The sequence below is a fragment of the Zootoca vivipara genome, chromosome 3 (genome assembly GCF_963506605.1).
Source record: "Zootoca vivipara chromosome 3, rZooViv1.1, whole genome shotgun sequence".
Taxonomy (NCBI): domain Eukaryota; kingdom Metazoa; phylum Chordata; class Lepidosauria; order Squamata; family Lacertidae; genus Zootoca; species Zootoca vivipara.
Window position 1 is genome coordinate 86,659,247 of NC_083278.1, and position 71,526 is coordinate 86,730,772.

At 46.7% G+C, this 71,526-nt stretch overlaps 1 protein-coding gene across 3 annotated transcripts; it reads left to right on the top strand.

Annotated features, from left to right (window-relative positions):
• The first annotated feature begins 8,502 nt into the window (after positions 1 to 8,502).
• Positions 8,503 to 37,197, top strand: FOSL2 (FOS like 2, AP-1 transcription factor subunit). 3 transcript variants are annotated; one of them, XM_035111503.2, is made up of 4 exons: positions 8,503 to 8,662; positions 24,094 to 24,348; positions 27,954 to 28,061; positions 29,693 to 37,197. In XM_035111503.2, exons 2-4 carry the CDS (start codon positions 24,109 to 24,111, stop codon positions 30,200 to 30,202), a joined length of 858 nt encoding a protein of 285 aa, XP_034967394.1. In that variant the 5' UTR covers positions 8,503 to 8,662; positions 24,094 to 24,108; the 3' UTR covers positions 30,203 to 37,197. The 3 variants fall into 3 exon arrangements, with proteins under 3 accessions (XP_034967394.1, XP_034967392.1, XP_034967393.1); XM_035111501.2 differs by lacking the exon at positions 8,503 to 8,662 and adding an exon at positions 10,106 to 10,966; XM_035111502.2 differs by lacking the exon at positions 8,503 to 8,662 and adding an exon at positions 11,344 to 11,575.
• Positions 37,198 to 71,526: the final 34,329 nt, after the last annotated feature.

Sequence of the window (71,526 nt, forward strand, 5' to 3'; positions counted from 1 at the left end):
GAGAATCCCTTCCATCTTTTCTTGGGAGGTAATGGCCCATTGATCCACTGATCTCAGACATGTCTACTGGCTCAGCAAGTGTTCGGATTGGGAGCTGTCACAGTGGCCGGAGTGGACTACTTCAGAGTAACGACGCTACGCAGCTCTGCATTTTATTCTTTTATTGGTGCTGCGTATTTACAGTGCTCAAGTCATTGCTATTTACACGGAGCGATGTTGTCAGTCGGTTTCAGAACCTCCTAATGGCTTTTGGCGCGTCTTTCTCCAACACAAAAGCTTTGGCAGACCCATCCTCTTGCCCCTCCTCTTCCTGCGTAATTCTGGAGTTGGAGGGATGGGTCTTCCCCCCTTGCTTGCCCCTTCCTGTCCCACCTGGGACCCTGGCTCCTCTACCTTGCCTGAGCCTCGGACACGACTTCCTGCTTCCCCACTGGAATCGGAACTCTCCCTGCTTTCCCCTTTGCTCGGGGACGGGCTTGAACTCAGGAGGGGAGGGACTTCGCGATATCCCCTGTCCCTCACATCCACCCCCCTCCCAAGCTCTCCTTCACCCCTCCCCAGGCCCCCCCCATGTGTCGGTGACGACTGGAAGCCTAAGAACTCAGTGCTCTCCGAGCCCGTTGGTGTGAATACCTCCCCCCAGTCCTGCGAGCCCCCCCCTTCCGCCTGGGCGGACGGGAATCCCAAAAAGTCCGTGGCGTCAGAGCTGGTGGGGGTAAAAACGTTCTGCCAATCTGCTCCTTCCTCTGACTGGGTGGATCTCGGTGACACCCATACCTCATCCTCTGGTTCCTCAAACTCCGCTTCCCAGCGCCATGGTGAGCTGCTCTCCCGTGCCTCCTCCTCCTCCCCCTCCCTTTCCATGTGCCAGGGCTTGGGTCTGTGGGGAAAGAGGGCGTGAAATTCTTCCACCAAGAATTCCTCCTGTATCTGAGTGGCTGGGACCCATTCATTCTGGGACGGTGGAGCATCCTCCCATGCCATGAGGTACTCCAGTCCCCCCACCCCCCACCTTGAATCCAGGATGGCCGTGGCCTCATTGAGTTGCTCCCTGCCTTCCCTCTCCCCCCCTCCCTCGGGGGTTTGTTCGCTGTCTCGGAGCCTGCTGCTTTCCCTGTACGGCGACAGCAGCGATCTATGAAACACTGGATGCACCCTCATGTCCTCTGGCAGTGCCAGCCTGTATGCCACCGGGTTTACCTGTTGCGTGACCGTGAAGGGGCCCAGCCTTTTGGGTGCCAGCTTTTTGCACCTCCCTCTGGTGGGAAGGCCCTCCGAGGACAACCACACCTTGTCCCCCACCCTGATGACCTCCCCTTGTCGCCTGTGGCGATCTGCCCCCTTTTTGTACGCTTCCTTGGCCCTCTCCAAGTGTTCTCTGAGCTGCTGGTGCACCGTCTCCAGTTCCTCTGCCCAATCCTCAGCCTGTGGGCCCTCCTCCTCCTCCTCCTCCCTCTCCCTCTCTGGGAAAGATCTGAGGTCGCGCCCGTAATTGGCCTTAAAGGGCGACACCCCTGTGGAGACGTGCACTGCATTGTTGTAGGCAAATTCTGCTAGTGGCAAGCGATCCACCCAGTCCGTTTGCCGCTGGCTGACGTAGCATCTCAGGTACTGCTGCAGAATGGCGTTGACCCTCTCCGCTTGTCCGTTGGTCTGCGGGTGTCTAGCCGTCGACAAGCTGACCTCCACCTGCAGGAGGTTCATGAGCCGCCGCCAGAACCTGGAAACAAATTGGCGGCCACGATCCGAAATAACCCTTAAAGGTAATCCATGCAGTCTGAAAATGTGATCAACAAACAGTTTGGCTGTCTCTTCTGCCGAGACTGCCCTGGCACACGGTATAAAGTGACACATTTTGGACATAAGGTCCACCACCACCAACACTGCAGTCTTACCCCTGGACGAAGGCAGATCTGTGATGAAGTCCATGGACACCACTTCCCACGGCCTGTGTGGTGTGGCTAAGGGCTCCAGCAACCCTGGTGGCGCTGCTCTGACCACCTTCGCCCGCTGGCAGGTGGTACAGCCCCTTACATAGTCTCGAACATCTTCCCGCACCCCTGGCCACCAGAAGTGTCTCATGACTAGGTGAGCGGTTTTGTCCCTTCCAAAATGCCCCGCTGTAGGGTTGTCGTGCATCTGCTTGAGGACCGTACGTCGAAGCTGGGTGGTGGGTAGGTACAGCGCACCCTTGTAGAAAAGCAGCCCTCTGCGTTCTGCAAAGTCTTTTGCCTGCTCCCTCCCCCCTCTCAGTTCTCTGAAGATGCGGTTGGCAAATTCATCCGCTGCCGTCAGTGCTGTGAGTTCTGCCTCGCTCACCACAGCTGCTCCGCAGGACCATGCCGACGGGGGGAAAATGTGCCTTGGGGCTGGTGGCGCCTCCTCCTCCATGTACTCTGGCTTGCGGGAGAGGGCATCCGCCCTGACATTCTGCTCCCCCGGGATGTAGTGGATGGAGAAGTTGAAGTTCGAGAAGAACTCTGCCCACCGTATCTGCCGCTGGTTGAGCACCCTGGCAGTTCTCCAGAACTCCAGGTTCTTGTGGTCTGTGCACACCTGGATGGGGTGCTTCGCGCCCACCAGGAAGTGTCGCCAGTGCTGGAACGCAGCGTAGATCGCAAGAAGTTCCCTATCAAACACTGTGTAGTTGCGTTCAGGCTGTGTCAGCTTCCTGGAGAAGAAGGCACAGGGTCTCCACTCCCTGTTGGCGTCCAGTTGCAACAAAATTGCGCCCACAGCTTTTTCAGAAGCATCTGTCTCAATGCGTAGGGGCGCGTCCTGCACCACATGGAACAGGTTTTGGTCTGAGGCGAACACTCTCTTGAGGCTTTCGAACGCTGCTTGCGCCTCTGGTGTCCACTTGAACTTCTGCTTGCCTCTCAGGCAGTCCGTGATGGGAGCCGTAACGCGAGAGAAGTTCTTGATGAACTTCCTGTAGAAGTTAGCGAAGCCTAGTAGGCGTTGGGCATCTTTGCGCGTCCTGGGGCTGTGCCAGTCCAGGATGGCCTGCACCTTGTCCTTGTCCATCGCCAGCCCCTCGTCTGACAGCTTGTAGCCCAGGAAGTCCACCTCCTTGGTGTGAAACTTGCACTTCTCCAGCTTCACATACAGGTGGTTCTCCTTCAGGCGTTGCAACACCTCTCTGACATCTTTCACATGCTGCACTGGGTCATTCGAGTAGATAAGGATGTCATCTAGGAAGACCAAGCATTTCCTGAAGAGGAGGGACCCCAGGACGTGGTGCATGAAGGCCTGGAAGCATGCTGAGCCCCCTTGCAAACCGAAGGGCATCACCAGATATTCAAAAGAGCCCAGAGGCGTGAACATCGTGGTTTTCCATTCATCTCCTTCCCGGATCCTGATCAAGTTGTACGCCCCCCTTAGGTCCAGCTTGGTGAAAATCTTGCCCCTGCGTGCCGCTGTCAGGAGATCATCCACTCTGGGCATGGGGAAAGCCACGGGCTCTGTCACCGAATTCAGCCGTCTAAAGTCCACCACAAGACGGCGCTGTTGCGTGTCTTTCTTGTCCACCCAGAAGACCGGGCTGCCCCCTGCTGCCTTGCTTTCCCTTATGAACCCCCGCTTGAGGTTCTTGTCGATGAAAGCGCGCAGATCCTCCAGCTCCTGGTCTGACATGGCGTACAGCTTGGCTGGGGGTATCGTCGCCCCTGGCACCAGGTTGATCTGGCAGTCAAAAGGCCTGTGCGGGGGTAGGTGGTCGGACTCCGCTTCGCTGAAGACCTCCTGCAGGTCCCAGTACTGCTTGGGTATTGCCTCACCCCCTTTGATATGCATGGTGGCCACCGTGGCTATCGGAGGCCCCTCCCCTGGTTGGTGCTGCATGCAATGTTCCAGACAAAAGTCTGACCCAAACGTGATGCACCTCTGGTGCCAACTGATGGAGGGGTCGTGGCGCGCCAGCCAGCTCATGCCCAAGACGATGGGGGGGTCTGAGATGGTGGTGACGTTGAACGCCAGTGTCTCTGAGTGCCTTCCCACCGTCATTCTCATGGGGGGGGTTTGATGTGTGACGGCCCCTCCCAGCAGCTCCCTGCCGTCAATGGTTGCTACGTGCAGAGGAAAATCCAACTGCAAAAGCTGGATTTGGTGCTCTTCTGCAAAGCTTCTCGAGAAGAAGTTGGCGGACGCCCCACTGTCAATTAAGGCGAGGACCGTCAGGGGATAGCCATTTGGGAGCGTTAGCGTCACTTCTAGAACCACTCCTGCTCTGGGAGGGGTGGGCTGGCTCTGCACCTCTCTGTGCGGGTGGGCGGGCTGGGGCTGTTGTCTGCTGACTGTGCCTGGCTGCTGCCCCTTGTCTCCTGCAGCCAGGCTTTCCCGTTTCCCTGCTGTGGTGCTGCGTCAGTGGGGGAGGGTACCACCGTTCCCGCCTTTCCTTGCCACTCCCTGCGATGTGGGCAGTCTCTGACGAGATGCTGGGGTGAGTTGCAGAGAAAGCAATTCCCGCCCCTTCCCTCCTTGCGTCTTGGCGCCGCTGGGGTTTGAAAAGCCCGCGCGCGCGCGCTATCAATCTGCATGGGCTCCTGGTCCTGGCTGGCTCCAGGCGTGGCCTGAAAGGGTTGTTGAGGGAGTGGCTTCTCCTGCGACCGTGGGAACCAAGCCCGCTTTGCGCGCGTCGCTTGCTTGTCGTTCCACCGGGATTCCTGCCTCACCCCCACCGCCAGAGCTGCTTTGCTCAGCTGATCCATAGTACTGGGCTTTGGACCTCTCGAGAGTTCATCCTTCACCTCCTCGCTCAAACCCAAGTAAAACGCAGCTTGCATGGGAGGCGAATCCAAAACCCACCCCAGTCTGTGCACCAGCATGGTGAATTTCGCCCAATATGCGCGAACTGTCATATTTCCTTGGCGTAAATTATGCAGTTCCTCCTTAGTCTGGTCCAAATGACTATCGGACGAATACATCGTCCTCAAACCTTCTAGAAATTGTTGGACATTTTTCATGCAAGGATTCTTGGTTGCGATTAATGGTCTTAGCCACTCCCTGGCTGCTCCGGTGAGATGTTCCACAATAAACGCTACTCTGTGCTCATCATCGGGGAACTCATTCTGGTGCAGCTCAAGAGCATACACGATCTCAGTCTCAAAGCCCTGAAACTCCTTCGGGTCTCCATTGAACTTGCTTACAAGGGTCCCTGCTCTCCTTCCTGGCAGCACTTGGACTTGGGGAGCCCCTCCCGCCTTGTTTTTCTCTGCATCCAGCTTGTTTTGGAGGTCTACCGCCACCGCCCTTAAATGCTGCTCTTTTTCCTGGAGCTCTCTCACCTGTTCCGCAAGTTGTAGCCGGTCGTCCTGGACCTTCTTAGTCTCCTCTTTAGCTGCCTTCAATTCTCCCTGCGCCTGCAGCGACAGCTGTTGCAGTTCTAGCTGGGCTTGCTCAGCGATCTGCCGCCACTTCTCCGCCTCGGACACGCTCATCCCGGCAACTCCGAAGTAGCCCAAAAATGATTAGGAGGTTGCTGTCACAGTGGCCGGAGTGGACTACTTCAGAGTAACGACGCTACGCAGCTCTGCATTTTATTCTTTTATTGGTGCTGCGTATTTACAGTGCTCAAGTCATTGCTATTTACACGGAGCGATGTTGTCAGTCGGTTTCAGAACCTCCTAATGGCTTTTGGCGCGTCTTTCTCCAACACAAAAGCTTTGGCAGACCCATCCTCTTGCCCCTCCTCTTCCTGCGTAATTCTGGAGTTGGAGGGATGGGTCTTCCCCCCTTGCTTGCCCCTTCCTGTCCCACCTGGGACCCTGGCTCCTCTACCTTGCCTGAGCCTCGGACACGACTTCCTGCTTCCCCACTGGAATCGGAACTCTCCCTGCTTTCCCCTTTGCTCGGGGACGGGCTTGAACTCAGGAGGGGAGGGACTTCGCGATATCCCCTGTCCCTCACAGGAGCCATAAAAGTACTGATGTGGAACAGAATGTCCCTTTCAGAAACGGAGCACATAACTCCATATATGGAGTCAATAATTAGTGAAGGGTGGAGTCCCTTACAGCATGACCTTTGTCCTGGATATTTCCTGCTCCCTACACTGTTTTCATGATGTTCAGCTTTTATTTGGCTCACTGCGGTGGAGGGATAGGAAGAAGCACCAGCAGAATCTCTGAACCCTCCCATTTTGAGCAATACCGTAAACATCTATATCCCCCACAGGTCTCGTAGAAGCTTAAAAACTAGCAAACTGATTGTGACAGGTGCTTTCGTGGGTTCTGTGTCTCTCCAGATAAACTCCACCTTAGAATCATAGAATCATAGAGTTGGAAGAGACCACAAGGGCCATCCAGTCCAACCCCCTGCCAAGCAGGAAACACCATCAAAGCATTCCTGACAGATGGCTGTCAAGCCTCTGCTTAAAGACCTCCAAAGAAGGAGACTCCACCACACTCCTTGGCAGCAAATTCCACTGCCGAACAGCTCTTACTGTCAGGAAGTTCTTCCTAATGTTTAGGTGGAATTTTCTTTCTTGTAGTTTGAATCCGTTGCTCCGTGTCCGCTTCTCTGGAGCAGCAGAAAACAACCTTTCTCCCTCCTCTATATGACATCCTTTTATATATTTGAACATGGTTATCATATCACCCCTTAACCTTCTCTTCTCCAGGCTAAACATACCCAGCTCCCTAAGCCGTTCCTCATAAGGCATCATTTCCAGGCCTTTGACCATTTTGGTTGCTCTCTTCTGGACACGTTCCAGCTTATCAGTATCCTTCTTGAACTGTGGTGCCCAGAACTGGACACAGTACTCCACAGTACCTTCCATCAGCCTCAGCCAACATGGCCAGTTGCTCAGCTGGAGGGCCACGTTCCCCATCCTGGCACCATAGCCCACCTCATCACAAAGGCACAATAAGAATGTGAGAGCCTTTTGGATCGGGCCAAAGCCCATCTAGTCCATCAACCTGTTCTCACACCAGCCAACGAAATGTGGGGAGCCCACAATCAGGAATCATGGAATCAAAGAACTGTATAGAGTTGGAAGGGACCCTGAGGGTCATCTAGCGCAACCCCCTGCAATGCAGGAATCTTAACTAAATCATGCATGACAGCTGACCAACCACTGCTTAAAAGACCTCCAAGGAAGGAGAGTCCACCACCTTCCAAAGGAGTCCATTCCACTATCAAACAGCTTTTACTGTCAGAATGTTGCTCCTGATGTTTAGTTGGAATCTCATTTCTTGCAACTTGAAGCCCTTGGTTCGAGTCCTGCCCTCCAGAGCAGGAAAAACAAGCTTGCTACATCCACCATGTGACAGCCCTTCAGATATTAGGTGGCTATCAAATATCCTCTCTGTCTCTGCTTTCCCAAGCTAAACATACCCAACTCCTTCAACCGTTCCTCATAAGGGTAGCTTTCCAGAATTGAGTGCAATAGCACACTTTGCACCTGCAATTCCAGTAACTTGTATTCAGGGGTGTGCTGACCCCCACACTGACGGCAGAATAAAGCTACCCTGGCTAGTAGCCATTGATAGCCTTATGCCCCATAAATTTATCACAACAAACCCTTTTTTAAAAGGACCACAATATTTTAATTCGTGTGTTTTTGCTGATAAGGACCTAGATACACTTCTGGAAGCAACTTTATATTATGATAGGCATTCTGTTGTTGTTGTTGTTGTTGTTGTTGTTGTTGTTGTTGTTGTTGTTGTTGTTGTTGTAATTTCGACATTCATCTGGTCCTTGGCATCCTGCAAGCCCTACAGCTTGAGGCTTTCTTTCTCAGGCGTTTCCTTCTGACTCTCCTGAAATGCTGGCCTTTGTTCGAGACGGCTTTTTACCAATGCAAAAACAAAAAACAAAAAACAAATTTCCAAACACACAAAACAAACAAACGCAGCGGGAACAGTTCGCGCCTCACTTCCTGGGGAGCCCTTGTTTCCCCCGCCCCCTCAAAAAAGTGGGGGGGGGAGGAAAGGTTGGGGCAGACGTAATCTTCGGTGGGAAATTCCAGCGCCCATCCCCTCTTCCCCGCGCCTCCGTCCAGGATTTGCCCCCACTGCATTTCCCGAATCCCGCCCGCAGCCTCCCCTGCTTGCTCGCCATTTCTCGCCGCGAACGCAAAGCCTTGCACGGTTGCATCAGCAGCGACCGTCCCAAATTCCATAGTAAAACTCCTTGATCTCTGGGGGTTAGCCAGCAGCCACGTAACTTTACTGGAAGACACCCGAGCCGAGCAGGGAACACCGCCCGGCCGTGCGTGCGTGCGTGCAAAGCAGCAACAGCGGCGGCTGCAGCACAACTCAGCTGCAAAGCGCTCCTCCCACCCGGGAGGCATTCCTGGAAGGGGCGGGCCCGACGGAAGGGAAAGGGAACAGCGTGCGTCTCTCTCTCTCTCCAGCCAGGGGTGGCAGCGGCCTAGCAGCCGCTCAGGGGACGCGACCAAATCCCCGTGTCGGCTCTTAGCAGGGATCCCAGCAGTACGGACGGATTCCGAGCTGTTTACCCTTCTCAAACGGTTTACGCCGCTCAAGACATTTCTGGCGGCGGCTGCAGTTCCGCAGCTCCGCGCCCACTCTGGCAAAGCGCAGCGATCAGGCGTGGATCGTGTGAGCTCGCCTTCGCAAGCGCCTGCGACACGTGTATCGTTTGGTCTGCGTTTCTTTTAAGGTTCTTTGGGCCCGATCCTGTATGTGCTTACTACTCAGAGGTAAGCCCTCCAGAGTTCATCGGGGCTGCTTCTCAGGCAAGTGAACAGGGCTCTTGCAACCGAACGTTTGTTTACTTAGAAGTGAGGCCCACTGTGTCCGATGGGGCTTGTGTACAAGTCTAAACATGTCGATCCTGAAATAAGCTCCTCCCCCCCCCGCATTTCCACGGGACTTCATAGACTTGCGCGATCTCGTGTTATCAAAGTCTAGATTTTCCTCATCGGTCTGTTGGCAAGTGAGGCTTGCAAAGAAATAAACTCGGAATTATTTAGGGTCTACCACGGGCAGTTTAGGGAAACGGGGAGCGTCCAGCAGGTTTAGGGAAAAGCCTGGACGGCTATGGGGATCTTTCAGTTACTTCCTGGGCAGCGCTGCAATTTTAATAGTTGAATGGAATTAGGAGCTCGCTACTTAAAGTAGACCCGGCAAAGCGGGGGAATGCATTATGAGATCGAGTGGCCGCTCTACGACGATTACTGCAAATTGCATTTGGGGCAAAGAAGAACAAGAATAAGCGGGCAAAGGGAGTACCGCGCGGGCGGGGCGGGGCAAATCGACTCGGTACTAAGCTTCCGCCAAGTTGCGCGGCACCATCGATTCTTTTTATCTCCGCCGCGGCTTCTACTCCCCGGCACGCTAAACCTGACATGCCACCCAAGATCGGTAGCACGTACTTGGGAGTGAGCAAACGCCCTTTTGCAAACAATGCGTCTTGATGCAAATCTTCCCCACCCTTCCCTTGCTTTGGGTCGCGGTGCTAAGCGGCCTATGTATTCTGCCACAATAGCGCAAGCCGCCCACACTCGAGTTTTGCACAAGCAGCATTTAAGAAAATCCACCGGCGCCGAGAATAAAGTGTCGGCTTCTCTTCACCTTTCTCTCCCCCCACCCCCCACCATCAGCCGCCCCAATATTATTAGTATTATTATTATTAGCGTTTCGATCCTGTTCCCCTTTAAGCGGAGTTCGGTCTGTTGCAGACGACCAGGGAATCCCTCTCCGAGCGCGTCACTCTAACCAAGGAAACCCGCTCGCGTAGTACAACGCAAATGACCATCTTTGGCAACGGCGACCTGCGACAATGGAACAGACTAAGCCTACGCGCCGGGAGGGGACGGGGGACGTGACACGAGGAGGCCGCGGCCGGGAAATCGAGCCCACCAGGCGAACGGGCCGGGCTGCGGCTCCGCAGAAACGGAAAACGGTGCAAGGAGAGCGGGGAGCCGCCTGGGCTGGGTTTGGCTCCGCGGGGCTGAAAGGACAGCGCGCTCTGGCCCTGTTCTCCCTCCTCCGCCAAGTGGGAGGCTCCGCGTGGCGGGGCGGGGCCAGAAGCCTGCGAGTTTGACGTTTGCGAATCCACATGGTACAGATCTTCAGAGGCAGGCAGATGGAATAATAAGACTGTGGATTTGAACTAATGCCATTGCACTGACTCATTCAGGGAGAGTAAAGGAGCTCCGAGAACAAGGATACTAGAGAGAGAAAGAGAGGGAGGGGGAAAGAAAGATCGCTTTTATGGCCAAGAAGGGCAGCATCAAGGGTTAAGGGATCAATAATTCGGGGGAGTATTTTTAAGCAGCAACAACTAACGATCAGGAGCCTCCGATCCCGGGCTGAGTCATCCATCCAGTCCAGTTGGAGCAGGAAGCTGGCACTTTTCTGAAGGGCTTAATTATACAGGAGGTTTAGATGCTCCTGATTTAAAAACTACAGGGCGACCGGGGCTTTGAAAGCAGTAGGGAGATCTCCACAGGAAGTTGGAAGGAAGGCAAACGAGATACATCAAGCTTTCTCTTCTGTAGAAATAAAAGTCGCCTTTGGAAAACTATTTTTTTATAAGTATATTGTTTTGATTATCGCCTGAGTGGCAATGATTTGCCTCTAGAGCGCGTGCTTTTTTTCCCTTCTGCACTGTATGCGGGAGGTATTTTTTTGGATTTATTTTTTAATTCCCACAGTGCTGTCGCAAGAAACAAAAAACCAGGAAAGGACTTATTTTTCATTGCTTAAAATAGAGAAAAGGGAGGGGGGAGCAACACCCTGCCAGATCCACTTGAGTTCATTTGGAAAATTCTAAGGCAGTAAATAAAAAGATCGGAAGCGAACAAGACAGGGAGGGACTGAGGGAGGAACAAAACAAACAAACAGCGTGCACAGGTTTTTGTTTTTTTTAAGATTTCAAAGTTTATTTCTCACCTCGGACAATGTACCAGGATTTTCCAGGGAACTTTGATACCTCCTCCCGGGGAAGCAGCGGTTCTCCAGGCCACCCGGAAACTTACAACAGCATCACAGCTCAACAGGTAGGGGCGTGGGGGGGACGACACACTTTTTTGTCCACGGAGTGGTCCCTTTCTATGCTTTCCCCTCTTAAATCTCGAAATGCCTCTGAGGGCATTTTACCTGGAAGAGGAGTTAGGTGATCTCAGCATGTTTCCTGTCGCTCTGTGTATACGGAGATCGTAGGTGATTTCGCGCAATCCAGGTCCCTGATACTAGTTGTTCTTCTCCCCGTGTCCTTTCCCCCTTCTCCGTGCGCTTTCCGGTGAGCGAGCGAGCGCCGCCGCCACCTCCTCGGCTCCTAGCTCCTTAACCAAACAGCAAAGTTCACTAACCACACCCCAGTCCACCTCCTGCGAGCGCGCTCCGACCTCTCCCTCAGTCGCAGATCAGGGCGAAGAAGGAGAGGCGGCGGCGCGTCGCCTTTGGCCTCCAGTCCAACAGTCGCCGAGACACCTTAAAAGGAGGCGGAAGCGGCTGCTTGGCGGCGGCGGCGCTGCTGTTGCGAGAGTTTGGGCGGGCGAGCGCAAAGCCGCGCCGGAGCTGGAAGTTTCGAGCTCGCCAGGGCGCCGGAGCCGAGAGGCAGCCTGGGCTGCGACGCGGAGCCGCCGAGGCGGCGATCGGGGCTACAAGTAAGCGCGGGTTTCTCTCGGGGGGAAGAGATCGTAGCTGCTTCTGCAACCCGGTGGTGCCTTTGCTTGAACTGTGCGCTTGGAAGGAAGAAACACCCCGGCGCGCGCGCAACCATTGCTGGACTGAATTGGGGACCGGTCCATACGTGCGGGGGAAACGGGGATGGGAGTGGGAGGACGGAACCCACGGCAGCTCTTAAGTTCCCGGTGAGGGTCTTCTCTCTTGGGTCCTGGCTCTACCCTCTGGGTGTGCCTCTCCTTGGCCCAAAGGGGAGATGGCCTTTTGCCTAGTGGCAGTTTTGGGTAACGCGCAGAGGTATCTGCTCGGGGTGTGTTTCTAAGCACGTCGGGAAGAGAGGTAAAGGGGACACAGGGCAACGGTGTGAGGAGTCGGAGTGCCCCAGACGCGCGCGTCTTCGCCAACAGTGCTCTACGTGCGCATTGGCAGGAGAGCAGCGGGGTGGTGGCCACAAACTTTGCCTCAGTCGGAAATTGGGGGGGGGGGGGAGAGAATACACGCGCACAAAGGGGTAACCGTGAGTAGTTGCCGGAAGTGTGGGCCCGACTTATGCAGGCTGCAATCCTAGACCTCTTTACCTGAGAGGACACTTTATTGAGTCAATGGGGCTGACTTGGGCTTTGCTGTGTGTTGTTAATGTGGACTGAAACTCCTGGTGGAGCGTAAACAGTCTAAAAAGGGACATGTCGGTCTCAACATCGGTTGTGGCTCGCGTGGAAGAAAATCACATTGTCTGGACATGCTGGGGAAATAACTCAGACACCCACCAACCCAAAAATAAAAAGTTATGCTGCAATCCTCAAAACAACCTTCCTTTTTACATTGCTGGAAAGCTTGAAGAAGTGACCCACTTTTGAACAGCAGTTTCCTCCTAGTTCAAATTGACTTTGCTTGGTTTGACTTCTGCCCCAAGACCTCAAGGAAATGTAGTGGCACAATTCACTTTGTAACGACCTTTTCAAAGGTGGTGGGTTTGGATTCCAGGAAGCCTTGTGGGGGATATTTATCTGTAGCCTATCCATTGGTTGATGTGATTCAGATCGGGTAGGCTTGGGAAAATAGAAAAGCTTTTGACTATAGGTGGGGACTCCTGATCACTTGTTGAATATCACCTGAACACATGGCGTGGCTTGCCCAGGCATCCCCAAACTTGGCCCTCCAGATGTTTTGGGACTACAACTCCCATCATCCCTAGCTAATAGGATCGGTTGCCAGGGATGATGGGAATTGTAGTCCTCAAAACGTCTGGAGGGCCCAGTTTGGGGGTGCCTGGCCTTGCCCATGACAGCTGAATGAACTAAATGGTTTGTAATGGACTTTTGAGGAGGGTCAGAAGTGAGAACCCTAATGGAGAAGTAATCACTCTTTCTTTGGCTTTGGTTATACAAGCAGGATGCTGGGATTATGTAAAGTGAGAGAAAGAGTAGCACTTCTGATAACTTTTTGGGTAGATTTGCTTTTAACCTGATGCTCTTTCACTTCCTCCAGCTCCTTATCTCCTTATTCGCAACACATACACATGTGTAGAGATAGCAAATGGAACATGAAAGGAATCTCTCCAATGTTCCTTGGTCACAGTCCCAGTTTTACATATTTATATGCATTCGTGAGAGACAAATGTATTGGAAAGCCAGCTGTTTGGACCCCACACCCTGAAATGGAGTTTTAATCATATTTTGCAGGCTTGGTGGCAGATCAAGGGCATTAAATTAAGAGACATCTTCCGAAGATTGGGCTGCTTGAGAAATGCAAAGAAACAGGTCTAGCCACCAAGCCAGATTTAAATCCACTTTGATTCAGTTGAATGGGTTTGTGAATTAAGCTACAGTGTTTTTGAAAGACCCTCTGTAGAAAACAAGAAAACAAATCTCTGTATTTTTCATTTTAGATCCCTTTCCTGGGAAGGGGTCTAGAAAGATGTGGAAAATTGGTTTCTTTCCAAGTGCTGAAGTTGGGATAGTCTATACGAATTAGATATATTTGTCTAAATGTGCTTTTATTTACTCATTTCTGTTTGCAAAATGAGGGGTAGTTTTTTTTATTGTTTAAGCTGATTTCCCAGAAGACATTGAAAAATGTGTGTGGTAGCAACCAGGATATTTGAGGAAGGTTCTGTAGCCCCATACCAAAAGGAACATTGTATTATCCCCCACTCCCCCATGGCTCCACAGTTCCTTCAGAATGATTTGGCCCTTCTCCCCCTTTCACAAATAAGACTTCAGTTTTCTGAGATGAGTAAATGAAACACTAAGCATGTTATTCACATTGACTAAAAGCACACACTTCTACTTTATTCTCATTGTGATTTCTTTCTCTCTTTTAATAGTAGCAACTTTTTAAAAAGCAAGATCTCTGGAGGCAAATATGTTTTTCCTGGTCTCTGCCAGTGTTCTAAGCTGGCATGGCTGCTGAAATACTTTTCCCCTCTGTTTTTCGAGGTCCTCTTCTCTCTTTCTCTCTCCACCCTCCCAATAATCTTCAGGCTTAAACATGTCAGCATGTTAAAACAAACAAACAAATCTTTTCAGGATTATGAAGAGGCATCAAGATTCTCGAGTAGAAAATAGATAAGCCACAGTTCTTACTACGCTAGTGTAGTCTCCACAGAAATCAGTAGGCCTTCTACCAAGAAATAAGTTTAGGACAAGGATGCAGTAGAGTTGAGTCCAGTAGAGTTTTCCTTCAAATAATACTTGAAGTGTAGCTATTTCAGCAAACTGGCAAACGTACCACGGTCATAAAGGCCACTTTTATAGTTGAGACTGTGGAAAACATATAGCAGTATTTACAATGAAACAACAAATTGGCCTTTGCTAATACAGCAGTATTATACAACCTGATTTCCAGAAATCTGTGCAGCTGTGTTATCACAGTTGCAATCCATAAATCCATCCAATTTGTGTGTCCATTGGATTTGAAGCTACTATACAGTGGTACCTCTGGTTAAGAACTTAATTCGTTCTGGAGGTCTGCTCTTAACCTGAAACTGTTCTTAACCTGAGGTACCACTTTAGCTAATGGAGCCTCCTGCTGCCGCTGCGCCGCTACCATGCAATTTGTGTTCTCATCCTGAAGGAAAGTTCTTAACCCGAGGTACTATTTCTAGGTTAGCGGAGTCTGTAACCTGAAGCGTCTGTAACCCGAGGTACCACTGTATTAGAAATATACCGTATTTTTCCGTGTATAAAACTAGGTTTTTTCCCCTTAAAAATAATGACAAAAATGTGGGGGCGTCTTATACACGGAGGCCATCTCCCCCATTTTCTTAAATCTTAAATCTGAGTCCCCCAAAATAGGGGGCGTCTTATAGACGGAAAAATATGGTACTCAAAATGGTGAAACTGCTATATATGGGTTAGAAGACTGTCCTTGACTGAGCACACAACTTAACTATTGGTTAGTTTTAAGCATGCCACAAATAAAAGGATTGTTTGCAGTGAATAATAAAATGTTATGCCATGTAAATCGCACTGTTTTTATCCAGAAATTGTGACTGCCATTAGTTTACAGCTGCAATGTAAAACCAGTGGAAACCGTCAGGTAAATTCTACTTTATAGAAACTTAATCATTTACTGTTTGGAAGTAAAACAACAACAACAACAACAACAACAACAACAACCCCACCCTTCTTTTCTCTCTCCAGCTTTTGTTCTAGCTTGAATTTCCTTTTCCTTGTCTCAAATTAAATGCCATTTCATGAGCTGTGCCAAACTACAATTAATTCAGTGCTGTGCTGCTGTCGAAGTGCTGGAACCATCTCCTAATAGATTCACAGTAGCCTTCTAATGTAGGCATTTCCATTCAATGTTTTTAATAGCGTCTGTTCGGGAAGGAGATGGAATGCATTTTCGTGTTGGCTCCATCTTCAAGCAAGCTAGGGAGTGATATTGTTGCTTTCCTTTGGTATTCAGACATTCCTTTGCTGCCTGAATGGACCTCGCTGGTATTTATTGTGGAATGGTTTTTGACCTTCAGAATGCAAGTTCTTGCAGGGTCTGCGCAATTTGGCTACATTTTTGGGATAGCTCTTTTGGTACAGCGTCTAGCCTGAAATGATGCTGGAACTTGAAGAATGAGAAATATTTCCTGTTGAAACTGAAATCTGTAAAATCCAGAAGGGTCGTTGTGCCCTCTCTATTTCCCTGTGGGTGCCCCTCCCTCTTTTCTCTCGATCGGTAAAATACCGATCTTTTTAGGTCTTTTTGAAGATGTCTTATGTGCCATCCTAGGCAAAACCTACAGCTTCTCTGAGAGGCGTTGCACAATCTGATCAGTTACACAAACGTACGATATTTCGTAACATGTTTACATTGGCTGCCCTTGCCTCTCTTCCCCCAAGAATGCCTTTCTTACCACTTCTGTAATGTGTGTAAAACCTACTGGCAAAGTGAGGCATAAGACTTTTTTTCACATCAGCTAGCTGTGGAACTTCTTTGTTTTGGGTTATGTGTGCTTTAAACTGTCCTATATAAAACTTTGCAAGTGGTGCCAGTCGGTGACATTCCGCACACATCAAAGACCTTATTTATTTATTTATTTATTTACTTACGAGAAATTACTCTCTCGGTGTCCAGGTCGAAGCCAAAGATGCCTCTTGGGTGCCCTCTGTAGGCTGTTCCACGTAGACAGGTTTACAGAGATGATATACAGTACAATGGAAAGAAATAATTTGCTCACTTACAGTAAATGTGGGGAATCTTGTTTGGGAAAATGGGTAGAGTGAGTTTTCTTTTAAAGGCTTGTCTGTATTGTTCGGCCCAAATGATTGCTTTAATGAGACTGCTGATGAATATGTGTTCATATTCTCAGTCCACCACTTCCCGAGATTAGTATGCCAAGCTCTCCTTCAGTGTTCAGCGCTCTCTGTGAAGCTGCATGTTGTTGTAAATTCTGCTCTTCAGAATTTACTGCATCTCTTGCCTCGCTTCTAAGATGAAGATGACACTGGTCAATTGCTTGGTCAGTTCAACTGGCTGTGTGCACTTAGAACACATTTCACTCTTTGTCCCGGTATCCTTTCATGGTTGTCAAGCCTAAAATATTTGATCAGGCAATTCACCAGCTTCTTTTGGTTTTTATTCATGTGCTCCATTGTGTTTCCCCACCCATATTCTGTTAGCTGTGGCTGTAGGTGGTGCAGGAAAGAGCTGTTGCTTCAGTTCCCTTTATGCGTCCGTCCTCACAACCACTCACACTGCCTACCTTTCTTCAGCTGCAGGGCCAGCAACCTTACGTCATAGCTTCCAAGTTTTCCCTTTTCTCGCGAGGAAGCCTATTCAGCATAAGGGAAAATCCCTTAAAATAAGGGATAACTTGGCAGCTATGCCTTACGTGCTGCTTAATTTTAGCTTTAAATGTAATCATTATCAACAACAACAGCATATGAGGGGTCTTTGAATTCAAGCTTGCCTGGGAGTTACATCCTCTGTGTCTGCTCGTGTTTGAGAGTACTCCTTGGTGAAGGAAGGTTGCTTGGCATGTGCTCCATAACTCTCCATAACAATCAATAAAGAAACGAAGACAAATAATAATGTCAGAATAGATTTCTGCATGGTTTCTGTCAGTGATCACACTGTTCAGCATCTGGAAGATGTCTACCTTCCCTGCAATTAAAAGCAAATGGAAATGTCATTTTTCAACCTAATAAATACCAATAATAATAATAATAATAATAATAATAAGTATTTATACCTCACTTTTCCCTCTTCTTCGGAGAGACTTGCATTACAAAATAAGCACGTGATTTAATCAAGGTGAGGGGTGGGATGTCATACTCGGATCAATGAGATTACTTATCTTGTCTTGCAAGATTAAGGCATGGGAATCGGAAGGGGTTGGGCTATGTTAAGCTTTGTTGCTGGGGATAGCTCAGTTGGTTAGAATGTGGTGCTGATAGTGCCCGGGCTGCAGGTTCGATTTCCGTATGAGACAGCTGCATATTCCTGCATTGCAGGGGGCTGATCCTCTGGGTCCCTTCCAACTCTGATCCCAACTTTTCCTAGCCACTGTGACCAGTTCCTTGTAGAGCAAGAGCAAAGAACCTGTTGAGCTGCAGATGTTGCTCGACTAAAACTCCCATCATTCCTTTCAATTGGCCATGTTGCCTGGGGCTGGTGGGAATTGGAGCCCAAGAACCACGTGGAGGGCCACAGGCTGTAGATTTGATACCATTATAATATTTTGCTACAAATTAGTTATTTCTGTTTCGATTTGGAAAATGATGGGTAACATGAGATGTATTATGTGGGTCCGTTCTATTTCTGTTGGTGACAGAACAATCTTTTTAGTAAATAAATAAAGCTTTCTAAAAGAGAGGCGGTTATGATGCAATGAGGAGAGTGATTTGATTTTGAAGGCTCTGATTCATCCTGTGGTTAATAGACTGGCCTTCAGATAACTAACCTCGCAGTTGTCTTGATTGTAAATAAGAATGTGATGAAGCATTCTGTGTGCCGAAAATGCTGCGCCAAAAATAAAAAAAACTGCGAAAGGAGGAACCATAAGAGTTTATCACTTCAGGTAAAGGTAAAGGGACCCCTGACCATTAGGTCCATTGGTTGCAGTGCTCATCTCGCTTTACTGGCTGAGGGAGCCGGCGTACAGCTTCTGTGTCATGACTAAGCCGTTTCTGGCGAACCAGAGCAGCACACGGAAACGCCCTTTACCTTCCCGCCGGAGTGGTACCTATTTATCTACTTGCGCTTTGAGGTGCTTTCGAACTGCTAGGTTGGCAGGAGCAAGGACAGAACAACGGGAGCTCTCCCCATCATGGGGATTCAAAACACTGACCTTCTGATCAACAAGCCCTAGGCTCTGTGGTTTAACCCAAAGCACCATCTGCATCCCAGTCACTCCACATAGATAGCCCTTATTTCCACACATTGCATTCTTGCAGAACACAGTAGACATTATTTGCTTTGGCTGCCATGGCTCCTCGGTGACCTTCATTTTTGCAATCTTGGATCAGATCACTTTAGATTGTTTGTACTCTGAGTGAAAAATATTTTGGAGATTGGCTTATTGAGGTTTGGTAAAATTTCATGCATAAGGTGTTACTTTAACGTGCTATCCATGCATCAAGGCAGCTTTACATTTGGCATTTTTCCTACAGAGGTACAGGAGAAAACAGGAACATCCAAGAATGCTGTCATAAAGATTGCATACATTTTAAAAAAAATCACTGTGATTGTATGTGAAGGATTTATGTGCCGTAAAACAGATAAATGCACAAGTGTAAGCTCTCTTCCTCCTACACCCTTGTAGGTAAAATGTCATTTACGTTAAAGGTAAATGTAGATGAAGCAGGCAGGGGTACAATAAGCAGTCTTGAAAAAGGTCCCACCATGGAGGAGTGGGTAGAAGGTACTTCTAGATCTCTTGAGTTATTTGCAGAAGATCCGCATGGGGTTGTGACACTTAATTGTTTAACCTGTTGTTGTTGTTTAGTCGTTTAGTCGTGTCCGACTCTTTGTGACCCCATGGACCAGAGCACACCTGGCACTCCTGTCTTCCACTGCCTCCCGCAGTTTGGTCAAACTCATGTTCGTAGCTTCGAGAACACTGTCCAACCATCTCATCCTCTGTCGTCCCCTTCTCCTAGTGCCCTCAATCTTTCCCTATCTTTAACTCTCACTAAATAGGCTGCTGAAATGAAGACAAGGCGTGATTTTGTAACTCAACTGTTCTGGTATTGAAAACATATGCCTAGGCTCAGAATGTGCTCAGAGGCACCCTCTTCTTTAATTATAATGAAACGTCTTTTTGTACTTGGCGTTCTAGTAAAAAACAAAGCTGGTCCAACAAGCCTAAGTCTGCCATTCCCTTCCATAATGCAGTCATGGTTGGGGAAGTCTACTCTTACTATAGAGGCTGGTATATGCATAGTAGACATGTAAGCAGTCACTGCCAGTTGTACCGCTGCCTTTCTGTTGATACTTGACCTGGCCTTCAATCCACATGGTACCCATTGGGACTGGTGGGTTGGAAAGTGGGGAGGCCAACAGTGAGTGGAGTCAGAGCCCATAACTGACAGAGCCAAGTCCATTTTAGTATTGTCATCCTTCTCCACCCCGTTGGGTTCAACAAAGACAACAAGGAGACTGAGGAGGAGGCCCAGAAAGCTGGCAGCCAGGGCCCACGCCCTGGAGTGGTTTTAAGTAAGAAATCAGGCAGGTAGGGTTTGGCTTGAGGGCAGATTGAGGTTGGTGGGGCAATGCCCCATTTCCAGTAATAAACCAGCCTCCGCCGCTTCCAATTTCTAGTTGTTTGGGAGAGGTTTGTTTCTGGCTCCTGATCTAGGTGACTTGGAGGTCATTGTAATTTATTATGACCTGTCAAGCACGGACTCCTCCTCTAATCAGACACTAGATAATAGGAGGGATATCGCCAGAGAGGGAACATTGCTCCAGTGTGGATCGTTTAACCCGTTATTCATCTTAAAGCATGCATGCGAGGGGTAGCTACACAGCTTGAAAGGAGATTCCAACTAAACACCAGGAAGAACTTTCTGGCAGTAAGAGGTGTTTGACAGTGGAACAGTCTCCCTCAGGAGGTGGTAGACTCTCCTTCCTTGGAGGTTTTTAAGCAGAGGTTGGATGACCATCTGTCATGGATGCTTTAGCTGAGTTTCCTGTATTGCAGGGGGTTGGACTAGAATGGCCCTTGGGTCCCTTCCAACTCTACGATTCTTCACCTCAGTCACAATAGTGAGAAACTTGCATCCTCCCCAAAATCCGGCAGGATAGGTCTCTTTGGCAAAGACATCATGGTATGGCATGGAACAGTCTGTTGGCATTTACCTGTTAAAGAGGTTCAGCTGGAAGATAACGAGCAATTTGTAAAATATCATTAACAGGTTTCCCTCCCAATTTATTTTCAGGAGGGACGAGTCTGACACGAAAGCTGAAAACAAAATGCTAGTTTTCTCACGGACACGGCCTTGCTGTGGCCAATAAATTTGCGTGTACTGGGCTTCCCATCAGCCACATATGTTCCACATATCAAAAAAATTCTATTGTTGTTGTCTTTCCACATAGCATGCCTATACTGTTGGAAGTGCAGAAATTTGAGTACAAAACCATTCGTTTTACTTCAGTGTGCTCACGAACTTTTTCTCAAAGAGGGTCAGTCTTTCAGTATATATTAGTTGCAATAATCAGAAACACAACTTCCATGTTCAGTGGCTATGTTCTTTTGCTGGATGTGGTGGGGGACATAACAGCATGCGGATTGTTCCCCCTTGTGCTTTGCTTGTGAACTACTTTCCCAGGGATGTCTTGCTGCCTCTAATGGGCAGGTGAGAGTTGTGGTCCTGATGCACCTTGGGTCTGATCCTGCAAGGCAAGTCCTCATAATTTGTTTTTGTGGTGGTGGTTGCTCTCCTTGATGCTCTTACATTGCCCAAATTGTGGATGATTTTTCAAGGACTTCAAATGGTTCTTAGTTGTTGTTGTTGTTGTTTAGTCGTTTAGTCGTGTCCGACTCTTCGTGACCCCATGGACCATAGCACGCCAGGCACTCCTGTCTTGCACTGCCTCCTGCAATTTGGTCAAACTCATGTTCGTAGCTTCGAGAACACTGTCCAACCATCTTGTCCTCTGTCGTCCCCTTCTCCTAGTGCCCTCAATCTTTCCCAACATCAGGGTCTTTTCCAAGGGTTCTTAGTTAATGGATCTAAAATCCCAAGTGGTGGGGACATGATAGGCCTGTAAAACTAATCCAACATTTTGTATGTTTCTTGAATGGCTCCCTTGTTAGACAAAAACATTCCTTCTCTTAGATTTTCCCCTCCAGGGCCTGCCCATTGTTTTGTTTTGTTGCTTCCATTCCTCCAGAGTTTTGGTGCCAGTAAACTATCCAGATGGATTTACCTCGGTCTGGAAACAAGGTGTACAAGGCTTCTTTTTTATATATTTTATTTTGCAGGAGATCATTACCTAGTGCCTTTTTAAAAGCTTCTGTTTTGTTTTGTCTAGACAGAGCAAAGAGCTGCAGGGAATTTTTCTGATCTGAATCCCCAAACACATTTTATAAGGTATTATTAAAATATAGGCACGTAAATCTGCTGCAGCTGGAGGCATCTTTATATTCTACTCTTTTTTTATTTTTTATTTTAAAAGAAACACTCCTTCCATGTGATCCCAGAATGGGTGTGTTGTACCAGCAGAAGGCACAGCTGTTCCTCAGCTCAAAACCCAGGGTCATGTTGGTAAAACAAGCACCAGAAAACAGTCTCCACCTTTGTATTTTAAAAGAGATTTATTTATTTGCCACGCCTCACCAACAGGTTTATAAGGCGGCTTGCAACATAGAAAAGGAAAAAACCCAACAATTAACCATTCAGACCACAACAAATAAATAATAGGCAGCAGCAATCAGATAAAAATCTGATAAACAGCAAAGTAATGTCATACTGAAAGCGGTGTCTCTCTCTTAAATTCTTTGTGAAATGTATTTAAAGTGGTAGGCATGCCGCTGACTACAGTATCTTCTGACTTTGCTAGGTACACAAAGGGATTTGTGTATCTACACTTTGCATGCAAAAAAAAAGATTATATCATTGTTGGCTGTCTCTTTGCCTTCTAAGCAGCTGTGGCCATAGGTTTCTTGTGATGGGTCAGGGCGGGATAGTCCTTATCTCAGGCCAATGTCTCTTCCGAGGCTGGTGTAGTTCTGCAGCATCATGAGCCAAACTCCTCGTTTTGTCTTGCCGCATTGCATCCTGGGAATGGAAGAAAATTGACTGGGCTGTAGCCAGGCTGCCTGCTGAGAATTTGTGAGGGAGTGAATGGAAGATGCCCAAACAAGAATCTTGCCCATTTGTCTTGCCCAACCTGTGTGGGTTTATTTCCTGATTATTTCCCCCTCCTTTACTTTCTTCTCATTTTATTGAATGTGGTGGTAGGCTGAGGTGAAATGCAACTGTGTAGGGTGGGGATTAAGATTTTTGAATGTTCCTCCATGGTTAAAAGCCAGAAACAAATTAGTATTATTTATTCAATTTATGAGTTTCTGGACCCGAAAGAAAGACTCCAAGTGACGTTAGGGCTACATTGGTGAGAAAAGAAATGCTTAATTTGAACTCTATGCGACTTGCTTCCAAGTACACATGTATATGATCACACAGTTAGTGGATTAGTTTGGTAAATGACCCCTAAAAAAACGGGCCTCTTCCTTCCTAAATAAAGCTCAACAGCTTTGACCTGAATCCCCCCAAAGGGGGTAGATCACTGCCAGTTTTTAACTCTGTGAGTAGATCACAGTCTCTTGGGAGCTGGCCACCCCTGCCCTAGTGAAATGAAGGAACCAAAGGCATGCCTTGTATTTCAGCTCTTGGAATAACCTTTCAATTTTTCAACTTGTAAAATGGGGCTCAAAAGTGTGAATAGCTTTCTGTGTCTAGTCTTCTGTGCTGTGCAAATAGCCCTGCAAGTGATGATCCAGCTACCCGGTAGTTGGCCCTGCATGCAGAAGGTTCTAGGTTCAATCCTTTGCATCTCCAGGGTAGAACTGGGGGTGTCCTCTGCCTGGGGAATCAGAGTGGACAATGTGGAACTAGATCAGGGGTCCTCAAACTTTTTCAGCAGGGGGCCGGTCCACTGTCCCTCAGACCTTGTTGGGGGCCGGACTATATTTTTTTTGGGGGGGGGGAAATGAATGAGGGACGATGAGCGGCATGTGAAAGGGCTCCTTTAAATGGCGGCCGCTCGAGAGGGGCGCGCAGCCAACCACGGCTCCTTTGTCTTGCGAGTGGCAGGGGCTGGTGGCAACGGAGGGACGATGAGTGGCGTGCGAAAGGGCTCCGGAGAGGGGCTGGCACCAACAAAGCCCAGCCCCTTTCCTCCTCTAGGCAGGGCAGGGAGAAGCCAGAAGGAGGGAGGGAGGAGGCGTGTGAGGGAGAGGGAAAGAACGTGCACGCTGGCGATCCACGCAGCTACTCCCAGACCATCCCCGCGCCAGATTTAGAAGGCACTTGGGCCTGATCCGGCCCGCGGGTCTTAGTTTGCCGACCCATGAACTAGATGGACCAAGGCTCTGACTATGGAAATATAGCAGCTTAGACAGTGGTCATGTGAGTTGGGATACAAAAACGTCTGGAGGGCTATAGGTTCTCCACTCCTTCTCTAGAGTTTTAGTACAGCCCACAGGCAGAGCACATGCAGCATATATTAAGGTGCTGGGTTTAATCTTACAGCGTCTTCAGTTAAAAATAACTTACATAGCAGAACTGAGAGAGACCTTGGCTTGAGCACCTGCAGAGCAAGCTACTGCCCGTCAGAATAGACACCTTGCCCTCTAGATGTTGTTGCATTGCAGTTCCCATCATCCCTGGCCATTGGCTGCGCTCACTGGGGCTCATGGGAGTTGGAATCCCACAACATCTGGAGGAGACTCCCATCAGGTGTCCCAAGAACAGCCTGTGCTGGTGTGCTACGCCTGCCACCTTGCTTAACGTTCCACTAATTCTGGTTCTACTGATTTTCTCTCCTCGTCTTCTAGAAATTCCGGGTAGATATGCCAGGATCGAGCAACGCTTTTATTCCTACCCTGAACGCCATCACCACCAGCCAAGACCTGCAGTGGATGGTGCAGCCCACTGTGATCACCTCCATGCCAAGTGCCTACTCTCGCTCGCATCCCTACAGCCATGGCCTGCAAAACCTGTCCTCGGTTACTGGACATACAGCTCTTCAGAGACCGGGTGTCATTAAAACCATTGGGACCACAGTGGGCAGGAGAAGGAGAGATGAGCAGGTAGGTTGAACATTGGTTGAAATGACTTGGTGCAATCCGCTAGCTGCTTGTGCTTGTAAGTTCTCGAAGCTGAATGCAGAGCTTCCAAGGCAAATAACTTCATGTTCCAAGGGTTTTGGGTGACCTCATCTTTCTCTTTGTGTCCATGGGGTACGTGAGGCTAACTTGGAGGGCAGATACTTCTATTTAGGGCGTTCCAAAAAAGCATGGCAAGAAGCAATCGTTACCATTAAAGCACATGCTTGCTTTATCCCCTGTTATTTCCAATGAAGGGCTATTGGAACAAGGCTGGGGAAGTATTGAGGACCTGTAAAAACTTGCCACCAGTTGGGACTTCCAAGTTAAATCATTGGGGCGGCTTGATGTCTTTGCCTTAGGCTTCCATTTGTATAAAGGCTTTGGTGGCAATTCCCCCAGTGTCTGTCCTGCTGAGTGGAATGAGTAGATTCTGATAGTTATCATTGGATAGTCTCCATTGTTTCTTGTGTTTCGTACTTGATACTTCACTTTTGATTCCAGCCCTGAATGAACACACAGTTTATCAGAGCACAAAATGTCGTTGAGAAGATGGGCAGTATTGTTGTGTTAATAATAAGGTTTCCTGACCAGAACGTATATTTGGAAACCTAAAGCCAAGTTCTTGTGTTTGGCATACTTTAATAGTGAAAGTTACTGGAGCAGAGCTAGTTTTTAAACACCTTTCTATTTTGCTGGTCCTGGGGGTATATGACTGAACTGAAGAACTGGGGAGGTGGTAACCCAACATGAGGTTACTGTTATACCCTAGTCTGTTCAGCCATGAACTTATTCCACCCTAAGAGCATAAGAAGTTACTGGACCAAATACCTATCTAGTCTGACATCCTCATTCCCACACTGGCCAGCCATGTGCCTCTGGGAAGCCCATAAGCAGGATATTAGGGCAATGGGCCTCTCTCTTACAGTGGATCATGGTGTTCAGAATGATTCTGGAGGTAGCACACATAGCCATCATGACTACCGTAGTGACTACTGATAGACTTATTCTCCTTGAATTTGTCTAATCCCCACTTTAACGCTGTCTGAGCTGCTGCCTGTCACCAGATCTTGGGGCAAGGCGAATTCCATAATACATCTTTAAAACAACGCTTGTTTTTAAATGAATCAAAGCAGAGGAGACAAGGCTGCTTCTCTCCACTTACGCCTTTTTCTGCTCTCTCCAGTTTCATCCAGAACCCTTCTGTTTTGAGATCAGTTTCTTCTTTAAAGCACACGCCTATCAAGAGATGATAATAAGAGTCTTTTTTTCCTGTGGAAAACAGCTTCAGGGTTAGGTGAGATTAGCTGCTGCTACCAGTTGAATGCTAAATCCTCCACCATCAACATCATGAGTGCCTTTGTAGTAATCTCAGACAAGGATCTTGTCAGCTAAGCTCTTTTTGACTCCCTTTTTTGTTTGGCTGCATTTGCATGAAAAAGGTATTTGCGTGAACCCAGGTGGTTTGCTTCACTTCAGTGACGGCAGATGTAAGCAAATGAGGCCTTGTTATTGGAGATTGGTAGCCTGCTCTGGGTTTTGTAGGCGCCTGAGTGGGATTTGTGGCTGCTTTGCCTGATTTTGGGGGATTACCCCATCAGTGTTGTGGCCGTTTCCAGGGGAGTAGCACTGTTGGCCTTTTGCAGCAAAAGCAACAAAATAGAGTCTTGTGGAATCTTAAAAACTTAAGGGCTGTATCCCCCTGCCCCCAAGCTGCTCTGGAGGGTCCCTCAAATCTCTAGAACAGATTTTTGAAGGTGCCCGGGGGACTGGAGAGAAGGGGAAGTTCTGTTGCGCAAGGGGAAGGCTGTTGTGCAAGGGGAATGGCAGCATTGGGTACAACCCTCACAATTCTACAGTGTATGCCAGGGGTCAGCAAACTTTTTCAGCAGGGGGCCGGTCCGCCGTCCCTCAGACTTTGTGGGGGGCCGGACTAAATTAATGGTCAGGGGTCCCTTTACCTTTACCTTTATTGTATTCTGTTGTTCTGCCTTTAAGCCAGAAGAAATTAAGATGGCGTACAACTTAATAACTTGGCATAACCTACTAAAATACATTAAGCACCCATTAGAGTAAAAAGCAAAAACATCTTGTGGGTTCACCTTACTCCATGTGCCCCCTTGACTGCTTTGATCTGCAAAACTGGTACTGTGCCACACATTCCACACTTGTAAGAAATTCCACACTTGTAAGAAATCATTCTTTTTGTGTGGTGGCACCGAAACTTTGGAACTCCCTGCCTATTGATATCAGGCTGCACCTTCACTGCATTCTTCTTGGCACCTGCTTAAAACACTTTTTGTTTAGGCCAGCCTATCCAGACACATAGATGTTTATGTGTTTTAATCTCCTTTAGTTTACTGCTGATTTTAATGCTTTATATAAATGTTTTTCATTACTTGTTTTTAATTTTTTTTCATTGATAATTTTAATGTTTCTTGTAAACCACATGGAGCTTTTGTTACACTCAAGCAATAGTTTAAATAAATACATAAGCCATATCAAAGGAACAGGAAAGCATTATAAATTATAATTGCTCCACATGAGTTGTTGCCTCACAGCCGTACATGCACTCGGAGGCCATCTTTGGTTCCTTTGTGACTTTTATCTTCTCTCTAGGGCTGGGCTGATTTGGAAAGCGTAATGTGTCAATGATGGAAAATCCCAAGCGATGGGAGTGAAAAGTACTTCTTGATACCAAACAAAGCAGCCTATTTTTTGATTTGATATGGGCTTCTCCAATTTGTCCTGCCCTTGAGGACCTTGGCGCCTGACCTTCAAGTTAACAACTGTTTTTCAAGAGGGAAGAGGCATATAGTTTGTTTCAAGAAACAGAAGCTTGCAACATCTTCCTATACTTTTACCTCACAAACCACCCTCGTTGTGAAACAACTTTGGGAGAGAATCGGCTGTGTGTTTGGCCTTGATTGCAGATTCACTGTCCGTCTTGCCCAATCTTCCTCTTCAGTTTCTTCACACTTTTGCTCCTCCTCAATCACCACCACCTTGCTCACTCTTCCTCTATGGCTGACGTTCCCTTGAAGTTGTTAAGGGGTTTGCTTTCGTGACTAGTGATCCTCCTGCCTTGGGGTTCACAGGTTCAAGGCTGCCAGCTTCCTGAGTCAGTGTCTGGAACTGTGGCGGCTGTGGCGTGGTGAGCGCAGCCCAAACTGGCTGATCCATCTCCCATGTCTGATCCTTGGGCTGGGGCTATGACACAAGTGGTTCTTTCTAGAGAATTTTCTTTGTAATACAGGGAGAGTAAACCTAATACCCTTCAGATGATGTTGCAGCAACATCAATGGTGAACTTGGTGACGTACAGATGTTGTTGGATTCCCCCTGACCAGCTGAGTGGGGCTAATGGAAGTTGTGGAATCCAACTTCATATTTTGGGGTGGAGGGGGGGCACCCCATATCTTATAACTAAAACATATGACTATGCCCAGAGAGTTCAATGAACATGCTGTGGAGTAAACCAGACGTGGCTCCTTTCTCATTGTGGTTGATCGTTTGGAAATGAGTTTTCTTCTCTTGCCACCTGTGATCTGATGGTGTTGTTGGTTTTTCTCTTTGCTTGTTTGACCACAGTTGTCGCCTGAGGAAGAAGAGAAGAGAAGGATAAGGAGAGAGAGGAACAAACTAGCAGCTGCTAAATGCCGTAACAGGCGCCGAGAATTGACTGAGAAACTTCAGGCAGTACGTATTCCCTCCTTAGAAGTCTCCTCCTTTTTTGAGAATGCTCACTTTCAGCCATCCAGAACGGATATGTTTTGTAAAGTTTGCCTAATATACTGACCCTCTCCTTCAGCGGGCTTATCTTCTAGAGGAATTTGGAGTGGCCTGACACAAGTTGATGCAGTGCAGGGATCACCAACAGAACACTTGGGGCACACATGTGCTCTCAGAGGTGTGCCTGCCCCCAGGGTCTTCCTCCCCTTCTCTCCCGATGAATTTAGGCTTGAAAGAAGACTTTCCTGCTTGGCAGGGGGTTGGACTGGATGGCCCTTGTGGTCTCTTCCAACTATGATTCTATGAAGTATTCTATTGTACCCATTAAAACAGCTTTTGGGGTGTAGATGTGTGTTTGTGGTGCCTGCAGCCATTTCTCCGGTTTGCAAATGGACGCCAAAAGGTTGGCAATCCTTGATCTATGTGGCAGGTCTCCCAGTTCTTTCTTGCTGGGTTTACACATGATGACACAGCAAGCATTGAAGTGGTACCATGTTCCGCAGAGCATCAAATGCTTCTACTTGTTCTCTGTTCTCTACTGTCCTCTGTTCTGGCCCTGTCAGCTTTAAGACAGCCAGGAGACGAGAGCTGTCTTTAGCATTCTTCACATGCAGAGTTGCTGGGATCAGAAATGCTGGGAGTGGCTCCAGTTTGCAGTGGATGCAGGATGTAGTTGCATCCACATGTTGAGGCAAGTGTGAGAGGCAGCTAGCTCCTACCTTGTTCTCTAACCGATATGGTACCTATCCAAGCAGTGTGTGCATCAGTGTGGAAGACGTTCATTCACTGTTCCTGGTAGAGATCCACAGCAGTGAATTACTAAGGTGCAATATTTAGGGATACTGAGCCTTCTATATTTTGATTGAACATACTACTTTGCTGTAGCGGCTCCCCCTCCCCCCAAAAACGTGAGGGTTAAGATACCTGAATATTGAAAACACCTGTTTCTTAAAAAGAAAGGGAGAGAGAAAGCGAAACAAAATAAAAAAAAATTCCTTCCAGTAGTACCTTAGAGACCAACTAAGTTTGTCATTGGTATGAGCTTTCATGTGCATGCACACTTCTTCAGATCTGAGGAAGTGTGCATGCACACGAAAACTCATACCAATGACAAACTTAGTCGGCCTCTAAGGTGCTACTGGAAGGAATTTTTTTAAAATTTTGTTTCGACTATGGCAGACCAACACGGCTACCTACCTGTAACTAGAACTATGGAGAGAGAAAGCATTAGTCAGCAGAGGTTTTTGTGCCCAAACACAAGTTTGGGAGTTGCCCAAACTAGATGGTTGGACAGTGTTCTCGAAGCTACGAACATGAGTTTGACCAAACTGCGGGAGGCAGTGGAAGACAGGAGTGCCTGGCGTGCTATGGTCCACGGCGTCACGAAGAGTCGGACACGACTAAACGACTAAACAACAAGAATTTTTGTTTCCAAATGTATATCCTGTAATTCAGTGGCTAGTCAGCATTCCTCAAACCAGTAACTTACAAATATTTATATTAAGCCCCCTCTATCTACTGGTGCTCACCTTGTTGTGTTTTTTAGTTTGGGCTCTGTATTGCTGCCGCTGATCCTCTTGTTTCTCCTGGATCTGTAGGAAACCGAGGAGCTGGAGGAAGAGAAGTCTGTGTTGCAGAAGGAGATCGCCGAACTCGAGAAAGAGAAGGAGAAGCTGAGGTTTATGCTAATGGCTCACAGCCCGATGTGCAAGATCAGCCCTGAGGAACGCCGAACCCCGCCATCTCACAGCCTCCAGACCGTCCGGACTGGAGTGAGCAATGCTATAGTGGTAAAGCAGGAGCCCGTAGAAGAAGAGATCCCCTCCTCCTCCTCTGACCTCGAGAAAGGGCAGAGATCAGTCATTAAACCTATCAGCATCGTAGGGGGCTTCTATGGGGAAGAGCCGCTCAACACTCCCATTGTGGTGACCTCGACACCCGCCATCACCCCTGGAGCTTCCAGCTTGGTCTTCACCTACCCCAGCGTGCTGGACCAGGAGTCTCCTCTCTCGCCCTCGGAGTCTTGCTCCAAAGCTCACCGGAGGAGCAGCAGCAGCGGCGACCAGTCCTCGGATTCCTTGAACTCCCCGACTCTGCTGGCACTGTAACCCCTTTTCCCTTTGGCCCCCCCACCCCACCCCACTCAGTTACTCTGGAGGGGGAAACCCCGCCTCTGCTGAGATCAAAAGACCAGCACAATGACTTATTTTCTTTTTCCCACCATGCACAAGGGCAGCAAAAGCAAGAAGAGGGGAAATTGTGTATGTAGCTCCAGAAACTTCCTGGGACGGGAAGAGCCAGAACAGATGTAAAGCCATCTAGGAGTGGGGTGGGGAAGCAGAAGTCGCATTACTGGGACCCAAGTGCTTAGACTACATGGTTGTGTGTGTGTGCAGAGGTGGGTGGGAGAGCCAAACTCCCCATCCAAAGTTTAGTGCGAACGGATGTGAGCTTCAGTAAATCGCTAGCCCGTCCCCCTGTCACGCTGATGAATGGACTGGCGAAACCAGGTTCTCTTCTGTGCTACGTAGTACATTCCAGTTAGTTTGATCTCATTTGGGCTCTCACCTTTTTCCTTTCTGTTGGATACCATGACATTTCGAAAACTCTAACAACAACAAAAAAAAGGCTTGTGGCAATTGTCATTAAACCGCTGCTGATGTTAGGATCTGCCCACGCGGGATTCTTGCTGTTGTTGGGTGAGGGGGTGGGCTTTTTGGAATAGATGGTGCAGAACTGAGAGAGGAATAAAATAACAGGTCCAAATGGTTCTTTAAAAAAAAAAACACCGCCAACAACACTCCTTGCACCTTTGTTTTGGGGAAAGTGGGGTAGCATGGGAAGAAACAAGTGTTGGATGTTCTGTTGACAAAAAATGAGGGGTCTCCTCGAAAGAGTATGCAGATAAACACGTTATTTCTTGGTGCGTTGCAAAGGCCATGACTACAGCATGCCTCCACATCAGTGGGCCAGGATCGGTGCCAAGGGAACTGGGGAGATGCCAGAGTGAGTTCCCACTAAGCCTTTGTCTCTGGCATAGGTTGTTCTGCAATTGGCGTTTTGTCAAATCGGTGGCTGGACCCTACGTTGCCTTTCCCCTTGGCTGCCAGCCACCTTGAGTGTGATGTCTCTCCCCCCCCCCCCCCGCACGCCTGACTCGGATGCTGGGCTGCTCTCAAACAAAAGCCACCGGCTCCCAGCTCTGTGAACCGTTGCAGTGCAGCAGTGCTGCTATTCTTTCTCTTGTGGCTGGTCCAGGAAAAGGATTCACTGAGGGCGAAAGTGCAGGAAGCAAGCTGGGTGCTCCCTTGGATAATTCCTCTCTCTCTCTGTGTGTGTGTGTGTGTGTGTGTGTTGCACTTCGCTCATCAGTTCCTAGCCAAAGTTTGTGTCTGTTGCAATTTGATGACTTCAGGCCTTGTAGTTCCTTGGCTCCCTTTCTGGTCCTGGAGACATTAGCGGGAAAATAGTTTTCGTGCCTGGGTATGGTCCTTTGCTGCACTCTTTTCGCTGCACGTTCAGGTGGATATGGCTGTTTGAAAACCTGTGCTCACTACTGAAATGGCCAGTGGGCTTTGCTTTTTCTCGCATCTTCTGTGGTGCCTAGACAAAAATCCTATTGCACTTAAAACAGCGCAGCTGCTTGGGCTTGCAGAGCTGAATCGGAGAGAAGTTTGCTGGGTTCTCCCCTCGTTAGGTTAAGGCCTTATTTTTGTATAGAGAGCATCCCTTTTAGCCCAAGCTAACTAGGGTTCCTGTCACGAGCATATTTATGTTTGCTGGTTTCCACTGTCATTTTTGTTTTCATTTGACCTCAGGATTTATTAGGCAAGATGGCAGATGGATACATGATCTCACTGTGCTCTTTGGAGACCAGCTTTCTCATCTGGGGGGCATCTCTTCAAGCCATGTTTAACTCCATTGGTGAGCATCGCTGCCTTCCTTGAGACTCTGCCTTAACAGCTGGGGAATTTGCTTAAGTCTTTTGAGTGTTTCCAATGAAGTCAGTGACTCAATTCCCATTGACTGGTTGTTGTTGTTGTTGTTGTTGTTTTTAATGCATCTGGATATCAGCCATAGTGTTAGGTCAGCTGCTTGCATGTCATTGTGAAAGGCCAGAGGTTCTCAAACTGTGGTTCACAGGCTGCTGGCAGCCCACAAGTTCCATTCATGTTGCCCACCGAAAACACTGCCCAGCAAGGATACATGACTTCACAGAACGTTGCTCAGAAAAACAGGCACATCCATCCAGTTAGGAAAGCAAGACTATGCTTTATTAAAATGCAAGGTATGTGTTTCTTTGCTTTGTAGAGCAAAAGAAGTTTATTAAGTGGTCTGGTGAGACCACCAGCAATTTTCAAGCCCATCCCTTCAAAAAGTTTGAGAACCACTGTCCTAGGCTATTTGTGTGATTGGAGCTTCTGGCTAGTCAGAATAAATCAAAGCCATACTTAATAGCAACTGCAATGAGAAGAAGCCAAATTCTGTAACCTGAATCAAGCATGCACATATTTGAGTATAGTTTTGAAATTTGCATTATTTATATTGCCTGTGCTGGCCATGGGGAGGAGAAAAGAGCTATGCAAAGCGCTAAAAAACTACCTCTGTCCACCGGCAGTTGCGCTTAGAGCCCTTCTGTCCTCTTAAAAGTTCACCAGGCATTACCTACATATTTTCAAGCTACTCTTTGCAGAAAGGAAAGCCACAGTTTTGGGTTTTGGATGACAGCACGAACTGCATATCCATTTTGTGGAAACGGCCTTTAATACGGTTGGACTGGATGGCCCTTGTGGTCTCTTCCAACTCTATGATTCTACTAAGATGCACTTCAATCGCACAATCGCTTAAGCTCAGAGTAAATGAGACTCGTGGTAGTAACTCTTCATATTTAAAAGCAAAACTATACTGGAAAGGCATTTTCTTCAAGATACTAAAATCCAGGCATTTTTCTTCTGACATTTCCCTTTTTAGACAGCGCCACTGGAAGAGACTCAGGCTTGTATTCAGGGCAAATGCTATTCAGAGTAGACCTCTTGGAAATGAATGAACCTGGGCTGACCATGCCCATTAACGACAGTGACCCTTCTCTGAGGACTAGTGTTCCTGGCTCTAAGCATCATTTAATAGAAAATATTCTAAGCATAACAGGGAGAGCAGAAAACTGCATCATCTGACTGTAGCATTTAAAAAAATAAAAAAATAGCACAATATACTTTTCACTAAATCACTGGTGTATTCTCTGAAATGCTGCTTGTCTCAGCAGGCCAAGAACTTTTTTTTTTTAAATCACATGTTGCTAGCCCATTTAACTGCGCTGGGTCAGATTGACCCAGGCTTCATGTCCGTCTTAGAAATCCTTGGAAAAGAAAAGGTTTGAATGCGATGGAGGCAACTTCTCTGCCAGGCTTGTAACTATTAGCAGAAAAGAGAGAGCATTCTCTGAAATTCCCAGTACTATCCAAGTGCCCACGAAGATGCCTTGGGGCACATATGCAGGCTTATATGTGAGGCTGCCATTTGTCAGTTGGTTTCAGTGGTGGTGCTGCCGCAGCAGTTTGATGGATAACTCTGAGCAAAGGGCACAAAGCCTGTTAACAGAAAACCTGGAGATGACTAGAGAAAATACAAGGGTTGGCAGGGCTTTTTGCTCCAGCTTGTTTTCTAAGTTATAAAAAAAAATAGGAGAGGCAGGACTTAGAACTTGTTGGTTTTGTGGCAAGTAAGAAAGGCGGTAGGCAAGGTCTGTGGAAGAGTTCCATTTTTTCAAAGTTTGCCTTGGGAAAGATCTGGGTTTATAGCTGGAAGCAATTAGAAAAGAGGTCTCTGAACTGCTTCCTGTTGTTGACCTCAGATCTGTCCTCAGGCAACTTTAGTGTGTGGCCATGTACATGCCATATACATTTAGAGCACATGACTCCTCCCCCCCCCTTCAAAGCCTCCTGGGAACTGTATTTTGTTAAGGGCATTGGAAATTGTAGCTCTTTGAGGCACAAAATACCATTGCCTGGCTTCTTTGGGGAGACGTATGGTGCTATATACTGTATATCACTTGAATAAGGTTCCCTGGTGAGCTTTGGCTCACCTTCACCCTTTCTGCTGGCCAGAATCGTGACTTGCCACTGTTCTCCTCCACAAAGGAACTTTCTAGGGTCATTTTGTGGCAGATATTCCTGTGCATCCGAGTCTTACAGTTGATTCAGGCATGTTTTGCTGTGTGAATCGAGTTTTAGCTCCAGATTCTGCTTTTCATCTTCACTTGTGAATTTGTACATCTGAAAGGGTTATATCACACGTACTTCCTAAAGCTGCCCAGATGGAACTCCAGTTTAATCCTTGCAAGGCACAAGCAGTGGCTTTTTGGCCTCTTGGACACTTCTTGATTAATTCTTCCACTTCTTCTTGGTCCTACAGGATGATAGAGACAGATCTGGGTTTTAGTCTTGGCATGTCAGCCTGCAGATGACACCCTGGTGGGATTAATTTAGTCAGGAGCACTACAGAAGTACATCCAGATGGATGGCACCTCAACTATGTCTTGGCATAATGGATGACATCCCAACTGTAGACATTATGAAGCCCCATGTCCCAGTGATGGCTTTACTGTGGAAAAGGGACTAGAGATGTTTTGTAGGTGAAGCCTGGAACAGATAGTGCTCTGATCTAGGAAACATTTCCCTACTTGTTTTTGCATGCATCTTGATTATTACGGATGTCTTTACTCGTTAATTTGCCATACATTTGGGGAAACCTAGCACCTTTGTTCAAAAGGAAAATATATTTGTGTCCCAACACTAACTCTTTAAAATTCCTGCTTCCTATCCATTCCAGCTTCTAATGTTTGAACTTTTCCTTTCCATTCAGTTTAGAGTGCAGTCCAGCAAGAATTATGGCTTTGGAGCTCTCTTCCATTTCAGAGTGTTTTGTCTTCGCCTGGGTGATGTAGATATAGGATGACCACAGTCTTTTAAGGGATTGTGCTCTTAAGTCAGCGATGTGCTTGTGATAGAACAGAACCTGGCGCCATCATGTTGGTGTCAATAGATTTCCTCCACCACCTTTTCCTTTTTTTAATTAATTGATCTTTTAAGTTCATTTGAACCTAGCAATGTGCTGCTTTTATATTCTGCTTGGCCTTAATCCTAAAAGCACTCATTGCTTTCACATTTATTTATTGGCAGGCAAACACTTTTTGTGTCTGCTCCAGCAAATCTGCCCACCATTTAATTTAACATCCCTCAAATGTGTGTTGCTGTTTTTTAATGCCAAAATGAAATTCTGCAACTTTTTTTCAAAACACACACACAGAGAGAGAAGTATTTTCAGTCATTAGAGTGGGTCAAATATTTTAAGAGAAGGCACAAATAATCCCATGTTTGTTTTGTTATTTATATTTATATAAAAAATGTTTACATCTTTTTCTCTGCCTCAGATCTGTATTTTAAAAACACCTTTATCCCCCTCTTCCCTTGCTGACTTTTAAAAATGCTGTTTTTTTTCTTTTATAAAGTAGATGACTTGGACTTATGATCTTTGGTTTATGGATTTCCCCCAGTTCAGTTGTGTTATTTTCTCTTGAGTTGGCTCTGCCCTGCCTTGTGCTGTGTCTTCTAAATTTACATGCAGGATTTTTGTAATTTTCAAAAATGGTTGTGCCCAAGCATCTTACTTTCCTAGCTTGCTGTAGCTTTCACTTGCATGAATTCTTTCTTAAGTAAGCCATAGGTATTGAGTGGTGTGCATCAAAACACAGGCAAATTTTTGTTGCGTTTGTTTTTTAAGGGCAAAGGCTATAGTTCAGTGGAAGAGCATGTGTGATTTGCATGCAAAAGAACTCTGGCCAAGCCTCTATCTGATACTTGGAAAGTTGCTGCCACAACGATTGCAGAAAGGAAGCCCTTAGATTATTTCTAGGGCTTATTAGCTCACTGATTTGTGAACTAACAAATTTGGACATTCCTCATTAAGTACAAATCCTGTTGAGGTGATCGTATATATGATCACATGACTTACCGGTAAGTAACAACTTCAGTTGCCTGCTTTTTAATGCACATCACTGCTTGTGTACTCTACTTACTCAACTGGGAAGAAAATCACATCAACCTAAGGGAAAGCTGCAAGAAGATAAAACCTCATGTGTTCTGGGACCTCTGCAAAATCGAAAGCCAGAAGAATAGAAGGAGGGAAATGCATTTGTGCCTCTCTGCAAGCGGGACGAGAGAAATGGGAGCCACTAAATTGAGCAGGGTGGGAATTTTTTTTTTAATGTTTTGTATAAAGAAAACTTTCTAAAGAAGCATAATCAATCCTCTGCAAATAGTAATAGGTGAGGCCAAACAAACTATTTCTAGGTACAAGAGATGAAACTTTTTCCTGTCCTATGAAACAAGACTCCTCCCTTTCCCATTTTGTACAATTAAAAGGTCGGTCCACTTTCTTGTTTGTGGCTATTTGTTGTTGGGGAGGGGGGCATATGAAATTATGTGTAGAAAATAGACAACAGGTTTGTATTTGCTCAGTGAGCGGATAAAGTGTTGTGTCTGTGTATATATAGATTCTACTGTGTAGTCCACAAAGTAACATTGGTAAGAGAAGAGTGTATCTTTATTCACAAGGTAGTTTAATAGCGTAAAATGGAAGAATGCTTTAAGATTCCTGAAGATAAAAGGGCCTGGATCTCTCTCTTGTTTACATGACTCTGATCCTAAATGCACTCGTGTTCGATGTTTGTATCTATACTGATGATAACACTGGTAGAGGAAATGGTTCTCAGTGATCTTATTTGTGCAAATTCACGGAGATCAGTAAATTTTTGAGTGTGCCATTATATTTCTCTTCCACACAGAAAAGTAAGTTTTTTCCCTCCTTTGCTTAATTCGTGGAGTGGAATTTAAAATTACTGAATTGGAATCCCTTTTCTCTGATCTTTTGCCTAGATCTTCCCATGGCAGAGAAGCTTGGCTGAACGGTCATCTTCTCGTTCCTTTCATTGCTATATACAGGCCGACAATATTTGCACTAAAAAAAAAAGATGTCAAAAATAATTATATGAAAGCTGGTTGGAAAAAGCTTGCTGCTACAAAAGAACGTATGAAAATAATGGCCATGCTTTTCAGTTTTAATGGAGTAGTACCATTTTGTAAAGTAAAAACAAAATATCAATCTAGAATGAAACGAATGAAGGTTTTATATATCTTGTCTTAAATATTACCGTTTTTACTTTCTCTCGCCCTTCCTTTCCCCCACCCCATCTTAATACCATTCCATGCCTGTCATTGCTCCTTTTCGTGATGATTGAATGTGTTCACTACCCCCAACCTGCAAGTTCAAACACTTGTAAATTACGCTTTCATGGCACTGCGGACACCTTTTTTGTATAGTGAGAGCTAACTGGAGTTCTTCTCTCTCTTTTGGTTGAAGTCATTAAAAGATATCCTTTGAAGTCATTAAAAGATTCTCTTTGTGATGACTTAATTAAAAGCTTGCATTCTCCTTCTGTGTAAACAAGCATTGATAACACTGGCACCTCCAAGACGGTTGGTATATTTTTCTGGGAGGGATTCGAGCACATTCTGGGAAATTTAGGTCTGTGCGCAATTCAATCCACTCCCACTTAGCGCTCTTTCATTCTACTGTACTTTAAAATGCTCTTCAAAAAGAAGAAGCAAACTTTTCTTTCGGTCAGGAAAGGGATTGTGAAATGTATTGATGACTTTGAAATGAACAGATGGTTAACAAGAAGACGTGTAAACACCCTGCAAACAAATCGGGATGAATGCTCAGGGTTTTTTTTATTAAATAATGTCCCCGCTTTAAAAACAAGAACAGCAACAACCCAGAACAGATGCTCCATAAGGAACAGACCCAGTCTAACCACTACATAAGCCTTGCAGAAGCAAATCGTGCAGTAGCAGGTGTGGCAGGTCAGAAAGCATCTTCCATCCGATGAGATTCTGCTTGGAATGTCTTCTGAGAAGTGGGGATAAATGGGGAATAGGGGAGAGGCTGAATAAAGGAACTTCCATAAAAGGGAAATCCTTCACCAAGAGTTTTATCAGACTTCTAAAAAATGGGGGAAGAGACAGCGGAGATGTGTTATAAGAGCAGGAATGCATAATAATGTTCAGCTCCAGAAGGAAAGCACTTGCAGTATGTTTAAAGTGGTGTTCTAAATATGGTTGCACTGATGATTATGATGATAACATGAGTGCACTCTTATTATCCTCCAGTCTGTTTGCATAGTTGACATTCTTTCCTGGATAGTCAACCCTGTGCTTAATGACTGCATGGCAGGGAGACAAATCCGCACGTGCCGCTTGTTGGCTATCTCTCCTTAAAGGCACTGGAGTCTGTTTGCCGGCAAAGGAGTGCTTTTAAGGCTCCCCTGTTCTGTTTCTTTTTACTGCAGAATCTTGTCAGAAAGGTTTAAGAACATGAAGCGTTCCCTGAAAGGCTTGGATAGCTGAGGAATTAAAAGGGGAGAAGCAAGAACGCTAGGCATTGGGCATGCTTTTAACTGCTGGGCGCAAGTTTCAGAAATCAATAGGTGAAGTTTTTTGCAGTGTAGAGGAAAAAAACTGATCACCGCCAAGGAAAGGAAAGTGGCAAGCTGGAGATGTTGCTGCATCATACATAACTACCTAAACACATCTGTGGCTTCCAGTCCTGACCTGTGGATTCGCTGTTTTCCATAGCTACCACCCTGTGCTTTTGTGACAACATACTATATTACCATAAAAGATATGCATTTCCGCAAACCAATTTGCATAGTCTCTTATGCATGCAACCTTCCTATTTGCCAAAGTGCAGCCTGTTGTGGATGGCAGGGTCCATATTGCACAGAATGAATTTTCACCAGCGCATCTGGCATGACATGGGACCAATGACATCTATGTATCAGTTACACTAGAGCTGAAAAGTGGGGAGGTAATGAGGGTTCCTCTTGCACTCACAGACTACCTTTCTAAAAAGGGATGAGATGCATCACAGCACATGAGGCACTTAATTCTTTTAAGAAAATAATTTCTGGGATTCAATGTACACCTCCTGCTGCACTTAGACCCTGTTTGTACACAATGTGCTTTTGCAAGACACACGGCTCTTCTCCAGAGACTCCACGTTCCCTGAGCAATTCCTAAGCTGGATTGTCTTTCAGCCTCAACAAGCAGCCCACAGACACTGGAATCTGTGCGCAGCTACTATAATTTAGATCTGAAGGATGAAATTATATGGCAGCGCAAACCTCATGACTGCTTCAGTCCCCTTTCCGCGGGCAGCTAAGTTAAACCACACTTTGCCTTCCCACAGGAGTTCTGTTGCCTTCCTGCCTTCCTGTTTTTAACACCCCCAAGAAGCAAAAAGCTGATGGACGAAGCTTTTCTCACAGGAATTTGGCGTGTAATGGGTAAACTACAGTTCCCAGGGTTATTTGGGAAAAGAAAATGTGCTTTGAAAGTATGCAGCAATACATTTCCAGTCAGTGGGGCTTACCTTTGAGTAGACATAGTGTTTCAGTATTTCTTTTACCTTTCAGTATGGGGAGGGTTGTGACAGGTGGATTTGGAGAAAAGCAGTTGAAATGATATTTTTTGGGGACAAGTGTTCATAAAAGCTTTATTTCTGTCAGGATGCATGACTCTGCAAGCTGAGTCATGGGTTAGAGAGAACCTGCTGTGATGAAACAGAAAAATATGTTTTGGTTGTTTTTAACAAACCACTGTTTACAAAACACTGCGCAATCTTTCAAGATACACAGAGTTCTTCCTCAGGGTAGATAGTAAAAAGCCCCCACCAAATTTAATGCTTTAGGCCAAGGTATTATGTTAAACCTTGTGTGAAGCAGCATTTTTGAGCCCCAGCAGGTCAGTGAAGGAAACCCATATAGATTTACAGCCTAATCTAGACACGTTTACTCTGAAATAAGTTCCCCTATGCTCAATGGGTTCATAACACACTATGTATATGCTAACAGTTCAGGCCTCGGGTTACACTGAAGCATGCTGGACTGAACAAGCAATGCAGCTCCCATGGACAATATGAAAACCAGGAAATGGATAGCTACTAATAGCTTCATCTCCACAAGGTTTCAGAGCTCCAACACAGCACAGATTCACTAAATGACCATGAGATAGGGATGACTTTACAGCCTTCCCTTAATTTGTTTCATCCTCATTTAAAACCAACCAAGTTGGTGGCCATTTGTGCATCTAGTGATGCAATCACACATTTCCCATCAACATTTCGTGCAAAATTAAGAAACCAGAACCTATCAAGGAACTATCCGGGGCTATCCCTGGAAACTATCCCAAACTATCCCTGGAAACTATCCCAGGCTATCCCTGGAAACAAACTATCCCTGGAAACAAACCTATGTACCCCGTGGTAGTGAGAGATGAAAAAACGGCAGCTTCTGTGCAGTATTCCGTCTCAAACTGCAGCAAAGAAATGAAAATAGATCTTGAGGGGAAGGAAAAGATTAACTGCTTGGGCGGCAGGGTGGAATCTTGCAGTACGTAGCGAGGATCAGAAATAGGCAACGATGAGCCATGAAGGCAAAGGGATACAGGACACACGCATGCTCATATTTTTTTATTTATCACATTTATATACATTCATCTGAAGGTCACAGGGTGGTTTACAATATGTAAGCCATATTGTAAAATTGTAAAAAACAACAACGACAACCATGTTGTAAAATTATGTAACATAATAGCAAAAAGCACCTCCCAGATACGTATTTATTTATTAAATATATTAGCATACTGTTTTTAAAAAAACAAAATGGTTTTCAACCCCCCCACCCCTTCCCCCCCCCAACCATTGGTTTTTATGGCTCTATCTACACACTACAGAGTTATTTGGGTTTATTATTTTTCCTAAATTAATTGCCATGGCTTCCCTAAAAGACTCCTGGGAATTGTAGGTGCTGAGAGTTCCCAGATAAAGATCTGTTGTTGTGTGTGTGTGTTCCCCTGCCCACCCACCCACCCCTCGGGGCCATTCCTGTTCAGGCTGCAACTCTCTGTGAAGGGGAAATAAACCCGCTGAGCCCATAAGGATGCGTATGGCCAACAGCTCGTTCCCTTCTCCTTTCAGCAACTGTATGGCTTACCCTACCATTTGATTGCAACCAAACTGCATGTTTGAAGTAGTTCCGAAAACTGATTGTCAGAAAATAGCTCTTGTTACCAAATCCCAAATCCTAGAACGCAGAACTGAAAGCAAAGGGTGTGGCTGTGCCCTGCTAGTTGCAGATAGAGAGAAAGAGAAGAAACCACAGTCTTTTCTAAAGAGGCTCTCTCTGAACTGTGCTTTTCAGGGTTAGAAATAGGGCAGCCATAGGCAAACCCGGCCCTCCAGATGTTTTGGGACGACAGTTCCCATCATCCCTGACCACTGGTCCTGCTAGCTAGGGATCATGGGAGTTGTAGTCCCAAAACATCTGGAGGGCCGAGTTTGCCTATGCCTGAAATAGGGCATAGAAGCCAGGAAAGGCGCCATGTCCATTTGGCCTAGGTAATTTCCTGTTTTGGAAGGTACCTGAGCCTCCTCCCTCCAAAGTGGAGATGCAGAAAGGCTGTAATTGCCACCTTCCCGCCCACACAATCCTGTCATACCATGTCAGTCAGAGAAGATTAATGTTCCTATGTAATGTAACCCGGCCGTCTCTTTGTTCAGCCATGTGTATTTTACCTTCTATTCTCGGCTGACATTCAACGCTCACGTTGGCCTTCAAAGAAAAGCTGCACCTAAAATTAGTTACCTGAAGAGAGTTGCAACTCAGGGCTGGCGCCAGACTTTAGGGTTCTCTTAGCAGGGAGCTGCTGAGGCCCAGCCCACAAACATGCACACACACAATGGGGGCATGCTTTTTTCTTCAAGAGCTACTGCTTCAGTGGTGGCAACCATCCTCATCCTACCCCTCTTCCCCCCTCTTTTCTTCCCAGCCTAATACTGCATGCAACACTAATGTCTCACGACAAATGAAACTGATCTGTAGAAAATGCAACTTGAAAAAGAGACAATGCACGTATTTTTGTAAACTAATAAATCTTAAATGAAAAGTATTTAAAAAGGGAAGAACACCACCGACCAGATTTCTCACCAGGCCCCTGGGCTGCCTTTCAGCAGGTGGGCAGGTGGCGGTACCATCCCTTGAATGGGAGCCAAGCTGAGCTGCCATATGCAGTGACCACTTGCCATTTTAACTTATCCAAAACGCAATGCCCCAGCTGATAGGTGGATGAAATGTACCCAAAGGAATTCAAGCACATAAAACAGAGCCCAGTTTTGTGGACCAGGAGATGCCTACCGGTAGGCAAAAAGATAAGCCTTTATAAGATATATGGGCTAGGGCATTATATTCTGAGTAAATTAAAATGCCTTGCAGCCATTGCAGGTGGGAACTAGGCTTGGCACCTGTTGAAAAGCAGCACCACAGATCACACTGCAAAATGGACATCTGGGGGTCCAGCCCCCAGCATAGCAAGGCCAGGCCACTGAGACGACTTTTTTTGGGCTGCTGAGACTTTGGTCAATGCAGAATCTGGCCAACACCACCCTTGGTTCAAGAGGACATTGGCTACTCTCTCGCTCTTTCTCTGCAGGAGCTGAGGAACAGTAGATAACATTCCAGGCAGATCTATTTCATTCAAATTAAGTGTCAAAACACAGTCCAGCTGACAGTTTTTACACTTGTGTAAGCTGCCTCAGGCCCTCAGCCATCACTGAAAAGTCATGGGAGTTTGGGAAACATGTCTCCAAGATTTCAGGAACTGCCATGAACAATAAGAACTTTTAGGCAACAACAACATTGCCTAAAAATTGGCAGTATAGAACAAAGACTCTGACTTGAAAAAATATTATTTCCTTAGTACTCAAAGGAGGTAGAGAATTACTTATTACATTTACATCAGGGGCATCTAACCCCCAGTTTGGGGGCTTGATCCATGCATTCCCCCCCCAACCCCCAAGACCCTCCGTTGATTTTGGCAGTGACAGCCAATACAGGCGAATGCAGCCTTTGAGGCAAAAAAAGAGGCTCAAGCCTTATTTAAATTATGCTTTTTCTCCAAGGAGGTTAGGATAACACACATGGTTCCTCCTGCCATTTTATTCTCACGCAAAACCTGTGAAATAGGCTAGGAGAGAAAGAGTGACCAGCATGAGGTCACTCAGCAAGCTTCATAGCTCAATACAAGTATTTAAACCTTGGCCTCCCCACTTGCAATCTCTTTGCACTTGCCTTCTCTTTGGTGGTACCCAAAATGTAGAGTACCCCTCTAACTGATATGCCACACTGGCTGAACCAGAGAATTCCCTTTCCTCGCCTATGTTTCATTCCTCAATTTCCACTGTTGGACAGATCATGCTTCTGAACACCACTAGCTGCAAACCACAAGAGGGGAGAGTGCTGTTCTACACAGGTCTTGCTTGTGGGCTTCCTGTGGGCCACTGGTTGGCCACTGTGAAAACAGGAAGCTGGACTAGATGGGTCTTTGGCCTGAGCCAGCAGGCTTGTCCTATAGTCTTACAAGGAGAAAAAACACTTTCATGGATGCCTGTTCAGTGATATTTAGCAACACAAGAGTTTAATGGCCTTAGGTTGTTTCAGTGAAGACTACTGTTTGGTGTTTAATCTGATGCATAGCCTACAACACGCATACTTGGTATTCAGGTCTCCAAGGAACACTTCTGCTTTTATGGGTGGAAAGCCTTGGGGAAATTCATGCCCGGGAGACACAAAATGGGAGTGGTGGCTGTGATGTCACTGGGGTTATCAGCCCTAGGTCCTTAGTTTGTTCCTCAAGGAGGTTCCCAAAGAGTCTTAGAACAAAGGACGGCACGACTATCAACCTGCTTCTGCCTAAATCTCTTGTATTGCTACAAGAATTTATCCCTGCTCCGATCACCTCAGCTGTCATGAGAGGAAGCCAAAAACACTAAATGATAATAGTGTCCCAAAATGGCCCCAGGTAACAGTGCCCCAAAGCACTGTTGTATCATCACCTTTGTGTCCTGTCATAATGGGCTGCTTCAGATGTAACATCAAACCATGGCTTGTGCTAACTATAGTTTAGACACCCAACCAGGACGTCATGTTTCAGACACATAAATTTAAAATATTAAGTGGTTTATCGTTGCCTTAGAATAAAATAAATGCAGGCAAACCAAGGCTTGCTCAGTTTCCCAAAGCGGGTGCTGTGTGGTGGCCGGGAGACTGAGCTACTGGTAAGAATCGGGATGTCCCAGGTTCACTTTGAATGCTTGAAACCACTATAGAAAGGTCTTGTTATTTTATTGTTGCTGCTATTATTAATGTATTATTTTACATATTATCTTCTGGCTGAATCCTAGCAGCACCATGAGGGACAGCCCACCCCACAAATCAGGATTCTTCCACCTTATTATGTTGCATGTGTAAGACTAGGCCTCAGGCACAATCTACCAAGCAGCTTATCAGCAGAGAAAGATGCAAAAACAATAAACTTCATTGTAATCCATTTAATACATTCTGCGCCTGTCCTGACTCCCATCTAGGAGTGAAGATAAGGCTGGGGGCTTAACTCTGTCATTTGCCTCTGCCGGGAAGGCTGGGAGGGGGGGGGCACGTCTGGGTGAAACTGTCATTTTCAGTTTCTCCTTATTCCATCCTTAAATTCAATGGTCCACATTTCCCCAGCAGCTTGTAGTTGGCTGGGTTTTTGTTTGTTAAAGTCCTCTTGAAAATTCATCATCAGCATATAACTACAACTTTCTCTTAATATACACAAATTTGTACAAAGCAACCTTCCATAATATAGTGCAATTTTGTAAGTTATTTGCACTAATACAAGCATGTTTATGAACAAACACACCCTACTATGTGCAACTTTGTACACGTTTGTTGGCATTGCAAGATTCAGAGAAGTGCAAATTTCAAAGGGTGGTTCATGTATTATTTCAAAAAGTGCAAATTGGGGAGGTTCGCCTTTAAATGTGAGTTGAATTCTCCTGAGGCAAGGGTGAGCAAAACAGTTTTCAGGAGTTTCCCCACTCTTTCCCCTTATGGTGCTACCATAAGTTTTGTATCTCTTTTGTAGGAAAGGTATACTTTTTGTGCATTCCGCAATGCATATAGTAGGATGCATTTGTGCATAAAAATGCTTATATTAGTGAAAAAAACATACAAAATTGCACTATATTATGGATGACTGCTTTGTGGAAATAGAGAAGTGTGTGCTCTCTATTTGCTATCTTTATTTCCCTGATCACATGTAGCAAGCATGCCTCCATTGCCACAAACATGCAATCTCACATTAGAAGAACATAGGAGCCCTTAAAAACCAGACACTTTCTTGTTGGGTATACAGTAATAAGACAGGAACTACTAAAAGAGTGGAATAAGTTGTTTATGTATGCTACAATGCCGGCTCAGATTCTACTAGCCCCAAAATGGAAGGATGATAAGATACCAACGAAAGAAGAATGGCAAGTTAAGCTTACGTAGAAATGGCGAAACTGATGGAAAGAATCAGAGACAATGATAATGAAGAATTTTAAAAAGCCTGGGAACCTTTTATGTTGTATTTACAGAAATACTGTAAAGATGTGGACTCACTAGCAGGGTTTGATTAAACACCTACAAGTAAGAAAATAAGATAAAAGGACAACATGGAATGAAATTGACTGTAAGATGTAATCATCAAGGAAAATTTGGTATAAAACTGATGAGAAAATAAGAGCATTAAGGTGTAAGATTATAAAAATGAGATAATAATTAAGCAGAAGTAGTAAATAGTTAAAGAACCAGAAGGGGAAGTTGAGGGAGGTCATTTTCTTTTATATGACAAACGTTATTTTGTGTTATTTGATTGAATATAAAACTGTAAAACTCCAGTAAAAGCATTGTTGTTGTTTTTACATGAGAGCCCTGCTAGATCAGAACAATGGCCCATCTACTCTAGCACCCTGTCCTCACAGTGGCCAAGCAGATGCTTATGGGAAGCTCACCAAGCAGAACTTGAATGCAACAGCAATCTCCCCACCTGTCTTCCACTGCACCTGTTGTCTCAAGGGAAGTGCTACTGGGAAATCTGCATAGGCCTCTCCTTTTGACAATGGGCCATGCTGCAGAACCAGCCCGTCATTTTTTTGGCAGAGAGGAAGGAATCAATTCAGCAATGACCTCATGTCACCACCCAGAGGAGGAGATCCTCCCCCCCCCTATTTGCAATGACGTCTCAGCCGCTCTGCCTGCCTAGCAGGATCTAAGGAGTCACCGCAGCCCTTTTCAGGAAGAACCTGCTGCCACTAGGAGCCGAGCCTAAATTGAGCTCAGGAAGAAAGGGAGGACCTCCATTATGGGACTGGCGGTGACTAATGTCGATATTTATAGCTCTTCTTCCTTTCCTTCGGGAAGTTCTTATGGAGAAGTCAGCCTGGGAACTTGATCTGTGACGACAAAAGATGGAGACTACATTCGCGGAGAGGTTGACTTTGGCATAAGTTATCACCAACAGAAGATGAGATGATAAAAAAACTGTGACTGGAATGCACCACTTCGGAATGGGGATAGGGAACTCACATGATGGAACAGTCTCCTGGGAGGAAACCTGGACAAAACCAGTATGTCATGGAGCAGAATATGCACATCAGCCCTTCTCTCTGACATCAGATTCATTATTAGGTGGGATCTTGTTATTTATTTATTGGGTGTGGAAGATCATCCAGTAATGTAAACCCTCACCTTCAGTTTAAATGGTACAGTCCAGGCAGAGGCTTACCACTTTATCTGATGTTTGTGGGAACTAGGAATAGAGAGAGAATTCTGCTGTTGTTGCCGCTGTTTTTAAGCAGAATAACCTTTGTTGGGCTGTTGAGAAAGGACTCAATTAACCAGTCATCTGGAAGTGAGCTTGGCCCAGAATGGTGGCTTATGAAGATGTAGATAAACAAACAAACAAACAAACAACAGGTTTTGGGGGTCACACAAAGCTAAAACGTCTCCTTCTGTCTCAGGCATGCTGAGTTTCACTGATAATGATGAGGATTAATGGGCCCCTTTCTCCCAAGAAGGTGAAAGAACTTCTTTGGAGATTCACACCCATCCTAAAGAGGTGGGAACTGACAGCATTTGTGTGATGTGACTGGGGAACCGGGAAAAGGGATTGCCAAGAAGCAGATGGGGAATAAAGTAGAGGGTAAGGTAGGAGGGAACTTGGATCTTCCTATTCTTGCTGGGTTTCCACAAACCTGGAGTGGTGTTGCTTGGGATTTAGCACTGACTGTCCTTATTGCCCAAACCCTGTGATACCTATTCAACCCGTACATTTGCAAACCAAGAGATTACAAGTTTGGAAGCCAAGCTGATTTTCCTGTGCATCTGTCCGGTGTACAGTTTCATTTAACATACGCCAAGCACGTCTGTATAAGTGCTCTGACGTCATTTTCATTGCCAGGGCACAACATTTCAAATTCAGAAATAGGAAGCAGGTTAACAAAGGTTCCATAAGTCTTCTGCATTCTCTGTTCTCATGGAAATTGATTCTCTGTAAAGGCTGTCCTGGATTTCCCATCGTTCAGGAAGAGAAAAATATTATTCTTTGGAAATTCGATGCCCATAAATGTGGATGCTGACTCACGGCTGCCTGGAGGTTGCATCCTCTGAACTGAAAGCCCTTCCTTTGGATGGTGGGAATTGGGATGTGGCTACCCAGTGGCAAGGGAAATGCAATCAACATGTGCTCAGAGGGAGTGGGTGGCATTCAACTAAGTGCTATGCAGAGTAGGCCCCTTGAAATTAGCCGTGCTCATTAATTTCATTGGGGCTACTCTGTGTAAAACAAAGTCCAATACCATATATTGTCTCCTTTGCAAGTCAATATGGCCGTGCCAACCCTGGAACTGAGGCGCTGTGGCTAAATCCTAGTGCATGTGTTATGATTGTTATAGCAGCAAAGAATCCAATGTTATGTCATAAGCTTTCATAAGGATGTGCACACCCTAACCCATTTGTTCCCCATCTAAAATCATTCGTGCTGATCCTCAACAACCTAGATTGATTCCAGATCCTGCCACCCACAAGACAGGGTGGGGGTACTTGATAGGCTTTTGAAAACCCTCCCCTTGATTAGGTTCTCCACATCCTTTCCTCTCGGCACATGCCCCAGGCAAACGAAGAAATAAGTGGTGCTTGCATTCATGGTCTAGGTAGGTAAAGGTAAAGCACCCCTGGATGGTTAAGTCCAGTCAAAGATGACTATGGGGTTGCGACACTCATCTCACTTTCAGGTCGAGGGAGCCGGTGTTTGTCCACAGACAGCTTTCCGGGTCATGTGGCCAACATGACTAAACCACTTCTGATGCAATGGAACACCGTGACGGAAACCAGAGCGCACGGAAATGCCATTTACCTTCCCGCCGCAGCAGTACCTGTTTATCTACTTGCACTGGCGTGCTTTTGAACTGCTAGGTTGGCAGGAGCTGCGACAGAGCAACGGGAGCTCACTCCATCGCGGGGATTCAGACTGCCAACCTTCTGATCGGCAAGCCCAAGAGGCTCAGTGGTTTAGACCACAGCGCCACATGTGTCCTGCATTCATGGTCTATATACCCACCCACTCAGCATATCACTGGGCACAAAGATCATGGAAGTGTCCTTATAAATATTATAAAAGCAAAGAATCTGATGGCACCTTAAAAATAACAGATATATTATGTATTAGGCTTTCATGCCATGATATATCAGCTAGTCTTTAACGGATCACAAGACTCTGCTGTTTCTATTGCAACAGCCTAAAACAACTACAGGCAGGTGTTTATTGTGGGATGGGTGCTCTTCACGCATGCATATTTCTTTTGCGGCATCCATGATGTCGTTGGCAACAAAATGCTTTGTTGTTGTTGTTGTTTAGTCGTTTAGTCGTGTCCGACTCATCGTGACCCCATGGACCAGAGCACGCAAGGCACTCCTGTTCGTGATCCTTCATGGATCAATGCCTTGTCGTGGCGAAGGGGCTTGAATAACTCAGAGAAGCTATGAGCTATGCCGTGCAGGGCCACCCAAGATGGACAGGTCACAGTGGAGAGTTTTGACTAAACGTGATCCACCTGGATCCACTGGCAAGCCACTCCAGTATTTTGCCAAGAAAACTCCATGGACATAGACAACAAAATGCTAGCCCTCTGTAAGTTCTTTCCATGTTAGGTTATCACAGGCCTTAAGATTGAGTTGCAGAAAATGTTTTACAGCTGCGACTAGCCCTTTGTGCAAGGGGGAAGCCCCCTCTCTCTACAGACTCCTACAAGCATATCTGCACAGAAGTTGATGTTGGCACAATATGTAAGAGGGTGTCCTGTGTTGTCAACATAAATGCATGTGAATCATGTGCTTCCTCACATTTGATATCAAACAATGAAAAATATGTATCCCAAATCTCTCTCAATAGCTTGTTTACTTGAGTTCTTAGACGTGCCTGAGCACACAGCTTCCAGATCCGTAAGGAAATCCTTCAGTGTGAAACCTAAACAAAAACACCATGCCCAACAACTGCTGCCTTTGCGGCTACCTGATAGTGAGCCTGTTGCAGCTCAGCACATTGCGGTCGGTACTAAAGAAAGAAACATGTTCCTGAATGCAGGCAAGTTCCCTTCTGTTAAGGCCTGTATTGCACAAACAACAGGCTGTGTTTAAACTTTACATGGGACAAAACTAGGGGGGGATGGAAATGTAATAAAAGCAGCCCTGGAACAGCAGGAAGTGTTGCAATTTGGGACTAAACACGATGAATTGGCTGCCCTATGTGATGTGGGGAGAAGGCGGTGTTGCAACTTGGGGTTTATTGATTCAGTTGTTACATCCTTTAACAATTATGCAGACACACCACTTGACTGCAGCCATGCCTTCGCTCTTTGCAAGAAGCAGGAGCTAAGTTACCTGCATCCTTAGCACCTGCCTACATCGATGTAACACCCATGAACAGGTGCTGAGCTTTAACTGCTGAGTACTGGATTTTATGGGCCGCAGGTGGCGCTGTGGGTTAAACCACAGAGCCTAGGGCTTGCCGATCAGAACGTCGGCGGTTCGAATTCCCGCCACGGGGTCAGCTCCCGTTGCTGAGTCCCTGCTCCTGACAACCTAGCAGTTCGAAAGCACGCCAAAGTGCAAGTAGATAAATAGGTACCGCTACAGAGGGAAGGTAAACGGTGTTTCCGTGCGCTGCTCTGGTTCGCCAGAAGTGGCTTAGTCATGCTGTACACCAGCTCGCTCAGCCAATAACGCAAGATGAGTGCCGCAACCCCAGAGTCGGTCACGACTGGACCTAATCGTCAGGGGTCCCTTTACCTTTACTGGATTTTATACATTGATTTTTGTGGTTTTGTCATTTATCTGGAACCCAGATAATATTATGTAGGGTGAAAGTGAAAAGTGAAGTGAAAATCTGGATGCAAAAGTTGTCAAGCTTTTTTGGCAAAATCACAAAAAAATGACATCTTTGAGCCATTTCCCCAGATATTTTGCTGATATTTTGCTGATTTCCACCCAGACACTCCTTCTGACTCCAGTATTCTGGATATGGCAACCCTATCTTATAATAATAACAATGATGATGATGATGATGATGATGATGCAGTCATGGTGGGAGCAGCTGCAGTGAGAAATAAAGAACAGAGGGAGAGTATCCTACCAAGGATTAGAATGCAAAGCAAGAAAACTTTCTGGCTGAGCCAGTTTTTCCTGTCCCTGCGCATGCACAGCTGTCGGACCGTCATAGAGAATGCATGCATGCACATTAAGGCATCTTGCTGCATTTTCATTATCTTACGCATCCTTGTTTACTGTTAGCTCGATCCATCATCTATCCTGCCTCCTCATCTCAGTATGAAACATTCTAGGTATGAGTCCTAGACTCTAGGAAGCCTATGGTTTCCAGAGGGAAACTGCAGGGTTTGTTTAGTTGGTGAGAGTTAAAGAATCTCGCTGTCACTTGGAAGATTCCTTTGCATACTGGTTGCTGGAAACTGCTGGAGGGGGGGGGCACTGTTGCTCTCAGGTCCCACGGGCATCTGGTTGGCTGCTGCGAGAGCGTAGGATGCTGGACTAGAGTGGACCTTTGGTCTGATCCAGCAGAGCTCCTCAGGTCCGCAGCAGCTCTTTCCTTTTGCTTGGTGGATGGTGTGCATGGCTGCCCTGCTCACGGGGGCCGCTTATTTTCTGAGCCCGTGGCAGCCACCTGTTTGTGGTGAGTGGGTCGCCTGACTCATCCGCCATAAGCAGAGGCTTAATTTTGCATCCTGCCACAAGATTCCTTAATGTGGGCTGAGAGATGGCTTGCAAAATATCAGCTTCTGCTCACGGCAAATGCCTTAGACAACCACGTTGTTGAAGCTGCCACATACACAGGATGGGGGTGGAGGGAAAGCAGCTGCTACGAGCAGTGTGGCAACCTCGCGAAAAGCCTCGGGGGATGTTTGGGAAAGGGCCATAGCTCAGAGGTAGAGCATCTGCCTTCCAAGCCAAAGGTCTCAGGTTCACTGCAAGGGAGTGCTTTGTCATTGTCAGCATTTGCACTGATGTGCATGCGTGTACATGTTTTTTAAAAAATACTTTTTATATTATATGCAGTTGTTTTAACTGTTTTTATATATGTAACTGGTTGTTATTGTTGTTTTTAAAATTGTATTGTAAATCACTTCAGGATGCCTCCTGGAAAGCAATTCATAAATGAATGAAATAAGTAAATAATAAACGGAGGGGAGGCAGAGCCATGTAGATTGCATGATCACCTTGATGCAGGGGTAGGCAGCCTAAGGCCCGGGTGCCGGATGCGGCCCAATCACCTTCTACATCCGGCCCACGGATGGTCCAGGAATGAGTGTGTTTTTACATGAGTAGAATGTGTCCTTTTAGGGACCCAGGTGGCACTGTGGGTTAAACCACTGAGCCTAGGGCTTGCTGATCAGAAGGTCGGCGGTTCGAATCCCTGTGACGGGGTGAGCTCCCGTTGCTTGGTCCCAGCTCCTGCCAACCTAGCAGTTCGAAAGCACGTCAAAATGCAAGTAGATAAATAGGAACCGCTACAGCGGGAAGGTAAACGGCATTTCCGTGTGCTGCTCTGGTTCGCCAGAAGCGGCTTTGTCATGCTGGCCACATGACCTGGAAGCTGTACGCCGGCTCCCTCGGCCAATAATGCGAGATGAGTGCGCAACCCCAGAGTCGGTCACGACTGGACCTAATGGTCAGGGGTCCCTTTACCTTTACCTTTACCACATGGTCTGAGGGACAGTGGACCGGCCCCCTGCTGAAAAAAGGTTGCTGACTCCTGCTTATGGAAAGGTGGGGGGTGCTGCTGCTGCAAGAAATGAAATAAATGGAATGGAAATGTTTGAAGGCACAAGTCTGCCAATGTCACATAGAGTCCCACCCTCATAGGAACAGGCATCCTGTTCCTTTTTGCAATTGCTGCCACCTAAATTCCCTTGAAGTTAAAAAAACAACAACGAGGCAAGGGCTAATTTTGAGAACCTTCTCTACTGACAAAATACTTAAAAGTCTTGAGATGATTGCCTCCTCACCCCTTCTCTCCCAAAAGAACTTTTTTTAAGCACCTCTGGGAGACGAACCGAAAGAGCAGATACACCACCTGAGGTATTATTAAGGGGCAGGAAAAGCTTTATAGCACAGTTTTAATTAGACATGTTTTTACTAGTGAGTCAGTTCCATTGAACTCAGCAAGACTTACTTCTGAGTAGAGTCTACTGTACAGGGCTACAGCCTGCCTTAGGCTGTTTTCAGAAGTGACACACACATACACACACTATTTTTCTGGCATTTCCCGTAGCTGTAATTCAACTGTTAAATGTACGTTGACAAGGATGTTACGTTCGGTTTTGAAATAAGCCTTTCCCAGGCATCATTCAGGTGGCTATGCAAGTCTTGCAGCTTTGCATCATGCATTAAGCCATGCCCACAGGTAAGCCATTGCTGGTGAAAAGACACACGGACAGCCCAATAATGCACGTTTATCCAGAAGATTGATTCACTGTGTTCTGTGGGGCTTACTACTCCCAGGGAGGCATGCTTAGGACCGCCATCTAAGGCTGCTTCCACAGTGCAGAATGATCAGTAGTGCAGTGGGGGAGGGCCAAATGAAAACCACCCCTCCCCATCAACACTTGCCTACTTGGCTATAGAGCAGGGATCTCCAAACTTACCGGGCTTCTGGCCGGTCCCTGCAGGGCCGATTGCGTGGCAGGGCGGGGGAGCGCACGGGAGCATGCACCCATACGTGTGGGCACACGCTATTTCTGGCGCACTTCTGGGTCGCAGGAATACCAGAAATAGCTTGTGTACATGTGCACGGGCATCCTCTGACCCAGAAGTGTGCCGGAAATGACTCTTGCGCATGTGCGCAAGCTATTTTCGGTGCTCTTGCGACCTGGAAGTGGGCAGCCGTGCCACGCAGGTAAGAGCGGGCGGTGGCAGCAGGCGACGGGGGTTGCTGCGAACCAGATAAATGAGCCCTTTGGGCCAGATCCAGCCTGTGGTCCGTAGTCTGGGGATGCCTGCTATAGGGTATTAAGAACAGAGTTTCTTTCCCACTTACAGCTGAACAGCAATTATTGGCTACCAAACGGTTCACATTTCAAAGCAACGTAAATGTCACTTGTGAAAATGCCCTTCATTTATTTCCACATGAGTCATCACTGGTTACAAGCAGCAGATTGGAGAAGGGAGTTTTTTTTTGGGGGGGGGGAATGGAATGGCAGAATGGATTAACCCCTTCATAAACACATACATGTCCCAGATCAGGGTGCTGCTACTACTGCTGCTGCTGTTAGCTTTTAAAAAAAGAAAGAGAGAAGGAGAATTTTAAATACAGGATTCAAAGACACATTTAACACCGTATCTTGTATCATGAGGGCTGGCCCACCCATGAGGCAAGATGAGGCAACCACCGCAGGCGGCTGAATCCACATGGGCAGCAAATCTGGCCTCCAAGAAAACATTGCCCATTGCTGCTGCCACAGGGGCAGCAACAGGTGCCACGCGCTCCCTGGAAGCAAGATCTGCCGCCACAATGCCACTTCTACAGTTGACTCTTGGCAAATAGGAGGTGCTACTGGTCTCCTCCTACCCCTAGGGAGGAAATGGCAAGGACTGCCTTCTGGGGTCTCCTGGGCTATGCACCCACCTGGGTCTCTTCCTGCCTCCCAAAAGCCTTTGATTCCCACTTCAACCATCAAGTAGGGTTGATTTGATTCTTCCCCTCTGTTCCTGGTGTAGATCTTCCCTCACCCCTTCTTCCCTGGCGTGTGTGTGCCATTTTGAGGTTCACCTCAGGTACCCAAATGTCGTTGCCCAGCCCTGTTCTAGTATGATCTTTATTTTTTAAAGACTTTTATTTTTTTAGCCTCCTTTGTACTATCTGTGTCGCATTCAAACGTCTGCAGAAGAGAAAGCAAATGTACCCTGTGGTCAATGTAAGGACTGGTTCTTACCCATGTGGCAGTACGTAGAAGCAAACCACAGGCTTACATACCCTCCTATGCCACGCAAGTAACTTGAAAAGAGAAACAGGTCACACAGTACATGTGGCTGAGGAAGTAAAGTTTGCTCCCCTGCCTCGTGGTGTGGGATGCATAGGTAAAACTGCCCTAGGTTACAACTTCACAGTATCTAGGCCAATTTAAGGGAAAGCCAGTGTGACTAGATAATAAAAAGCCCACAGCAAGATCTGCCATGGACTTGACATGGAACAACAGAGAGTCAAAACTGCGTGAATGAGGGTTAGCTGCTAGGCTGGAGCTCTGCAGCACAACTTCATTCATCAGCTTGTAATTGTCCCAATTGTTCTCAAATTCAAGGAAACACATCTCTGGCCTTTAAGTTCCTGTTCAGTGAGGAGATAAATCAGGGCGGGCGCCCTCATTCTGAGAACAGCAACACACCTAGGGGAGTAGCTAGAAACTAGCTTGACGATGGAGTATAATTATTAACTACAGGACACAGAGTGCCCCAGCGTTGCACAAGCAACTTCGGCCCCATTGTGACATCACACATTTCTTTTAGGTTCTGAAATACAAGCACAAGGCTGAGGGCAGATGGGGTTGGTGGTGCAGTGCCCCATTCACCTCAAGGGACTAGCCTAGAGCCTTTTAGCTCCTTGTGTTGTCAGATCTCTCCTGGTCTGGAAACAGTATCAACACTCACAGCCATGTGTAATGGTGGCCTTGCAAAACAGCAGAGATCAAATCTGCATTTCTCTTCAGCTGCAACAACAACAACATAATATATTACAAAGGCTGCCCCTGGACCTTCCTTCTGTTCGCAATTTTTCACCACGCCTAATTGGGTAATATATATTTATAATCATAGAATTGTAGATTGGGAAGGGACCCTGAAGATCATCTAGTCCAACCCCTGCAATGCAGGAATCTTTCACCCAACATGGGGCTTGAACCCATGACCCTGAGATTAAGAGTCTCATGCTCTACTGACTGAGCTATCCCTCATGGATTGTTGTTGTTGTTTAGTCGTTTAGTCGTGTCCGACTCTTCGCGACCCCATGGACCATAGCACACCAGGCACTCCTGTCTTCCACTGCCTCCCGCAGTTTGGTCAAACTCATGTTTGTAGCTTCGAGAACACTGTCCAGCCATCTCGTCCTCTGTCGTCCCCTTCTCCTAGTGCCCTCAATCTTTCCCAACATCAGGGTCTTTTCCCAAGGAGTCTTCTCTTCTCATGAGGTGGCCAAAGTATTGGAGCCTCAGCTTCACAATCTGTCCTTCCAGTGAGCACTCAGGGCTGATTTCCTTCTGAATTGATAGGTTTGATCTTCTTGCAGTCCAAGGGACTCTCAAGAGTCTCCTCCAGCACCATAATTCAAAAGCATCAATTCTTTGGCGATCAGCCTTCTTGATGGTCCAGCTCTCACTTCCATACATCACTACTGGGAAAACCATAGCTTTAACTATACGGACCTTTGTAGGCAAGGTGATGTCTCTGCTTTTTAAGATGCTGTCTAGGTTTGTCATTGCTTTTCTCCCAAGAAGCAGGTGTCTTTTAATTTCGTGACTGCTGTCACCATCCGCAGTGATCAACATTGGAACCCAAGAAAGTAAAATCTCTCACTGCCTCCATTTCTTCCCCTTCTATTTGCCAGGAGGTGATGGGACCAGTGGCCATGATCTTGGTTTTTTTGATGTTGAGCTTAAGACCATATTTTGCGCTCTGCTCTTTCACCATCATTAAAAGGTTCTTTAATTCCTCCTCACTTTCTGCCCCTTCATGGATCAATGCCTTGTCGTGGCGAAGGGGCTTGAATAACTCAGAGAAGCTATGCGCTATGCCATGCAGGGCCACCCAAGATGGACAGGTCATAGTGGAGAGTTTTGACTAAACGTGATCCACCTGGAGAAGGAACTGGCAAGCCACTCCAGTATCCCTGCCAAGAAAACTCCATGGACAAAGTCAACAGGCATATCCCTCATGGATATTCAAATGCAAATGAGTGGGGGGGGGTAGGGCTGTCCCTCACTATGTAATTCTAGATGCTCTGCTGGGGTAAGCAAACACATTAATTGAGCCAGTGGTGGCTGTTTCCTGTTTGTCTGAAGGTGGAAGTGGAATGCTCCTGAGGCTTCTAAAGAGGCCCTTGGGGGCTATTAAGAAGGCACATTTCAAGATACTTTTTCAGCCAGATTGCCATTACTATGACACAGCTAGAAGAAGGATAGGAAAGGGTGCTAAGAGCCTATGGAAGGCAAAATCATGAATGTGTCACTCAGTGTGTGCTTGGAGTATACAAAGCATGCTTTCATTCACAAGGCCTTTATCATTTCAAAGACAAAGTGAAACCAAATCAGTTATGGTTGAATGCTCTGAGCACGATATGCACAATCTGTTCTGGTGTTTGATGATGAGTTTCAGTGTTGGTTAACACTGCCAGGTTAACTTCCGGGTTTGCCACATGCGTATCCCGAAGGATATGTAACAAGAGGGGCATGCAAGCAGAGGTACCACAGTATACGTGGAAGCTTTCACTCTCCACATGCGTGAAGGGAGAGGAGCATGCGCAACCCGGAGACTAACTCTAGCCATATTGCCATAGCAATATTGTGGCACAATTTTATAGCACTAAAAGGGGGCCCCTGACCATTAGGTCCAGTCGTGACCAACTCTGGGGTTGCGAGCTCATCTCGCATTATTGGCCGAGGGAGCCGGCGTACAGCTTCCAGGTCATGTGGCCAGCATGACAAAGCCGCTTCTGGCAAACCAGAGCAGCACACGGAAACGCCGTTTACCTTCCCCGCTTGGAGCGGTACCTATTTATCTACTTGCACTTTGACTTGCTTTCGAACTGCTAGGTTGGCAGGAGCTGGGACCGAGCAACGGGAGCTCACCCCGTCACAGGGATTCGAACCGCTTACCTTCTGATCAGCAAGCTCTAGGCTCAGTGGTTTAACCCACAGCGCCACCTGGGTCCCACTACTGGGTAGCACTACGGCACCATAATAACATTATACCACTATGGTACCAGAGAACTATACTTATCTTTCATTAGCACACGCATACGCACTCCTATTTACATAGGAATGTCTTTTGGCAAAAATAAACAAGGCTCGTAAAATGGCACCCGCCACAAAGGCTATAATGAAATCTGTGCTAAATTTTAAATGGCCCCACCCACACCTGCTATGTCACATGCCATGCCCTTTGGGGTGGAGACAACATAGCAGATGTACACATAGAAAGAAAGCTCAGTGCTTCCAACACTGTAGAAAGCCAATTGCAATGGAAGAGCAATGTCTGGGTCTTGCTATGAATCACCCATCAGGAAGCCATCTGAGAGCCCTTGTGGTGTAATGGTTAGAGGGTTGGACTATGCCCTGGGAGAACAGGGTTTGAATCCCCACTCAGCCATGAAGCTCACTGGGTGACCTTGGGCCAGTCACCATCTCTTAGCCTACCCTACCTCACGGGGTTGTTGTGAGGAGGAAACGGGGAGGAGGAGAACCACGCACAGCATCTTGAGATCCTTGGAAAATAAAGGTGGTATATAAATGTAATAAATAAAACAAATAAGTAACCTCTAGTGATTGCACCAGTATAATATAAGGGTAGGAAGTGAGTTGTTTCCTCTAGAAGTGGCGCCGAGCCTTTATGCCTTTCCCCCCCTCCAATACAGAACATGAAATGCGCTCTCAAATGCCCAAGTTGGTGCAGGAAAGTGTTTTACATATAAGCTATCTAATGTGTATTCAGAACAAAAAAATATTTATAACTCAGAAAGAAAAACAAGATTGGGACTAGGCTCTTGGAAAATAGACACTCTTGCATCATCACTCCCGAATGATGAGGCCACAGAGAAGCATGTCCAAGCAACACGTCAGCAGTTAAATGCTTGAGCACATAACATGCAAATTTGAATGAAATATTGTGGTTGCATTAGGAAGCCTGGAAAGGGCAGCAGAAGGGAAATGAGTTGCTGTGGTGTCTGAAAATGCACATTACACCCTAAATGACAAACCCAGAAGCAAATCAAAGCGATGCCTGGGAAATAAGAGTGTCAGATTGCTTGAATGCCAGGGTATTCAAGCCCACGAACTTGTGTCAAGTATGGAAATCTCAGATGGACGGAGGAGTCAGAGAGCACACCAACTTCTGAACAACTTTTAAAGGGTTTTTTTTTTAATGGTCTAGTGTGCAGACTATCTGTTTGAGCAAGTAATGGAATGTCAATAAGCCTGGGGTAGGGGAGATTGCTGCATGTTTCTACATCGCGAATGGCGTCGCTAACCGTAACATAACCCAAAGATACCAGTAATATTTACGCAACTGTGATCCACGCTGCCACGACAAAGACTAAAACTGCATGATCTGCACATTTCTTTCCTATACACGACATGCACTCAAAATGGCGGCAGAGTTCTGTATCCTTTGTGGCCCACCCACTGCCAACCCTATTAAGATAATATGTTATAGATGCAGGGAGGTGGCAGAAAGGAAGGAAGCCATGGATAAGAGCAATCCACCACTCCAGCGCTGGGCTGGGATCTTTTGATGCCTGAGGCAAAACAGAAAATGCCATGCGCCCCCCTGCCTGCTGCATTCTCTTCTTCTGCAGTCCTCCTCCTCCTCCACAGTCCCCTAGTCTCCTCCACTTCCTCCTCTTCAGCAGCCCCTCCATGCTGAAGGAAGTGGAGGGTAAAAGGAAACCAGAGAGAAGTGGGTAGCCGCAGGCAGTAGTGCACTCCTCAGAAGCCATCTAATCTGCCGTCTGAGGCAGCCACTTTACCTTGCCTCATGAACAGGTCAGCCCTGTTCTGCCCCCTTCTGAAGCAAATAACTCATCAATTCCCCTTATATTATGATGGTACAGGCAGATGGTTCATGGGTGGTGCTGTGGTCTAAACCACTGAGTCTCTTGGGCTTGCTGATCGGTTTGAATCCGCACGATGGGGTGAGCTCCCGTTGCTCTGTCCCAGCTCCTGCCAGCCTAGCAGTTCGAAAGCATGCCAGTGCAAGTAGACAAATAGGTACCACTGCAGTGGGAAGGTAAACGGCATTTCCGCGTGCTTTGGCACTCGTTGCGCCAGAAGCGGTTCAGTCATGCTGGCCACATGACCTGGAAAGCTGTCTGTGGACAAACGCCGGCTCCCTCTGCCTGAAGCAAGATGAGTGCTGCACCCCATAGTTGCCTTTGAGTGGACTTAACCGCCCAGGGGACCTTTACCTTTTACCTTTTACAGGTTGGCACACTATCACCATGGAAAGATCACTTTCACATTGGAGCAAAGGTACTTGCGAATTATGCAATGGGTAAAGTGTGGGTTGCAAACATATTTCATCATCATCCAACATTAGTTTATCAGAAATAATAATGTTGAAAGTTCCTGGTCCTCATTTGGGTAGCTACCGTAAGTACCATTGACTCAGCAATTCCTCCAAGAAGCAAATGGGTGGAAGCCACTGAGTAGCAAATATGCCCGCATCTCCTTACCGGCATACTAGTTTTACATGAGCAGAAGTGTATTTTGGAAAAGGGAAAGAAATTGCTACAGCTCTGAGCTGTAGTAACCCCTTGTTTTCTCCCTTTCTCATATAAAGCTACTATTTTCTCAGAAAACTGGATGGCAGTAATCTGCCAGCTGGGGCAACAGTGACGGTGGAGAAGGTGTCCATGTGCATGAAGCAAGTCCACCCATGCGAGGAGGTAATCTGCCTGCTGATTTATTGAGAGGATCCACCCATCGATGTAGCATGGCACACTGGACAGTGCTGCTTGCTGGTGCTGCTTGCTGTGAGCTCTGCGATGCAGCTCCCATTCTCCCATGTACATGTGCCTCTCCATGGTCCGAATGCAGGTCTTGCTCCCACAGTGGGGCTCCAGCTCTCCTTGGGGAGCCTCTGGGTTCTTCAAACAGGCCTCCTACCCACAGCACCATGGATAGTGGCTTGTGGGTGGGAAGGTGCTATGGCCTCTTTCTGCCTGCCTGGTCACGAGGGCAGCTCGGCAACAATAGATTCTGGACTTGAATGTCTTATGAAAGCTCCCTGCTTTCAACTGGAGATGGGCACTCTCAGGCCCTGGGGCCAAATCTGTCTGGCCTGAGGGACTCTCCTCATGCCACAGCCTCTCCCCAGCCACACACCCCTCTTCCCAGACTTTGTCCCCCACTTGAGTGTTTCTGCCTGGATAGAATGGTTGTTGTTGTTTTTTTAAAACTTTGATCCTTCTTGTTTGCCTGGATGGAGAGTTGGGAGGGCTGTGTGTAGCTTGCTTTACACAAGTAAAATTCACATACGTTGTTCTTCCCACTTTTGCCTTTGTGGCCCTTGGAAGGTTGTCAAGGAGGGAATGTGGCCCTCAGGCTCAAAAAGGTTCCCTGTTGCACTGAGGAGCAAACTTATGACCATTCTGCTGAGTAGGCCCAAGCCAAGGGCCTACCTGGATGACATCACCATGACTGGTGTCCCTTAGGTGTAGAGGGCATGGGTATACTGGGTTGGGTGGCATCATGAGGCACTTCAGCCATCACCTTGTGTCAACTGATTATTTCTAAGCACATACAACTAAGGTGGGCTGGTGTTGGTGAGTGACATAGAAATGCATGCTATGGATTACTTCCCTGGAGTTTCCAGGGAAGCTGTGGGAGCAGCTGACAATGTTTGCTGTGCTGCTGCTTGTTTCTACATTTACTTTGTCCTTGGCTTCGAAAGGAGAGCGGTTATATTTCGCTAGCATTACTAGCTTCGCTGAAGCGGGGCCATAGGGTTGACGTGCTAATGGACCTGCCCCTCAGTTTCTCATTTTACGAACTGGAGGAAGTGCTCCCCAATGACAGAGGCTTAAACCACATGGTCTGCAGAAGCCTCAAGTGCTAGCTTTGCAGATGTGGGGATGGGGAGAGAATATTACCCTGTACAGCTCAGACAAAAGAATGCAAGGAATTTTGGAGCAATGATCGGAATGGAGACAGACGTAACGCTTCCCCTCCTAGGGCTCTCAAACACACAGGCCCACCCTCTCTGTGAACCCTGATCTGTGGACAGATGAACTCATGCACCCCGCCTTGCAGCAGACTGCCGATGACGTACAAAAGGCATGACTCACCCGTTCGACATTACTTGTCTTTCCAGAAGTATGAGCAACAAGGGGAGAGAAATTCCACCAAAAAGGGAAGTGTGTTCAGAAGGCAAGTCGGGATGTGCAGAGACCTCATTATTGCTGCTGATATTGCAATGCAGGGCATGTAAGATGGCACACAGGGAAGTCGCTGGTCTTTACGTGCTCAGGGGCAGGGAAGAGCTCTGCAGAATATTCTCAAAGAAGTCAAGTGCAGGATTTTGTGGTGTAAAAATGTTTGTAAGTAAGGCCCCATCTGCATTAGACATTTAAAGCAGTATCATACCGCTTTAAACAGTCATGGCTTCCCCCAAAGAATTAAATCTCCTTTATTGGCATAAAGAGAGTGCGTTGTATAAATGGATCAGAACATAACACATCTCCCAAAGCATTCTGGGAACTGTAGTCTGTTAAGGCTGCTGAGAGTTGTTAGGAGACATCTACTGCGCTCATGTAACTACAGTTCCCAGAGTTCCCCAGGAAGAGGGTTTGACTGTTAAACCATTCTGATAATTGCATCTCTGAGAGAGGAGCAGGGGTCTCCTAAGAACTCCCAGCACTCTTAACAAACTACAGTTCCCAGGATTCTTTTGGGGGAATCCATGGCTACTTAAAGTGATACAATACTCCTTTAAATGTATAGTGCAGATGGGCTTTCTTCATTTCACAAAAGACAGCTGCAGGGCACAGACACCACACACCTAATGTTGATTTGTAAAACTGAAGGAAATGCTGACCTCTCTCACACACATGCACACTCACACCCAGGCCCAGCTCTAGGTAGACCCCCGGTGGCGCAGGTCACCATGGCGCCGGCCCGCCAGAAAGGCGCCCCGAGCTGCGCCCGCCCGCTGGCCGGCCAATCTGCCGGTCCGCCGCGCAGCGCGCGGCGCCCACCCGCCCACCGCGCTGGGAAACGGGGCGGGAGGGCGCCAGAGAGATCCGGCGCACCACAGCGGCAGGGGCGTTTAAGACGGCCCTGCTCACACCCATCCCTACAACTAGACCTACTCATAGTTCTCTCATACTCACAGCTTGGGGGCATGATTTGATGTGACATGAGAGACCCAGACACAGTTTGTGTGGGGAAAATCAATTTTAATGAGAAAATGTGGTGTGTAAGGGGAGTTAAACCACCCGTCTCTCATCACCTAGTGCTGTGGTCCCAATCCTATTTGGACACTCACGTGGCTACCATTTTATTTATAGATGGTATCACAATGGCCTGCTAGCTCCTCCCACATCTGTCACCATTTCTGTCACCTTCGGACTTGCAGAAGGTGAACTGTAGCACCTCTGTGTATCCACGGAGCACCCTGATTTCAAGGAGCCTCCACAGGTACAAAAGGCTCCATGCTCCAGACTGTCACCTTTCACAAGTTGGAAGGCTATGTTCTACCACCAGCACCGGAGGCAGTAGGCCCCTGACTGGCACATGCTGGGAATCACATATGGGCAGAGGGCTGTTGTGCTCTGGACTTGCTTGCTTGTACTTCAGTTTGTCAATCAGTTCCTCCCTGTTGGTGAGGACCAGGTCCAAGAGAGATGACCCCCTTCTTGCTTCTTCCACCTTCTGGGAAATGCAATTGTCAAGGAGGAAAGGAAATGGAGGAAGTTGTTGGACCTTACATTCTTGGCAGAGTTCCAACAGATACCAGGGTAGTTCAAGTCTCCCATGACTACTACATCTCTCCTTTTTTAAATGTTTGCTAATCTGCTCTAGATCATCCATGCCGCCATTTCCCCCCAATGTTTACTTTCAATGCCTCAGTCCTTATCAGAATACCCAGCGATCCATGTACCCTGGCTTATCAGTGACAATTCTAGACCAGGAGATAGATCTTTGTGTGCAAATTGTCAAGAATTTACGACTCCCAATTCTTTAGCAGCAACACAGTGACTCACTCTAAATTATAGTGCTGAGATGAAGTTGGCTTGGGGTAATCAGCAATGGATTTTTGCGTTTGGAAGTAACATGAGATCAGTTCAGTGATGCTACTCAAAACGAATCCATGGGATAAGAATTATTTAATCCTAAATTAATGCATTTTGCATCAGGCTCCAGGTGATGGATCTCAGGGTACTAATAAAAACACAAAGCAAAATAAATCCCGCAAGTCTGAAGTCTGCTCTCCCCTATTCTAAACTACTTAGGTGAGCTGTGTTTTGTTTTACTTTCTACTTTGTTTAATTTCTCTCTGTGTCATCTTATTCATCGAAATAAAACTTGATTTGGAATTAGGGAATACTGCAGCATGGCTGCTTACTTCAGGCCACCCTTCACTTTAACTCTCCTAAACTGGGCTGCTTTGGTAACAATTCTCCAAGATTGAGGGAAACAGGAGACGAAAGGACTGCCGGACTCTTCCTCCCAGAGGCTCCTTTTAAGGATCTGCTGCCAGCTTCCGATTTCACAGGAAAGAGCCCAAGGGATGTGCAATCTCCAGCCAGTGAGTTTATATGCAGGGTGCTGACACAACTACCAAAGGGTAGGGAAGTGTGAATCTGTCCATTTCCAGTTCTCTCAGCTTCTAATTTCCTCAGACTTAAATTCATTTTTCCATGTCAGTTTGGAAGGGTTTTTTTTTAAGAGCACATTATTGCACATATTAGTGCAAATTTCTCCCAATAATCACTCTTTTGCAAAACAATTCTGCCAGTATACACATTTTGTTTTGCAAATTGTGTTTCCCTTAATGTTTGTCCCCATCATATGGTACTTCCCTTGACAGTTGTCCCCAAGAAGAACGCTAAGATAGACCAGCTGCGTTTGTGTGTTGCAGAGATTGTTTTCTATGGAGGTAATTTGATCCTATAAGCTTCCATCTTCAGCTTGAAATGGTACAAGATGGAAGTTTCAGCATTCTGGCTTTTGAGCCTGGAAAGCCTTGGAGACCACCAGGACAGGGTGAGGACTGGGAGGATCCCACTGAACCCCACAGCATCAATGCACAAGCCCAAGATACTGACCTAGGCAGACCGATCCAATGCATCATTACTTAGAAATAATACTCATTGTACTCAATGAGCCTTACTCCCAAGTTAAAAGACTGCACAGGGGTGCAGTGTTAGGCTAGCTGGCCTGTCCCTTAGCCCCTTCTGCTCTGAATGGAACATGGCGGAACCAAGATACGGGGAAGAGGGACTATGATATCCTTGATAGTGTGGGAAAGGCAACTGCAATTCCACTTGTAGCTTACAGCAGAAGATCAAGAAGCATATGCAATGTTCTGCAAATTTGTGACATGGCCCTGTAGATCAGTGTTTCTCAACCTTTTTTGGGCCACGGCACACTTGTTCCGTGAAAAAAATCACGAGGCACACCACCATTTAAAAAGTTAAAAAGTTTAACTCTGTGCCGCCCTATATTATAATTATGACTGTAAGAAACACTTGCCAAATATTGCTTTCCGGCGGGTCAGCGCTGTGTATTGGCGGCTGCCAGGCTCGTTTGCACTGAGCTTTGGGAAAGAGGAGGAGAAATATTGCTTTCCGGCGGGTGACAATCCAAATCGCCCTTCTCGTCGCCGCACGTCGCGGCACACCAGCCAGCGTTTCGCGGCACACTATTGTGCCGCGGAACAGTGGTTGAGAAACACTGCTGTGGATAAAGGTAAAGGGACCCCTGACCATTAGGTCCAGTCGTGACTGACTCTGGGGTTGCGGTGCTCATCTCGCTCTATTGGCCGAGGGAGCTGGCGTACAGCTTCCAGGACATGTGGCCAGCATGACTAAGCCGCTTCTAGCGAACCAGAGCAGCGCACGGAAACGCCGTTTCCTTTCCCACTGTAGCGGTACCTATTTATCTACTTGCACTTTGACGTGCTTTCAAACTGCTAGGTGGGCAGGAGCAGGGACCAAGCAATGGGAGCTCACCCTGTCGTGGGGATTCGAACCACCGACCTTTTGATCGGCAAGCCCTAGGCTCAGTGGTTTAACCCACAGTGCCACCCACGTCCCTTTAGGTACCTCTTAATCCCCTTGCTTTCAGAGTACTGCTTTGATTGCTGTGATTAGCTGTACTAAGTACCCCAGCACACAATGGACTCTGAGAGGTTTTACTGGATGGAGGAAACCAGGATGAGGAAACCAGTAGCAGGTGACTGCTTCCTCCATCGCCAACTGGCTAGCTGCACCTGCTTGAGAGAGTTCCTTACTAATGTCAGAAAAGGGATAGCATGTGTCTGTTCCTGTGTGTGTAGGAAAACTGGTTGACCTCACCCTTATTTTTAAACAAATCTCTCTATCAATGGACTCCAAAAACAACCTCCATAACTGCCCATCTCATGCATGCGATTAAAGTCTTGATTTAGTGGTAACGTGGTAAACACTTTCTCAGAAAAAAATTAAATAAATCATTTTCCTATTACTGTTCCATTATCTGAATGTCTGCTATAGATAATTTGTGGTTAGTTAAACTGATTGTGGACTTTGCATGCACCACACTCGCTTGTGCACGCACAGCCACAGGCCCAAGTGACTGTAAACAGGATTCCCATTGGTCCAAACTTTTGAGTACCCCAATGTTCCCCAAGGCTGTTTGAGTAAGTGAATTTATACCAAGCACATTTAAATTTAGACACACGCTCACGTCCAATTGATTTCAGCAGGGGCTAAAGGGCTTTGCTAGGATGCTGAGCCCTGGCTGAAATGTTTTGCTGAATGAGGCCCCACACAAATGTCAGGCAACTTGCAAGCTTAACACCCCTAGGGGACGAAGGCCTTCCCATCTTTTTATAGATCAAACGAGGGGAGAAGCGGGTGTGCCGCCATCCTCATTCCTGACTGCAGATCGAAGTTTGAATGCGGACCACCACAGTCAACGATCCATTGCTACCTTGTGGAAGATTAATCATTCTCGGCAATGTAGTTCAAGCAGGAAAAAGCGTGTGTGTGTATATATATATATATATGCTCCTGTGTACCATGCATGATGTTACATCTGGTTGACCATCCGTGACCTGACAGCACAGTGTCAAGCTGTCATTGTGAGTCATGTCAGATTAGCAACAGGCTCTCAACAATTATCCAGCCATGTGAGGGATTCCAGCCCAACTCCCATCACTACAGAAATGTGAATGTTACACTAAGATGAGATCAAATGCCAAGCCAACACTGATTTTAATGTTCCACACCAGTTATAAGTGGAACAAGACCGGGGGGGGGGGGGAGGTATCATCAAGGATGTTTCCAGGGCAGAAGGAAAGGGCATAACTTCATTTCTTGAGCCTATCAGGGTAGGACTTTGGGACAAAGCCCAGAGCCCCACTCAGCAGAATGAGCACGAAAGTCCTCACAATGAACATTTATTCTTTTCAAAGTAAATGAAGTAACACACATTACTATCCCAAGAACGTCTGCCCTGTAAGAACATTACAACCAGAGTCTAAGACAGGGGTAGGCAACCTAAGGCCCGCGGGCCAGATGCAGCCCAATTGCCTTCTAAATCCGGCCCCCGGACAGTCCAGGAATCAGCGTGTTTTTACATGAGTAGAATGTGTCCTTTTATTTAAAATGCATCTCTGGGTTATTTGTGGGGCATAGGAATTTGTTCACCTCCCCCCCCCCCATATAGTCTGGCCCACCACATGGTCTGAGGGATGGTGGACCACGGGTGAAAAAGGTTGCTGACCCCTGGTCTAAGATTATCTAAGTGCGCCACTGCATATACAGTATATGATCTATGACAGGGGTGGCCAACTCCCAAGAGACTCTGATCTACTCACAGAGTTAAAAACTGGGAGTGATCTACCCCCTTTTGGGGGGTTCAGGTCAAAGCTGTTGAGTTTTTTTAAGGAAGGGAAGCCCTGTTTTTTTGGGTTTAGGTCAAACTTGTTAAGCTTCTTTTAGGAGGGAGGGAGGCCCATTTTTGTTTAGGGCTTCAGGTCATAGTTCAGCTTTTTTTAGGGAGGAGGAAAATTTCGGGTGAGCTTTTTTTAGGGGTGCCAGTGATCTAGCCGTGATCTACCACAGGCATCCAGTGATCTACTGGTAGATCGCAATCTACCTGTTGGACGTGCCTGATCTATGATAGCTCACCAGACTAGGTTGCAGCCTCAGACCACAAAGCTGCTGGTTGAAAATCATAATTTTCTGACTGATGAGACACAAAGGAAAAAACCCAAAGAGACTGAACTCCATAGAAACCATATAAACACAGGGCAAGATTTGCCCTCATTTGTTGGGGTGGGGCAGGGCTTTCCTCATGGCTGCAAGCTTATGTACTAGGCAGAGGGGAATGAATCAACCCTGATTAGTATTATTATTTCCCTTTCTCTTTGATACCTATTATTTGTTTCTCCCCTCCCATCCTACCAGCAAGCACAATCCCTTGCAAACCAGCCTTCCACGGGTCCGGCCACATAAATTTAGCGCAGGGTGTACCACAAGCAGACAGGAAGGTGGAATAAAGGTCCAGCTCAACAAGAGATACCTGCAGAGCAGATCATCTCTGGGCAGCTCAGCAAGAAAGGCAAGCTCCGGGCGGAAGGCAAAGATCCTCAGAGGTACATTCAGTCTGCCTTGTCAGGAATCACTCATGAGGTGGAGCCACTTTTGTTACGAAGGAATGGCCAACCTAACTCCTGAAGGACTGTTGACAGAGGGCAGAGCACAATGGCTGCCCTGTGTGTGAACACACATTCACCAAGGCACAATCACTCAATGCTTCTCTCTGGAACCAGCCCACAAAATGAAGGGCAAAATAGTGCCTTCAACCTCATATGCACAGAGCTGGCCCAGGAAAACGCCTCTGACAGATTCAGAGCTGGCCCCGTGGAGGGAGGAGATGGTTCAGCTGGAACGGGACCAGGCTGTGTCATCTTGGTTGTCTGCCTCCCTTGATTTTCTGAGATCCTTCTTAGAAGGACAATGCATAGCTAAATGATGGGATTCAGTGTGCGGATGGCTAACAACGTGGGTGGCTTTATAAAGGAAGATTAGACAAATTCCTGGAGGATAAGACTATCAGTGGCTTCTCCACCATAGTAGGCAGTAGACCTCTGAATGGCAGTGGCTGGGAATCACAGGAGGGAGGAATGCTCTCTGTGAGAAAAGGATGCTGGACTAGATGGGCTCTTCTCAGGCTCTTAAGTTAACCCTGAATATATCTAGTTGTAGGGATGAGAGACACCAACCTTCATGATACTGCATAGCAGGGCTGGAGGTTAAGTCTAGTTGAATAGAAGGCAACTTGTACATAACTGTGTATGTATAGAAACAAACAAACCAACAAAAACATATTTTTGTGGCTTGTTAATGTACTCTGTTAGTGGCATTTTTAAACATATGAAATTGATTGCTTTTTTAAAAAAACTGAATGTGAATTTTGGGGAAAGTGGTATGAAAATGATTTCATAGAAGAAATAATAAGCTACTATTTTCCTGTAGTGGTGTATGGAAGTGAGAGCCAGACCATAGAGAAGGCTGATCGCCAAAGAATTGATGCTTTTGAATTATGGTGCTGGAGGAGACTCTTGAGAGTCCCATGGACTGCGAGAAGATCAAACCTATCCATTCTTAAGGAAATCAGCCCTGAGTGCTCACTGGAAGGACAGATCGTGAAGCTGAGGCTCCAATACTTTGGCCACCTCATGAGAAGAGAAGAATCCTTGGAAAAGACCCTGATGTTGGGAAAGATTGAGGGCACTAGGAGAAAGGGACGACAGAGGACAAAATGGTTGGACAGTGTTCTCGAAGCTATGAACATGAGTTTGACCAAACTGCGGGAGGCAGTGGAAGACAGGAGTGCCTGGTGTGCTCTGGTCCATGGGGTCACGAAGAGTCGGACACGACTAAATGACTAAACAACAACGTTTTCCTGCAAAGTTTGGACTCTGCATATCCCAGCACTCATTTGATTGTTGGCACTTGCAAAGCGTTGAGCAAAGAGGGGGCTTTGCAGATGCCCACAATCAGCTGATTGGTGGTTCCTGCAATCCCTCTTCCAGCCCACTCATGTCTTTACCATTGGTGTCAGACATATGACCCCAGGTGTAGGGCAGGTGGGCCTGGCTTGGCTGAAATGGTCTTGTGGGCCAAATGCAGAGGCCTGGCCACCCATGGGTCAGAGATTTCCCAGTGCTGGCCTAGACCCATCTTCAGGCAAAGGGGAGGAAAAGGGATGGGCAGTATCAGCCACTGTGATTGCCAGGCAGAATTGGGTTGGCATAAATCTGAGGAGCTTTCAGCCTTTGCCTGGGCAAGAGAGCAGTACATGCTGTTGATTACTTGGATTCCAGGTTTCAGCTTAGACCATCAACTTCCAGGTTCCTAAGCTTAGTGGTGAGCTGGAAGATGAAGCCTAAATGGGGGGGGGGGTGCCTTAAAGATCTGGATTTGGGACTGTTGCTGTCCACTGTCCTAGCCCAACACTGATTATTTCCACACAAGCATCATCAGGGGGGATCTAAAAAGAAAGAAAGAAAGTGACCATGAATGATAAAAGAGCCCCCACTTAAAAAACCAAACCAAACCCTGGCTGTGATAAAGCTTGTTAAGAACACTTCTTCTTTCTGTTTTGAGAGTTGCTATTTGACCTCAGTAGGGAGCATGATTTGGAAATCAAACAGAGCAATGCAGCAATTATCTGGTGACCTCTAGTGGAAAGAAGTTGTCTTTCAAAGACGCAAAAAGTCCTTAGAAACTCTGCTGGCCTTTTCAAGAAAACAACCAATTAGGGGTAGTTCCACTATTTTGTGAGATGAATTCGGGTGCAAACCAGAAATTTAGGTTTGTGCAATTAAAGAGCTCTGTCACCCTAGTTGAACACATAAAGTGGATTAAATATCTAAGCTGTGTACAGCAAATATAAAATTGCACTAAAGAAAAATATAAAATCAGAAATGTCACAAGGAATTGGCCAATCACAGAAAATGCATCTAACCAAAAAGGGCTGTCAACACAATGAATAACAATAATAATACATCACCACCACCACAACAATCACAACCACCACCATAACATCTTTATGATGATGATGATGATGATGATGATGATGTCTTGCACACAAGTGAGCTGCATCTTTGAGGTTACGTAATTTTGCTCCTTCTTGTCAGAGAGAAAACAGTAGCTGATTTCCTAAGCAACCCTGCGCAAGATTACTCCCACGTAAGTATACCCCTATCTGCATGTTTATGCCAAGATAAGTGTGCCCAGGATTTCATCTATGGTTGCTTTTGCTTAAGTCAGTGTTTCTCAACCTTTTTTGGGCCACGGCACACTTGTTCCGTGAAAAAAATCACAAGGCACACCACCATTAAAAAAGTTAAAAAAATTAACTCTGTGCCGCCCTATATTATAATTATGACTGTAAGAAACACTTGCCAAATATTGCTTTCCGGCGGGTCAGTGATGTGTATTGGCGGCCGCCAGGCTCATTTGCACTGAGCTTTGGGAAAGAGGAGGAGAAATATTGCTTTCCGGTGGGTTAGTGCTTTTTATTGGCGGCTGCCAGGTACGTGACAATGCAAATCGCCCTTCTCGGCGCCGCACGTCGCGGCACACCAGCCAGCATCTCACGGCACACTAGTGTGCCATGGAACAGCGGTTGAGAAACACTGGCTTAAGTGATACCTCAAGGAGCACAACACATACCCCTGCCTCCCTCAAAAACAGGTTGGTTTAGATTACTATAATCAAGTCCCATTGAAATAAGAATAATTTATTCCGTTTATGAATTGCTTCCTATGAGGCACCCCGAGGCAATTTACAGTTAAACTGATGGGTTGAGAATCAACCCATCCAAGCGTTCTCTGGATCAGAGTCACTTGCTAGGAGCTGGGTCACAATGATTTCTATGTAATTGCAGAGGCGGAAGTATATTA

Bases quoted from the DNA above. Each gene is read 5' to 3' on its own strand.
- FOSL2 (XM_035111501.2), top strand. From the start codon at position 10,868: ATGTACCAGGATTTTCCAGGGAACTTTGATACCTCCTCCCGGGGAAGC. The intron at 10,967-24,093 runs GTAGGGGCGTGG...CTCGTCTTCTAG, and splicing joins ACAGCATCACAGCTCAACAG to AAATTCCGGGTAGATATGCC. The intron at 24,349-27,953 runs GTAGGTTGAACA...GTTTGACCACAG, and splicing joins GGAGAAGGAGAGATGAGCAG to TTGTCGCCTGAGGAAGAAGA.